The sequence below is a fragment of the Arachis hypogaea genome, chromosome 18 (genome assembly GCF_003086295.3).
Source record: "Arachis hypogaea cultivar Tifrunner chromosome 18, arahy.Tifrunner.gnm2.J5K5, whole genome shotgun sequence".
Lineage (NCBI taxonomy): Eukaryota > Viridiplantae > Streptophyta > Magnoliopsida > Fabales > Fabaceae > Arachis > Arachis hypogaea.
Genome location: NC_092053.1, coordinates 106,020,273 through 106,092,361, shown reverse-complemented (window position 1 = coordinate 106,092,361; position 72,089 = coordinate 106,020,273). Strand labels below are relative to the sequence as shown.

The 72,089-nt window shown below is 35.3% G+C and overlaps 2 protein-coding genes and 1 non-coding gene across 9 annotated transcripts; all 3 read right to left on the bottom strand.

Moving 5' to 3' along the window:
- Positions 1–43,094: 43,094 nt before the first annotated feature.
- LOC112770839 (GTP 3',8-cyclase, mitochondrial) lies at positions 43,095–48,834 on the bottom strand. 6 transcript variants are annotated; one of them, XM_072226115.1, is made up of 8 exons: positions 48,551–48,811; positions 47,868–48,042; positions 47,316–47,736; positions 46,130–46,750; positions 45,750–45,917; positions 45,462–45,653; positions 44,055–44,123; positions 43,095–43,777 (listed from the first exon to the last, which is right to left on the bottom strand). In XM_072226115.1, exons 3-8 carry the CDS (start codon positions 47,394–47,396, stop codon positions 43,694–43,696), a joined length of 1,215 nt encoding a protein of 404 aa, XP_072082216.1. In that variant the 5' UTR covers positions 47,397–47,736; positions 47,868–48,042; positions 48,551–48,811; the 3' UTR covers positions 43,095–43,693. The 6 variants fall into 6 exon arrangements, with proteins under 6 accessions (XP_072082216.1, XP_025671047.1, XP_072082213.1 ...); XM_025815262.3 differs by lacking the exon at positions 47,868–48,042 and having other exon boundaries at positions 48,551–48,834; XM_072226112.1 differs by lacking the exon at positions 47,868–48,042 and having other exon boundaries at positions 46,130–46,753; positions 48,551–48,832.
- A 2,011-nt stretch (positions 48,835–50,845) lies between these two features.
- On the bottom strand, positions 50,846–56,047 carry LOC140181720 (uncharacterized). Of its 2 annotated transcripts, XM_072226110.1 has the most exons (6): positions 55,895–56,047; positions 55,443–55,536; positions 54,395–54,776; positions 52,171–54,116; positions 51,369–51,764; positions 50,846–51,257 (listed from the first exon to the last, which is right to left on the bottom strand). In XM_072226110.1, the coding sequence occupies exons 4-6, from the start codon at positions 52,540–52,542 to the stop codon at positions 51,069–51,071; spliced, it is 957 nt and encodes a 318-aa protein (XP_072082211.1). In that variant the 5' UTR covers positions 52,543–54,116; positions 54,395–54,776; positions 55,443–55,536; positions 55,895–56,047; the 3' UTR covers positions 50,846–51,068. The 2 variants fall into 2 exon arrangements, with proteins under 2 accessions (XP_072082211.1, XP_072082210.1); XM_072226109.1 differs by lacking the exons at positions 50,846–51,257; positions 51,369–51,764 and having other exon boundaries at positions 52,552–54,116.
- A 15,599-nt stretch (positions 56,048–71,646) lies between these two features.
- Positions 71,647–71,754, bottom strand: LOC112774782 (small nucleolar RNA R71). Its single transcript, XR_003189243.1, has one exon. It is a non-coding gene; the product is annotated as a small nucleolar RNA R71 (small nucleolar RNA).
- Positions 71,755–72,089: the final 335 nt, after the last annotated feature.

The window sequence follows — 72,089 nt, the reverse complement described above, 5'->3', positions numbered from 1 at the left end:
TGTAAATATTAATATATATATTTAAAAATATTTTTTTAAATTTCTTTTGATTTATTTATTAAAAATGTATGGACTGTATTGAGATCACATTAATTTAAATGAATATAAGTTCATACTAATTAGATTGAATGTATTTATCAAGGAAGATTCTACTATGCTAAAGGGTGCTTCTCTCTTTAGGTGCTGAAACTACGTGTTAAGATTGAAAGAGTAACACCTCGAGGAGTGAGGAGTTGAAGAAGTTATTAGAGTGTCAGGATGTGACAGACCAAGCTAACTGTGGGTCCCAGAACTTTAGAATTTATCTTTTATTATTGTTATAATTAGGGCTTAATTATTCCAATAATAAAGTAATTGATTCAAATTTTTTATTTATTATTTTAATTATTTGTAATTCAATTTCTTTTAATACAAAAAAAAAAAAAGAGAAAATAAAACTGAGGAAAAATCTAATCTGAAAAGAGAGGAGCCAAGAAGGGACACCCTCTCTCAAAAAAAAAAAAATTACACCATCATCAGGATCAAACACATGAACTAACATCAAAATAATTATTTAGATTAACGATTTTGCAGAAATACAGCAACCTAACACTCACACAATCGAAAAACAACACCTCAACAAAAACTCTACAAATTACCAAATTAGCAATAACAATAACATAAATTCAGAACATTACCATAACAACATTTAAAACAACTAAATCCAAGGAACAACAACAATAAAGACTTGACAGGAACTTAAATAATACAGAAAAGAACAAGAACAAAAAAAAAAAAAGAAATCACTTCACTAAATTATGAGACTCGAATAGACTTCTTCTGGAGATCGAATCCTGAAACATTCAACGAAGAGGGTGCTCCTATGAGGGATGCACGGCGACGGAAGCACAACAATACGGCGGTGAAAGATTGGCTAAAATAGAGGCCAAATCGTGGCGAAGATACGAGGAGGGCTTGCGTCCTGAAACTCAACCAAACTAAGCAACCGAGATAAAGGGGTGACTTTGCTCAAAACAGACGCCGAAGCTCAAGCTGATGGGAATGGGTGGCGACCACACGCATTGCGACGACAACGGGGCATTGCGATGTGGGCGGCGGCGACACTGCAGACCGTGACGGCTAGGGGCCACATACGAAGTCCTAGGTGAGGGGAATGGAAGCACCGACGGCCTCGAAGAACAAGCAACGCAACACGATGCAACGACAAACACGACCTGGCAGTGGATGAAGATGGCTGGACCAGATTCGATGACGGCAGTAAGACGACCACGGATGACAACCTGAAGAAGAAAGCAACGATGGAGACCAGAATTTTTTTTGTGAAAGACGATGTTCCCTGTTTGGCTCCTCTCTTCAGATTAGGTTTTTTTGAGTTATATTTCGATTTATATTCCCTTTTCTTTTTGTATTAAAAGAAATTGAATTACAAATAATTAAAATAATGAACTAAAAAATTGAATTAATTACTTTATTATTGGAATAATTAAGTCCCAATTATAACAATAATAAAAGACAAATTCTGAAGTTTTGGGACCCACACTCAACTTGGTCTGTGACATCCTGACACTCCAATAATTTCTTTAACTCTTACTCCACCAGGTGTTACTCTTTCAACCTTAACATGTAGCTTCAGCACCTAAAGAGAGAAGCACCCTTCGACACGGTAGAATCTCCCATTTATCAAACTTCAACAGCGGCAAAAACACAAATAAACTGAAATTTAGACACAAATGAACCGAAATTTATTCTAATAAACACTTAAACTGTTTACCACCATACAATTGCAGAAACTAATTTAAAAAATTAAAAAGTGACTATTCAATAAAAATAACACAAATAAGAAATTAAACCTCATTTTTATCAAAGAAAAAAATATTATATGAGTAAAACATAAAAGAACCGAAATTTATTTTACTAAACACCGAAACTTCTATCATATATGAGTTAGAGATATTTTAGATTTCCATTTTCCCTCTCTACTACAAGTAATTATTTGATTCTTAATTTCATCTCCCTTTCGAGTGGTGTTCCTTATTTTTGTAGAAAAACCAGTAAATTTGGAATAATCTGTGTAGAATTTTCCAACTTCGTCAAGTGTCTTGAAAGTTATCTCAACCTTTGGGATTAATTGTTTATCGACAACATACCTGAACTGCAAATGAATCAAAATATTATTATAACAACACCATATGATAATAAATAAACCAAAAATTATGCATTTTATAAATTCAGAAGCTCTTGTATTCTATCCAAATTCAAACTCATAAACAACACTGATATTAGCAAAGAAAAATAAAATTATTTATTATCACTTTATTCAATTGTATTAAATTTCATCACATTCCATTCAATTTGTCTTAGAAGTCATCTCAACCTTTGGGACAAATTGTTCATCGACAACACACATGGACTGCAAATGAACCGAAATATTATTATAGTAACACCATTGTGTGATAACAAATGAACCGAAAATTGTGCATTTTATAAATTTAGAAACTCCTGTATTCTATCAAAATTCAAATTCATAAACAATACTGATTTTAGCAAAGAAGAATAAAATTATTCATTATCACTTTATTCAACTGCATTAGATTCTATTCCATTCAATTTGTCTTAAAAGTCATTCCAACTTTTGGGACAAATTGTTCATCGACAACACACCTGGACTACAAATGAAAAATATTATTATAACAACACAATTGTGTAATAATAAATAAACCAAAAATTGTATTCTATAAATGTAGAAACTTCTGCATTCTATCCAAATTCAAATTCATAAACAACACTAATTTTAGCAAAGATGAATAAAATTATTCATTATTATTTTATTCAATTGCATTAGATTCCATTCTATTTCATTCAATTCAAAATTTTTGAAAAATAAAACTAGATAAAATTAAGAATGATCCAAATCTTGTCCACTTGATTCGATTCAAAAGAATAATTCAAATCGTACTCATTTAACTGATTTGAACTTGAATCATTCATTATTTTGGAACATACAAAATCTAAATGATTTTAATTTCACTGTTCGATTTAAAAAAAATAAATGCAAATAAAAAATCTAAAAAAAAGAAAATAAAATCCAAAAAAAATACAAAGAAAGAAAAAAAAAACGAAAATTTAACGAGAAAGAGATAATAATCAAATAAAAATACCAAAAAATTAGAAAAGAAGAGAAGATTTACGTTAAAAAGAAATGAACAAAAAAAGATTTATATTAAAAATCTGTTATAAATAATTGTAATTTTAAATCATTTGGTTTAGTGAAATTACTTAATCGAGAATATTTCTGATTCATAATATTGTTCTTACTGTATGTAGAAGCATCAATTTCAATTGGTTTTAACTTTGGTGGAGAATATTCAATTCACTGAGACAGATAAGATCACAGAATATGATTGCCTTCCCTTCAATTCTTAAAACAGCGAGAAAATTAATTGAATAAGATTAGCCTAAGGGGTCAATTTCTGTCCTGTAAAAATTAGTAATTCAAAAACACTCTTCCATTAGAAGTTTGAAACCGCGAACTAAATCGATTCATTGAATAGCGTTTGTTCTTCTCTAAACAAACCTTTATTTTCACTGCGCTTAGTTATTTTAAAAGAATAATTATTTTGGTTCCTCAATAAAAATTTGTAATAATGCTACATGATATTAAAAAAATCTATGATGCACCGACACTGACACAGGACACGACACGATACGGGATACGTCGACACACAAATTTTAAAATCTTGCATGATACGGAGATACGCATACATATAAAATATAAAGTATTTTTTAGATAAATTGTAATGATATTTTGATATTTTATTGATATTAAAATATAAATTAAAATTTTTAATTATTTTTAATGTTTTATTTTAATTATAACAAGTATTTAAAATATTTTTTTCTAATAAATAATAATATATACTATATCTAAATTTATTTTAAGAATATATGTTAAGAGTAAGACTGGACACGCTGACACGTTTTAGGTGTGTCTAGGTGTGTCCGGAGAAGAATTTTTTATTTTTTATTAAGACACGGTTGGACACAGCAGACACGCGTGTCGAACGAGTGTCGGTGAGTGTCGTATCCGAAATGTGTCCGACACACGAACACGACAACTTAGCGAAGTGTCCGTGCTTCATAAAAAAAATTAAAGTATTTTTTAAAATTTGTTAAAAAATTTTAAAATACTCTTAAATTTTATTTATTTTATTTTAATTTTAAATTTTTTTTATTTACATTAGATATATTCTTGATACTTAATTTTTTAAAAATTTAGAATAAATTCAATAATAAATTTATAAGAATAGCCTTCAATAAAATTAAGAGACAAACACAAAGTTCTATATTGATTTTTAATTGTCAAGTATTATTGTTGGATTGATTATAAACTTTTTAAAAATTTGGCTGTTAGAATTACATTTAATACAAATAAAATTTTTTGATAAACTTCACACATAAATAATATACTTTACATAAAAATCAATTATCAGTTATAGTCACTATATAAAAATGCATACTTAGTATTTATATTCATTAAAAAATTAATTATTCTCTACTTAAAAATATTTGATTATTCTGTTAGAGTAAGTTTTATTATTATGGTAAGTGATTATTTTGTTAGACAGTCGTGTAAAACAATATATAAATAAATACATAATGACTAAATTTAAGAGAATAAATAATGGTATTCCTATTTTGATAATATTATTAATATTTTTATAAATTTATGTAAATATATAATGCAAAAATATCATATGTACAGTGGCATTATCAAAAATGTGATTGGAATGATTATTTCTTGAAATTTAAGTGTTATGGATTATAATTAAAAAAAAAAAAAACAAATTGAGTTCTTCTAGTTGTCAAAATAAATATAAAAAGAATGAAAAACAGAAATAACAATAATTGAAATATTCCTATTTTTCATATATATTAAAGATAATAAATGAGATACAAAATTTTGATTTAATCTATCATGACTAAATATTTTGTTTCTTTTTTCTCTTTATAAAGTACAATTTTGATTTACATGATAGCCTTACTCCTCTAGAGGAAACCAATAAGTTCTTTTTACTACTTAGTGGTTATCATGAGTCCATGCCACTTGCCTAAAACTTAAATCATTCATTACATGCAATTTTCGAATTTAGGATTCATTAAACCCATCACTATTAAACACACAAATAACAATAAAAAATAATTAAAGGGCATCTATGGAGTAGTATCTATCCCTTCATGATTTTTCTCTGAAAAAGTGATCATAAATATGATAAATGTCGAATGGTGAATTGATGATCTCCTAAAATGTATTAGAGCTGTGAGATCAGAACAAAAAGTAACACACAAAAACTACTCAACATAGCTAATGTCTGTTATGTTTTGAAGATCAGCAAAAAACACGAGAGTCTTGTGTGTCCCAAATCTCGATCGACAAATATTCTTAACAACACACAACAGGAATAGATTTTCGGTCTCACAGGTCACAACACCGTGTGCGACTGTGGGGAGTGGTGGTCCCACTTGCCATGCACGTGAGCCCCAAATTAAAGATTTTTGTCAGTCACGGTTATTAGGTACAATATACGAATGGATCTTCACTCTTCACATCATTGAGGTCATTCTCAAACAAAGACAAATCAAAACGATTAATAATGCTCCTATTCTTTTGATATTAAGTATACGTTTGAATCTATTTTTATTATATCAAAATTAATACTTAAATTTATTTTATATTGTGTTTAAGTTATAATTTTTTTTTAATAATATCAAGTCAACAATTTTATTTACTTGATAAAACTTAAAATTAATCAATTATCTTTTAGTAAAAGATTTTAAAAATATTACAAAAATTTTTTATCTATTATTATTTAATTAAAACATAAAATACTAATTAAATACAATAAATATATATTAAAGTATCATAATAATAATTATAAAAATATTTCTTTTTTTTTCCAAAAATAAATATTATTTTAAAATATTAAAATAATATTTAATTATTATACATGTTAATATTTTATAAAATATTTTATAAAAATATTTCTTTACAAATATTAAAATTCTATACCTTATTATACATGTTAATACTCTTATTACTATATTATTTGGTCTATATATGCATGCTACATAAGATTCTATTATTCTTTATTTCTTAATCTCTCATACCAATTAGCAAAAACTCCTTCAAATAAGTTTAAATTTGCTACATTTTCTTATTAAATACATTCAAAAATATCATAATTATAAAATTAATTTATAATTTTATATTTACATTTTTGGTATTTTTCATTCTCATTCATTTTTCTATAAACTCAAGTAAGTTTAAATTTAGTACATCTCCTTACTAGGTATATTCAAATATATCATGGTTATAAAACTAATTTATATTTTTAGTGTTTCTCATTTTTATTCATTTTTTTATTTTTTTATTTTTAATTATTTGTAACCCAAAAAACACCATATAAAATAATAAAAGTATGACAACTACTAAAGCAAATATAAAAATGAAAGCAATAAATAAAGATGTAATTTTGTATAACTTTAATTATAAAAAGTCTATACCTTTTTTAAAAATAAATAAATTTATATTTTTAAAATAGTAAACTATATTTTAATTTATATTACATCTCTTAGTTGAATAATTATATAAAATTATGTATAAATTATTAAATAAAATAACTTAAATTTAATATTAATTTACATATTATCTAAACTATCTTTAAATAATATAACATTTATTAAAATATACTATATGATATAATTAATTTATTTTTTTGCGAATCGCGCGAGATTTTAATTATTTTGTAAATACTAAACGTAAGTCTCTTAAAAAAACTAATGAGAAACTAATTTTGTTCATGTTCGCAACCTGTCTATTTTAATTAATTAAAGCATACAATAAATCATCAAATGATTTATGTATGTACTTACATGTACCAAAGCAAACATTTACCTCAATATAAAGGCATATCATGATTGGTTGAATTGACAATTAAATATTTTATTACTTAATTAGTCACTACAAAAAAATATCGAAAATTATCAAATTTACCGGCAGAAATTGACTAAAAAATCCGTTGATAAAATTATTATCGTTAGATTTATTAACGAAAATAATTTGATGGTATAAATATTACTGGTAATATTTTATCGTTAAATTTTATCTTTTCGACTGAGAAAACGGTAAGCATTGTAGGATGGCCAATTTTTAGGTGATGTTATTGTAAAAAAAATTCGACAATAATATTAGCGCCAATAATTATCTTTCATACTATGATTATTGGCAAAATTTTTCGTTAGTAATTTTGATGATAATATTTTTTTTATTTAAAATAAAAAAGGTCGAATTTATTCAACGCAAAATTTGACAGTAATATTTTTAAATTAAAAAATAAATTTTAGAAAATATTTTTTATCAAAATTATAACCTATTTAAAATTAAATAAAAATTAATGAAAAGTAAATATACCATTAAAATAAAACACTATAATGTAATAAAATAATCCCATCAAAAGAAAACTATGCACTAATCAAAACACTAGACCCCACAAGTAGTCTGGTAGTCGTCATCCTCCTCCAGTAGGTTTTGCTGTTGGTCTCGATGCGACGACCCTATTATGGGTGCTGGTGTCTAGGCTGGTGCAAGTGCAGATGAGAATGTGTCGTCTCCAGCACCGCTTCCCCCTGCACGCATATACTCATAGTAGATGTCCATTTGCCGCCGCATGCACGGTATGTGCTACAGCTCTTCTTTGAACTCCTATCGTAGGGACTCTAATTCTGTATCCCGGGCATCTTTCGTCACTATTCGTGCAAGGAGCTCCTCATACCTCTGCTCAGCCAAATGGAGTTGCTAACTCTGATCCTGCAAGCTCTGGGTCAGGCTTTAGACCTGCTGACGCAAATCCACTACACCCTACAGATCTATAAGGCTGGTGGCCGAGGCTGAGGAAGCACTGAAGGTGGACCTGCGTAGGTTACCGGTGAAGAACGAGCCGACTTCTATGACTCGAATTCCGTATGGAGCCACATCGCATTAGGATCCACCATGGATCCGCCCGAGGGGTTACCGTCGTTTGCCACCTGCTGAGATTGCTATGTCACGGCCTCCAAATTTTGGGTGAATAAATCCTATCACATTCAATGTGAATGTCAATATAAAAGTGATATGATAATATGTGATTGAATTCTATAAGAAGTCGACAACCTACAAATCTGTGAACCGCTGATCAGCAAACCTCTCCTTATTCTCTTTGAGTGTGTGCGTGGGTTTGCTTGAAGACCTGTGGCACCAAAACAAGACAATTTAGGGTCTTCGTCTGCACATATTGGATAAGTATATTACAAAAACTGACATAAACTAATTAAACAAACACAGATAAAACAAGCTAAGCATATGTAAAGACATTATATTATTTTGGCATTTGTCTTCATAATCCTGGCAGACCCCTTGTGTACCTTGACGCCTTGGTCGACGCCCTGCTGGCCATATTCTTGGCCTGACAACGTCTGAGGCCTTCATCCATCATCGAGTACACATACAGGGCCTTCTTAATGTCGAGTCGAAGCCACACCGTCAGGTCGTCCCTCCTCATCCGCATGTCCTCTAACATCTGTTGAAGACGCTTCACCATACAGTGGTAGAATATCTTCTTAATCATCTAGTCGTGGGCTTTATCCCATGTGAATTTGCTTGCACAGTGAAATAATAGATGGTTAAAAACTAAGAGAAAAGTAATTAAAACCATATTTTTTAAAAGTAATTAACGAATAACTTACCGCCCACTTGTTAAACCATTTCTCTCTGACCTCAGTGGGAACCTCCTTATAAGTGGGCCAAGGCTAGTCATGCCATCAAGCCAGCATCTTAGTGACCTGCGATGCTGCAAGATCTGGCTGGGATCCATGGGAGAAAGCTAGCACTACTGTGGGACCGACCACAGGAGGTGGCGTGGATGTTTGGGTCTGCTGAGGAGGTAGAGGCGGTGGTGGAGTTCACTCTAGCTCAGATGGATGGAGCAATATCTACAGAACCCCAATAATTCAGGTTTAGGACCATGATGAAAGGTTGGTTCACTGGAGCCTATGCTTGCGAAGTCGAAGGTGTAGCAAATGTAGAGGGCGACTAGATAGTCATGGAATGAGTCATCCGCCATCTACTCCGGCTTCGAGGATGACTCCCGGCATTATCTTTGCTAGACATGTCTACCTGAAACAAATAATTGAAAACAGTAAAAAAATATCGTAATCCAAATGCAATATATAATATAGAGAATGATTACCATTCATATAAGTTTAAATGCAATATATACAATATGATATTTGAACTAAATCAAACATGTAACATAAGTTTACCCTAATTTATATTCTCTTACTCTTCTTAGTCCCCATCAACCCCTTGTTCATCATCCTCTTCAGACATTACTTCCTGATCATTGAATTTTTCTTCTTCTTTGTCGTCCCCATCAACTCTTTCTTCTTCTTTGTCGTCCTCTTTTTTAGTGGTAGAATGTAATCATCAACCATAAGTTCAATGATTTTATTGTCCCTAAGAGGTAACCTAAGGGTGATAAGACCGCCGATGTCAATGATAAACCACAACTTTATGGTTTATCTTGTATTGAATTTGGTAGATTTTTATCAACTTTTCCTACATTTATTTACTAAAATAACATGATTTTGTGGATTCTTCTTAAATTGTGTCTACTAGTGAAAACATGCTTTGTAGGTCCTTAATTTGCAAATTTTAATTCACTTTAATTCCATTCGATACCTTGATGTGTTTGATGAAGTGATTTCAGGTTTACAAGGCACGTATGGATTGAAGGACTGAGAAAAAGCATGTACAAGGGAAGAATTCATGAAGAAATGGAGTTTGGAGTATTTTACGACCATGGTACGCATAAGCATTCATGCATACGCACAATTGCAATTTTTATAGCCATGAATACGTACAGGAGTTGATGCGTACACACGATTACATTTTTACAACTATGAGTACGCATGGTCAGGCATGCGTACACACGAATGCAATCACGTGACTTCATTAAATGCAACACGTGGGTCACAATTTCTGGCCTTTCAAAGCCCAATCTAACTCATTTTTGAAGCTATTTCAAGCCAAATTCAAGAAGGATGAAGGGGGAGCAATTAGGTTTAGTTTAGTAACATGTTTTAGGTCATTTTTATAGAGAGAAGCCCTCTCTTCTCTCTAGAATTAGGGTAGATTAGTTAAGTTTCTCTTAGATTTAGGTTTTGATACTTGTCTTGATTTAGTTTTCCTTGCAATTTCTTATCATTACATCTTTGTTCTCTTAGTTTCACTTGTTATTTCCTTTATTTATTGCTTTTATGCTTATGAACTCTTGTTGGTTTTAATTTTCTATTAATGCAATTTGAGATATTTCATGTTTAATATTGCTTATTTGATTAGTTATTACTGCCTTCTTGTATTTGGTAGTTGTAGATTTTATTATTATTTCACATTTACCATAGTTTTCCTTTTATGCCTTCCAAGTGTTTGATAAAATGCTTGGTTGGGGTTTAGAGTAGATTTTTATAATCTTGACTTGTGATGAGGACTTAGGTTCCTTGATAACATTGATGTCCAGTATGATTGGTAATTTAGGGTTGTTAGCTGGTTTAAGGACCAATTATGTCCACTTGACTTAACCCTCCGATGTTAGCGGATAACTAAGTGGAATTAACCCTTTGTAATTACCATGTTGTGGTCAATGATCTAGATAGGAACCTTGACTCTTAATCCTTGGCATGAGTGTTTTTTAGCATTCATATTATCTTAGTTGTTAGTTTACTTTCTTGCAATTTACATTTCTTGTTCATCATATTAAAAATCCCAAAAATTCTCACAACCAATAGCATGCATACTTTCCTACAATTTCTTGAGAGACAACCCGAGGTTTAAATACTCTCGGTTTTTATTGGTTTGACTTAAGTGACAAACAAATTAAACTTTGATTGAGGGTTGTCTGTTGGTTTAGATCTATACTTCAATGGAATTAATTTATGAAAATTCTGAACCGACGATTTTCCTCCGTCAGTCAACCACTAACTTAGAAAAAGTTGGGTCATCAACTTAGTAAGGCTATTGGTCCTCTGTCCTATCGGACTCGATGCGACCTCTAGGTTTAGTCTTCTCTACAACTACCTAACTAGACTTACACTTCACGCGTAAGGCAAATAGTAGACTTGTCGTGCATTTTGGGGTAAAATGAAAGAGTCATAATGTCTATATTTCTTGGACACATTCACAATTCAGTGATATTGTAATCTTTATATTTTTGTGTTCCGTGTTATGAACTTGGATAAAACCACTTACATTTGAACACGAATACTGTGTATGTGGTGTAACAAAAATATTGTAGTTGAATTATGTTGTGCAACACCCTGAATCAATCTGAATGACAACTACCTGTGTCTTCATGGTCCTAAACCCCAGTGTTATCGGTTGTTTTACCTACTAACGATTGAAAAGAATGAAATCTATAACCATTGATGTTATAAATTGGATAGCTCATTCTTTTATTCATTGGGCCCAACTAACTGCAATAAGTTTGGTATCCGTTGTGTCATACAGATTCGACCTAACGTATTCCTTGAACCAGGGTAGAAACTTATTGAGTGAAGTATCATGATTTGTTTCTTGGAATAACCTGTGTTAAAATAGTGTGGCATATTGAATCTTTCTCTAAATAAGTTATGTTAATCTTTGAAACGTATAACAATTTATTTAATAAGTTAGCAGACTTATGTCACATATGGTGTAATCTGATCACAGTTAAGCAATACGTTCAAATGAGCGGCCTCGACTTCCTTCTGATCTAACCAGTGTTAGCTTCCCATGTCCAGCGCATTTCCTTCTTGAAAAAAGACCAGGTAGTTTGGTCCATAGGACGAGGATTCTCCCCTATTATCCTGCTTACCAATTCTAGTTCTCCGAGTTTCAAGATGTGAATCAAAATAGAAAGAACAAAATGCAAAAGTCTCTTTCTCCAAAAATACCTCACATATAGACCCCTCGACACGAGCTCTATTGTTCACAGTTCGCTTGAATGACTCTATCAATCTTTCAAAGGGATACATCCATATAAATTGGACTAGGGGGAAGATCTAGTAAAGAATGTGAATTCGTAAGTGTTCCATCACATCGAAAAAACTAGGGGGAAGATCCCTTCTAGCTTACACAATATCAAAGAGATGTTCTTTTTCATCACCAAAAGATCATCAATCCTTAGTGTGGTAGTACACAACTCCCAAAAGAATTCACTTATCTCTGTGAAAGATTTCTATATGTTAGTGAGAAGTTCTCTGAAGGCAACAGAAAGCAATGACTCCAAAAATATGTGATAGTCATGACTTTTTAACACAGCAAGTTTGCCTTGAGAGACATTTGTACATTTCTCCAAGTTGGAGGCATAACCATAAAAAAATCTCAAATCCCTAATCCGCCTACAAATATTCTATTTTTGCTACTTTGTTAAAGCATACACAACCTTTAACTTACACCATCGTCCATTATCAAGCCTTTTTAAGTTCAAATCAGGTCACTTATAAATTTCTCCAAAATTTAATCTGGCCTTATTGTTATCCTTGGTTCGATTATCATCCATGACCGTGTACATGATGTTATCAAACATTTTTTTTCAATATACATCACGTCTGAGAAATGGTGAACCAAGTTATCCTTCTAGTAAGGAAATTTTCAAAAAATACTTTGCTTCGTCTAGTTATGGTCTCTCCCATAGCCCTGATTTTGCAACCCTCCTCCAATATCAATGACTCTGGAAAGATGACTAACACGATGCCAAATCTCTTAACCAATCAACTAGGCAGGGGCCTACTCTCTTTTAGTTATATTCTGTTATGCCGAAAAGGATGGTGGAACTGAAGGAACCTATGATGACAATCAAATCATGAATTCTTATCCCATTGTTAAGCCAAAATGACTTTGTATCTTCCAGGAAAATGGGACACGACATCTTGCCTTGAGTAAGCCAACTCGACAATATTCCTTGTGCCAGAAAGTCATTGATGGTCCACAACAATGTAACATGCATTCAAAAATTTGTTTTAGTTGAAATGTTGTAGGTCTTTACTCCAACACTCCATAATTCTTTCAGCTCATTGACCAGGAGTTGTAGAAACACATCTATTATGACTTGGATTAGGTATGATACTACATAGAAACATGTATGGATCTTTCATGACCATTTCGAGAGGTATAATATAAGGAGTCACCACAATAGGCCCACAAGAATATGGGTTATAAAAGTTAGAGTATGATGCCAATCCATCAGAACACAATGTTAATCTTACATTTTGAGGCTTGTTGACAAAGATAGGGTGAACCCGATCAAAGTATTTCTAAGCCTTTTTGTGTGTCAGATGTATCATATAGCCATCCTCTCTCCCATTTTTATAAGGACATGTTATATGAGGCGCCAAACGCATGGACACGTACACTCTTTTTAGCCGAGGAATTAGGGGCAAGTAGTGCATTCAGTGGAACGCTCTTCAATCTATGTTTACCAATCCTCACTGCTCTTCAACCTATGTTTACCATTGTTATAAAAGTTATACTAGAGATATCAAATTTTATAATAATTTTTTTAGTACTAAATTTTATATGAAATTTTCATTATAGTTACCCTGCACCTTAAAATTTAGAAAACAGCAGCAACCAATCAACCTCAAAATTTCTTATAAAATTAAATTGTGATCCAATAGCTCTAAATTTCTGTTTAGTTCAAGTAGACTCATCTAGGTTTCATTTTCAATTAGTTTTAGATCGATATCAGCCCTAAGGAGAGAGTTATACACGTTGAAATTTGGTCTTGTTTCTGCACAATGTTATTTTGAAAACAAGTGAATACAACTTCTTCTAAGTTACATAATTCACCCTTTAAATCTTAAACTTACCTGAATTTCGAATTAGACACACTATAAATACAAGGCTTTTATTTACATATGATTGTAACTCAATATAATTTCAAAGTTGGGAGTTATCCACGTCCAAAGTTACTGATATGACAAACCAGATTCTAATTTTTCTGCATAAAACTCCCGTTGTAAAAAAAATCATCTCACAACCCACAACTCCTACAAATATAAAATTTTGCTAAAATAAACTAGATTGAATAAATTTTCATTTAAAATTAATTCTAGGTCAAAATTCAATTTGGGTGACAACAACAACTCAAATAATTCGATGGTTTAACAAGCACAATTCTGCAAAATCAATTTTAGTGTAAAACATGAACCTCATACCTCAAATTCTATTTTAACCACTTCCAAAGGCTCAAACCTAGTTTATTAGAGCTATCCCACCCATTAAATTTACCTCAAAGGCCAAATTACTCTAATTGGCCGAAAACACTTATGTGCCCTTTTTCGGGTTTCTAATTTGTCGATTGCTTGTATCTCAAGCCCAACAGTCAAATTAGCTATTGAGTGGGTTTCAATCCTTCAAACAAGTTTTAAATCATCTCTAAGGGTTGTCCAATACCATAGGAGAGGCCAATTGGGTACCTAATGTAACATCCCAACTTTTGGTACATGACAAATACTAATCACTGGGAGTTATTAATCTGTTAATCTATGGGACTGTTTACTCCTCATACATAGTTTATACGTACATGAGTTTGTCGCACTAATCGTGTACGGTTATGACATCACGAAATGATAATACTAAGCATCGCGTAAATAAATAAAGTAGGTAAACATACATATATTAAATATGAACACAGATAAAAGACAATCATTTCATACATAATCCCACTAGGGCTTCTTATAGACATCGATAGGGTACAAAGTCATAGAAATCCAAATTTAGTCATCCATAGTATATAATAAACAAATGTAGTATGTATACTGGTGCAGAATTTCTAGATCCACAAACAAACCAGCAAGTGCACCGGGTCGTATCAAGTAATACCTCAGGCGAGTGAGGGTTGATCCCATAAGGATTGATGGACTGAGCAACAATGGTTGAATGATTCACTTAGTCAGGCAAGCAGAAAGTGATTGTTTTGGGGTTCAAAAGTATTAAACAGTGATTCAGAGAATAAGAAAGCAAAAATTGGATTTGGTGTAGAATATATTAGAGAAAGCAGTTAAGGTATCATAGATGTTTATTCTTTTGGATTAAGTTTTTTTACCGACTAATTTAATCATGCAAGATTCATTTCATGGCAAACTGTTAGTGACTAAACCCTAATGTCTTAGTGATTTAGTCTCCTCTAACCTAGTTAACCGCCAATATCTTGGTCACTTAATTTCGATTAGAGGGTTAAGTTCAATTCTAGTTTATTGGCCACAAACCCCTAATTACCCAGATATAAGAGGATTATATGTCATGTATTATGTTAAGTCCTAGTAATTAGTAATTTAGGAGGAATTTACTTTCAAGCTAATGTTCAAGCGAGATAACTCCGTCGAGAATCACAATAACGCATATAGAATAAGGGTTATTCTTTCGATCTACCAAACTCATAAGATGAAGAATGAAAATAATCCTTGAAACTGAATTAATACATTAATTAAAATAGAACAATAATAGTCTTAATTCATAGAAATAAACAGAGCTCCTAACCTTAACCAAAGAGGTTTAGTGGCTCATGCTTCAGAGAGAAAACTATGGTTCAGAAAATGTGAAAGTGCGTAAGAAAGAAGATCCCTTGAAGGATGAATCTTTTTCCTTTTATATCTAATCTAATTTGTTTTTAAACTAAAATAAAATAATAAACTCTAAACCTAAAAGAGTTTGTTTTTAATTAAAAATAGCTAAAATAAAATCACATAGAGTAATTAAAAGCTATATCCAACTAAAGATGCTCCTTTGTTGAGAATGTGATCCGGATTGCTGGTGCTAAACACCAGTTGCAGCGTTTAGCACCCTTGTGGGCAGGAAGCTCCCTCTCAATTCTGAGTTCCTGGTGCTAAATGCTAGGTTTGGCGTTTAGCGCCCCAATGGGCAGAGGGCTTCCACACTTTTCTGAGCTTCTGGCGCTAAACGCCCAGGTCCGTGTTTAGCGCAAGCTTGACAGCTTCCAATTCTTCTCTTTTCTTGCACACAAACTCTGCCAAACTGATTCGAACTTCACCTGAAATAATTAAAACAGCAAAACAACTCAAAGTAGCATCTAAAGAGGATTTTAACACTAAAATATAATTAAACTCCATAAATTCTAAATTAAAATAAACAAAAATAAGGGAAATATGCCCATGTATCACAACACAAATTTGAACTGTTGCTTGTCCTCAAGCAACTAAAAATAGTATAGGACTGAGAAGAGAATATGCTTAAGACTTTAGTGTTCATTTAAGCTCTTGTCCAATTACTGAGTGGGGTTGATGGCACTGTGATTATGAATAGGTTTGGCATCTCACTATCCTTTAAAGCTAAAAAATATTGATATCCTTCAAAACTAGAACTCGGATGATATTATGGATTCTTGTATTCCTTAAGTTCTGATTGATCCTTGAACACAACTTTTTCTTTCTTTTCTTTTGGTGCTTTGCATCTTGAGTCTAACCGTGACTCTTTAGTGTTTTGTTTCAAGCTTAGCTTGAGACAAAAATACCACAAGCACTTAATTGGGGAGCTCTTTGAAGTCTAATTTTTCTTTTAATTTCTCCCAGTTAGTGGTGCTCAGAGCCTTTGGCGTACTCTGTAATTGCACTTGGTCTCGACTCTTAGTGCTCTGTCTCAAGGGTTACTTGACATATTCACACCACAAGCTTATGGTTAGGAAAATAGCTCTTTGAGCTTTTAATCAAGTTTGACCCTCCTAACTATTGATGCTCAGAGCCTTGGACCTTACTTTTTATTTTTCTTTTCGCTATTTGTTTTGCTTCAAGGATCAATTTCTCACTCACTTTAGAGAATCCATAATATTTTTCTAAGTTCATGTGCCTCAAGAACCAACATTCTGGACTTTAATATCAATTATGCACTGTTCAGTTCATACATTCAGAATAATAGATAATACCACCACGTCAAAGTAACCAGAATAACTCATAATATATAACTCAAGTCTTATGCATTTTACTATTTCTTTTCCTTTTTTTCTTTTGATTTTTCAAGCTCAGTGAGCAATACATGGAATATTTTTCAAAATAAACATAAAACATCAAAATAAATAACTAAACTAGAAAGTTATAAAATACCACTAGTGATCATGCAAAAGATTTAAACAGAAAATAGGAAACAAAATTGAATACTGAAAAACAGAAAATAAAATCAGCAAAAGATAATAAAACTCAACCACCTTAGTCTTGGTGGCTGCTGCTCCCTCTTGGGAATCTTCTCCAGCGTTTCAGCTCATCTAAGTCTTGCCTCTGGCTCTGTTGTTCCTCCACTAGCTGATGGAGGAGGGTAGAGTGGTCCTGATGCTCTAGTCTCAGCTAATCAACAAAAGATGTCAGCTCCCCTATAGATGTGGTTAATTGATCCCAGTAGTCACGAAGAGGGAAAAAAATCCATGATGCATCTCAGGCAGCTCTTGCTGACGAGGGAAAACTGGCTCTGGAGGTGATGCTCGCCCAAGCTCCTTGGCATACTCCATACCACTCCTAGTAATCGGTCTGTCAACATCAATAGGTATATCTCCATCAATGCAGACTTAGGCAGCCTCACACAGGCGGAAGATGAGATGGGGGAAGACTAATCCAGCAGAGGTGGAGGCCTTCGCCGCTATACTGTATAATTCCTGAGGGATCACCCGATGCACCTCCACCTCATTATTGAGCATGATGCAGTGAATCATCAAGGCTCGGTCAACAGTAACCTCAGACCGGTTACTCATAGAAATGATGGAGTGCTGAATAAACTCCAACCATTCTCGAGTAACTGGCCTCAGATCATGCCTACCCAGCTGGTTTGGTTGACCTCTAGCATCTTTCCTCCACTGTGCTCTGAGGAGGCATATGGTAGTAAGAACCTGGTCCAGTTTCTAGTCAGTGTTGACCCTCTGAGTATAAAAGTGAGGGTCATCTCTAGATGGTGGTATCTGTAGTATCTCTCTCACCCTCTCTAGACCGAACTCCATAATTTTCCCTCGGGCCATTGTGCGCCAGTTCTTCGGGTCCGGATTCACGCCCTTAACATGCTTGTAAGTCACCCAAGCATTGGCGTAGAACTCCCTGACCATCAAAACACCCACATCAATCACGGGATTGATAGGACTTGCCAACCCCTTCTCAAAATCTGTTCCCAGATCTCCGGGTACTCCTCCGGTGTAGATCAAAATAGACCTCTGTGATCACTTTCTTTTTGCTTACAATTTCATTAAAGTGATCCTCGTGGGTCTTAGAGAAGAACCGGGTGAAATCATATGGGCCAGATGCAGGAGCCTTTTCCTTTCTCTTCTTTGAATAGGATTCTCCGACTTTTTGTGCCATGTAGATACTAATAAAGTAGAAAATCAGAGCACCCCAACATTAAACTTAAAAGTTTTGCTCATCCTCGAGCAAAGAAAATGAGAACAAGAGGAATGGGGTGAAGAAAGAAACACACAAAGAAGGAGGAAAGTGGAGGGGGTAGGTTACGGTTGATAGGGTGTAAAAGAGAGGGAGTAGATGAAATAGGAGTATGGAAAGTGAAAGAAAAAAGAATGAAATATAGAGGAAGTAGGAATGTGGTAAAAAGTGAAAGGAGAAGTGGTATTTATAGAGATGGTAGGCGGGTGGGGTTTGGTTAAAATGAGGGGTTGGTGAAATAAAATTAAATGGGGGAGTCGAGAGGAGTGATTAACTGTGGAAAATGGAGAGAGAGAGAGAGAGAGAGAGAGAGAGAGAGAGAGAGAGAGAGAGAGTGTGTGTGGGAGTGATGGAAGGTGATTGGGTGATGGGAATATGGGAGAGAGGAAATTGGAAGGATTGCTGGGATACGATAGGTTGATAGGAGGTGTGGTTGGGAAATGGGGGGCATGGAATGGGGATGGAAAACTGGGAAGGGGGAGAGAGGGAGTGATGAGTGAAGGGAACGGTCAAAATGGGTGGGACCGATTGATTTCACCATTCTCAATGTTCAAACCTCTTTCTTCCATTTTAATGCTGCGCTGCTGGCGCTAAACGCCAGATTTGGCGTTTAGCACTACAGCGTTATGTACCACATGCCATTTTGGGCATTAAATGCCCTCTCTGGCATTTAACACTGGAATTGAACCCTGTTTTTTTTAGGACGAGTCATGGCGCTAAACGCCCAGCTGGCATTTAGCGCCCCATGAGGCATGGATTGCCTTGAGAATTAGGCCCCTTGTGGGCGTTAAATGCCCTCCCTGGCATTTAACGGCAGCTTCTGCTTGCCAACCCAGGCGCTAAGCGTTTAGCGCCCTAAACGACGCAAACTACCTTGAAATGTATGCTTTTCGGCGCTTAATTCCCTGGTTGGCATTCAGCGCCAGAACACTCGAGTGAAATGCTCTCCAGGGTGTTTTGTTTCTCCTCCAGAGTCCTCCTGACCCTGTTTTACAGACTTTGCATGACCACAAACATCAGAAAACCAAGGAAAACTATGAATAATAATCAATAAAATTGAAGATAAATGAAAACAAACTGAAAGAAAAATTGAACGATACTCATGGTTGGGTTGCCTCCCAACAAGCGCTTCTTTACCATCACTAGCTTGATGGTTAGCTCTGCTAAAGAGAGGGGTGGTTATAGGGACTTAGCTCTTCACCTCTCACTGTGAATCTTTTTCCTGTGCTCTCATGGATTAACTCTATATGCTCAAGAGAGAGAAGAAATATTATTATATATCATTTGACCTACTTGAGTATTATTATATTATTATTTGATCTGCTTCAGTTAGAATAGGAGATAAGTTAAGTAATATAATAACCGGACCCAAAGTCTACTGGTGCAGGTTAATGCCAGCAATTTCTAAATACTTTAGCTATGCTAATACTTCATCAAATACCTTCTATTCTCATGCTTAATTGCATATCATGTTACTAGTGTCATTTATACTAGTAGCTCAAATGTTTATCTCTAGATGTGTTGTCATTTGTGTTCTAATATATCTAGTATTAGTAATTATCCTTCTGACATATTTTTAACCAATTTCTGGGTGACTAAGCACCCTTAATTAATTCAATCACTCCTTGCTTGACACCACCAGCCATTTATTTGTAACATCCTACCACATAGAGCTTTACACCTAGGATGTAAAACAGAGATGGGAAGGTGCTACAACCTAAAAAACTATATATATATATATATATATATATATATATATATATATATATATATATATATATATATATATATATATATATATAAAGCAAGGATAATATATCTAGGAGCCTTGAAAACAAAGGGGTACGACGAAAACAAAATCGAAGGTACAATGCTCACGAGAAACGGAAAGATAGAGAGCTTATACAGAAAACCAAAAGATAGATATATAAAAGTAGAGTTCGAAAAGATAGTTATATAATCAACATCTAGACTCGATATATGAAGCAAAGGCCGGCTAGAATATATTGGTGCAAAATTCTAGATATCCACAACTTCACCGGCAAGTGCACCGAGTCGTCCAAGAAATACCTTAGGTGAGTGAGGGTCGATCCCACGAGGATTGTCGGATTGAGCAAGCAATCGCTATCTTTTTGGACTTACTTAGGCAAATAGAAAAAGAGTTGTTGTTGTTGTAAAACGCATAAACAGTAAAAAGCAAGTAAATAAAGCAAATAAATAGATCTAGATTAAAACAATGACGAGAAAACAGTTAAGGTCTTGGAGATATTTATCTTTCCATATTAAAACGTCTTACCACCCCCTTTAACAATGAATGATTCATTCTGTGGCAAACCATAAGTGACTAAAGCCTACTCTCATAGCGAATTAATCTCCTCTAATCTTACTAAAACGCCACAAACAAAGTCAATTCTTTTATATCAGAGGGTGAAGATCAGAAAATTAGTTTAGCACCACAAAAACCTTAATTACCCAAAGCTGACAGGATTTCATGTCACATATCCCAATCAGTCACAGGTAACCCTCAGTTTAGGAGGAGTGTTTCCTAGCTGTTGCTCAAGTGAGATAGCTCTCTCGAGAATCACAAGAGCTTATGTAGAATAAGGGCCATACTCTCTTCCACCCAGATTCATAAGATAAAGAATGGAAATCACACCTTAGAACTGAATCAAACATTAGTTAAAGTAGAAGAATAATAATCTTAATCCATAGAAATAAACAGAGTTCCTAACCATAACCAGGAGATTTAGTTGCTCATGACTTACAGAAAATAGAGTAAAATTAACGAAGATCTATGTCTCCTCTTCCAGGAGGCATGATTCTTAGGAGGAAGGAAGTCCCTTATTTATAGTAAAAACCAACTAAACCTAAAGATGTTAATTTAAATTTAAAAGTTACAAAGATAAGATAAGATAAGCTAAGGAGCGCTAAAATCTACTTTGGGGCCCACTTGGTGAGTGTTTGGGCTGATGCCTGGCATTCAACTTGGATTCTAGGTGTTGAATGCTGATCCCTGCTCCTTGGCTGGTGTTGAACGCCAGTTTTGGGCGTTCAACTTAGGGGGATGTTCCTTCTTAAGCGTTAAACACCCAAGCTTGGGGTTTAAAGCCCGTTTTGGCAGTCATTCTGGAAGAAAAGCATAGAATATTATATATCTCTGGAAAGCTCTGGATGTTATCTTTCTAACACCGTTAAGACCGTGTCAATTAGACTCTGTAGCGCAAGATATGCTCATTGAAACGCAAGGAGGTCAGGATTGACAGCATCTGCTATCCTTTCTTCGTCTCTGAGCAAGACTCTGCCAAATTTGCCCAAAATTCATCTAAAATCATAAAAATAACAAAAACTCAAAGTAGCATCGAAAGATAAATTTTGCACTAAAACATAGTAAAACTTAATAATATCTAACTAAAAACACTACAAAAACAGATAGAAAAAGGGTATAAGATGCTCACGCATCACAACACCAAACTTAAACTGTTGCTTGTCCTCAAGCAACCAAAAATAAGATAGGACTAAATGGAAGAGAAAAATACATCAGGTTAGAGTTGTCAATGAAGCTCAGTTCCATTTACTGAATGGGGCTATTAACTCTGTATTTATGAACAGCTTTGGCATCTCTCTTTCCTTTGAAGCTCAGAAATATTGGCATCCTTCAGAACTAGAATCCGGATGATATCATTGATTCCCTTCTTTAATTTTTTCTTGATTCTTGATCACAGGTTTTCTTTCTTTTGGTGCTTTGCACCTTTGAGCCTAGTCGTGACTCTAAGTGTTTTGTTTTCAAGTATTACTACCTGATACATAAACACCACAAGTACTTAACTGGGGGAACCCTTTCGATTTGAATTTAGCTTTGCTTAAATTCCCAGACAGTGATGCTCATAGCCTTAAGCATACTCTTTATAGCATTAGGTCACGACTTTAAATGTTTAGTCTTAAGATTTTCTTGACACCTTTACACCACAAATATGTAGTTAGGGACAACAACTCTTTTAAGCTTTTTAGGCCAATTTTGACCCTCCTAACCATTGATGCTCAAAGCCTTGGACCTTTTTCTTTTGATTTTTCTTTTTCTTTTTCGATTTTCTTTTCTTTTTGCTGTTTCTTTTGCTTCAAGAATTAATCTTTTTTATTTTTCAGAGAATCAATAATACTTCTCTAAATTCTTGTTCCTCAAAAGTCAATATACCCAACCCCAACATCAAGTATGCTTAGTTAATTCATACATTCAGAAAATAAAGATAAGGCCACCACATCAAAGTAATCAAAATAACTCATAATATAACTTAAGATCTTTTGTATTTTACTACTTTTTTTTAAAAAATTTCTTTTTAAGCTTAGTGTTTAATACATGAGCATCTTCTAACCATAAAATTTTCAAAAATTTGAAATACTAGACTAGAAAGCAAAGGAAATCCTAATAGTGATCATGCAAAAGCTAGAATAGAAACAGGAAATAAGATAAAGGAAGGGATAATAAAACTTAACCACCTCAGTTATGGTTGCTGTTGATCTTCCATGAAGATGATTCACCTTCCTTTGGTGCCATTGATGCTAATATAAACCTAGAGCTCGCTCTGCAACACCAAACTTAAAAAGTTTGCTTGTCCCCAAGCAAAGAAAACTTGGTCCCTTGTTGGCGTTACACGCCAGGACTGCTTGCCTCCTTGCTGGCACTAAACGCCCAGCCTGGCGTTTGGAGCCAGAGCCTTCCTGTTCCAGGACGCTTTGTTCTTCCTTCTGAGTCTTCCTGTCCCTGTTCTAAATACTGTGCATGATCACAAATATTAGAAAAGCTAGGAAAACTATGAAAATCAATGACAAATAAAAATTTACTAAAAGAAACTCAAACTAAAGAAAACTGAAATCAAAACAGAATTAAACTAAGGGATACTGATAGTTGGGTTGCCTCCCACAAGCGCTTCTTTAATGTCATTAGCTTGACACTTGATTGTTGAACTTTCTTCCTCTTCTTCCAGTTAGTTAAAAGAAATGACTCCATAGGAGAAGAGGAGAAGATTAGTGCCCTTGAATGTGAATTCCTCTTAACAAGCCTTCTGGTATTGTTATCAGCTTGATTCTCCTTGCATGTTAAGGTAGGGGTTAGATCGCTTCTGGCTGACCGTATCTTTTTCATAGATATCGTCTTTTGTTCCTTGGTCACAATCCTCTTTTCAGTGCTTTCCTTGATTATCGTCACCACCATGAATTCAGGACTTGGGTGTTGTGTGATGGGTGGAGTGTACCCTTCATCAAGAACTTCTTAAATTGGTGGTTCAAAGAACTCACCCTCTATGCCATTCTCTGCTTCTTTTTTAGGGGGTAAGCTCTTCACGAGTGCAGCAGAGAGAGGCCTTTGCTCCAAAGCCTCAGCAAAAGAAATATTGATTTGCAGCTTCGTAGAGACTTCCAAGAACTGTGAGTGGTTCTCATCCTTGGTCTCCTTTTGGGGCTTTTGAGGGTGTGGTACTTTAGGCTCCTGTGCCATCAATGGGGTGTGTAGCAATGTCCTTTCAATCTCTTCTTGAACCTTTTCTTCCTTCAATTCCTCGGCAACGTACACCTCCTTAGGCTCGGCCTCCTTGGTAAAGACCACAATTCCATCTTTTTTCAAGGTCTTCTTTCCAGAGAGCAGTAAGCTTTTTACGAAGTCCCTGTAGGTAGGTACCTCCTCCATCAACTCAGAAAGAGAGATATTGTACAGAAACTGAATGAATTGCTCACCCTCGATCTCCTCTTGTGTGTTTTGAGGGTGTACTTTAATGCTCTCAGCCTCTTCTGGTGTTTCTGTCTGCTCTGATCTTTCAGCAACTATGGTCTTGCACTCTTTTCTTGGGGTAGGCACTGTGTCACTGGAAAGAGTGAGGGGTCTCTGAAGTTTCTCAGGGTATAGCAATTTGGCTCTATACTCTAGGGTCTTGGATAATGCAGGATGAGTGTCCAGAGTGACTGGAAAAGGGTTGTCAAGGTGTCTGGGGGGAACGTCATTTGAATTGATGTCTATTGCCCCTCTCTTTGGGTGTTCAACGTCCACCCTGCCCCCTCTTGGGCGTTCAACTTCCCCTCTGTCCCCTCCTGGGCGTTCAACTTCCCCTCTACCCCTTTCTGGGCGTTCAGCTTCCGCTCTGCTTGAGTGATTCCTCTACCCTTGATTAAAAGTCTGAGAATAAGGGGCATCATAGGATTTCTAGAGGAATTCCCCATGTAATTAACCTGCTCAGGTGTCCACTGTCCATAATTGTGAATTTCACCTTGAGGGAAGTTACCACTCATATCACAAGGAATATCTAGAGGAGCATTATGAACCTCAGCAACTTGACTCTGCATGCTGCTCAATTATTGAGTAAGAAGACTTATTTGTTGCAACATAAGTGCGTTTTGAGCAAGGATTGTATCTACAGTCTCCATTTCTTGAGCTTCCTTCCTAATTGGAGTCCCCTCAGATGAGTATAAGTATTGGTTATTGGCAACCACTCATGAGCTCATCTGCCTCTTCGGGTGTCTTTTTCATGTGCAGAGAACCACCTACAGAGTGATCCAATGACCTCTTGGCCATCTCAGAGAGACTGTCATAGAAGATGTCTATCTTGACCCAATCTGAGAACATATCAGGGGGGTGCATTTCTTGAGCATCAGCTTGTACCTCTCCCAAGCATCGTAGAGGGACTCGCGCTCTTCCTGCTTGAAGGTCTAAACGTCTGTCCTTAGCTTAGTCAATCTCTGCGAGGGAAGGAACCTGTTAAGGAACTTGTCAACAACCTTATCCCAAGTGTTCAAACTCCCCTTGGACTGGGTGCAAAGCCAATCCTTTGCTTGATCTCTCATAGCAAATGGGAAAAGCATTAACCTGTAGACTTCAGGATCTACTCCATTGGTCTTTACAGTATCACAGATCTGCAGAAAGTCAGAGATGAATTTATTGGGGTCTTCCTGTGGAAGTCCATGAAACTAGCAATGTTGTTGCACTAAGAAGGTCAACTGTGGGTCGAGCTAAAAATTATCTGCTCTAATAGGAGGTATACTAATGCTACTTCCATACAAATCAGGATTAGGAGCTGTGTAAAATCCCAGGATTCTTCTGGGTTGTGCATTCCCAATTGGATCCATAGTGATTTTAGTGTTCCTATACAAACAAGAGACACAAAAAAGTGGGAGTCTCTATGTCAAGGTCTAGAGAGCTCCCAGTAAGATATCCAAAAGAAATAAAATCAAAGTAAAGTATCCAACTAACAAGAAAACATGAAACAAGAATGCAAGAATTAGTCTTAAAAGTTTTGAAAATTAGAAAGAAAAAAAATTTTTAATTCGAAAATAAATAAAAAAATAGAATACTAATTCAAAAATTAAAAAAATAATACTTAGAAATTTCGAAAAATAAAAAAAATAGAAAGAAAGGGGTAAAAAATTTTCAAATTTCAAAAAGAAAGAGAAAACACTAAAGAAACACCAAACCTAAAATTTGAATTTAAATGAAAACAAGATAAGATAACTAGATTTGAAAATCAAAGAAAAGATAAATAAGATCAAGATTAAAAATCAAGGAAGATAAACAAGATATGATTAGAAAATTTAAAAAGAAAATTAAATTAAACTAACGGGACACCAAACTTAAATTTGAAATCAAGATAAGATAAAGATGCAAGAATCAATTTTCGAAAATTCAAAAGAAAGGGTTTTTTTTTTAAAAAAAAATTTTGAAATTCAAAAAGAAAGAAAAGAGAACACCAAACTTAAAATTAAGATAAGATAAGGCAAATAATTAACTAACAAGATTTGAAATTAAAGATGGAAGGCTTATTTTGAAAATTTTGAAAATTAGAAAGAAAAAGTCAAATAAAAATTTTGAAATTCGAATTTTAAAGAAAGAAGAACTAAAGAAAATACTAAACTTTAAAATTTGAATTTAAAATAAAGATAAGACAAGATAACAAGATTTGAAAATCAAGGAGTAAAGATAAGATAAAGATCAAAGATTAAGAAAGATAAACAAGATATGATTAAAGAAAATTTAAAAAGAAAATTAATTAAAAAGAAAAAGAAAATATTTGAATTTTTCGAAATATAAAAAGAAAAAGGAAATATTAAAAGACATCAAACTTAAAATTTAAAATTAAATCAAAATAAGATAACAAGAAAAATTTGAAAATTAAAAAGGGAAAGATAAACAATACTAATTTAAAAAATTTAAAGGAAAAACACTAAAAGAACACCAAACTTAAAAATTTTGAAATCAAATAAGAGATAATAACTAAAAAAAAAATCGAACAAAAAGAAAGCAAACAAGATCAATTTTTAAAAATCAGGAAGAACAATAATTAAACAAATACTAATAAAAATACCTAATCTAAGCAACAAGAAAACCGGTAGTTTGTCAATCACGAACAATCCCCGACAACGGCGCCAAAAACTTGGTGCGCGAAATTAGAACTCGCACAATTTCACCGGCAAGTGTACCGGGTCATCCAAGTAATACCTTAGGTGAGTGAGGGTCGATCCCATGAGGATTGTTGGATTGAGCAAGCAATAGCCATCTTGTTGGACTTAGTTAGAAAAATAGAAAAAGAGTTGTTGTTATTGTAAAACTCATAAATAGTAAAAGCAAGTAAATAAAGCAAATAAACAGATCTGGATTAAAACAATGACGAGAAAATAGTTAAGGTCTCGGAGATGTTTATCTTTCTGGATTAAAATGTCTTACCACCCACTTTAACAATGAATGATTCATTCTATGGAAAACCATAAGTGACTAAAGCCTACTCTCGTTGCGAATTAATCTCCTCTAATCTTACTAAAACGCCACAGACAAGGTCAACTCTTTCAGATCAGAGGGTGAAGTTTAGAAAACTAGTTTAGCGCCACAGAAATCTTAATTACCCAAAGCTGACAGGATTTCATGTCACATATCCCAATCAGTCACAGATAACCCTCAGTTTAGGAGGAGTGTTTCCTAGCTGTTGCTCAAGCGAGATAGCTTTCTTGAGAATCACAAGAGCTCATGTAGAATAAGGGTCATACCCTCTTTCCACCCAGATTCATAAGATTAAGAACGAAAATCACACCTTAGAACTGAATCAAACATTAGTTAAAGTAGAAGAATAATAATCTTAATCCATAGAAATAAACAGAGCTCCTAACTTTAACCAAGCGGTTTAGTTGCCCATGACTTACAGAAAATAGAATAAAATTAACGAAGATATATGTCTCCCCTCCCGGGAGGCGTGATCCTCAGGAGGAAGGAAGTCCCTTATTTATTATAAAAACCAACTAAACCTAAAGATGTTAATTTAAATTTAAAGGTTACAAGGATAAGATAAGCTAAGCTAAGGAGTGCTAAAATCCACTTTGGGTCCACTTGGTGAGTGTTTGGGCTGATTCCTGGCATTCGACTTGGATTTTGGGCGCTGAACGCTGGTCCCTACTCCCTGGCTAGCGTTGAACGCCAGTTTTGGGCGTTCAACTTAGGGGGTTGTTCCTTCTTGGGCGTTAAATGCCCAAGCTTGGCGTTTAACACCAGTTTTGGAAGTCATTCTGGAAGAAAGTATAGATTATTATATATTTCTGGAAAGCTCTGAACGTTAGCTTTCTAACGCCATTGAGACCGTGTCAATTGAATCTTTTTAGCGCAAGATATGCTTGTTGGAATGCAAGGAGGTCAAGATTAACAGCATCTGCTATCCTTTCTTCGTCACTGAGCAAGACTCTGCCAAATTCGCCCAAAATTCACCTAAAATCATAAAAAAAAACACAAAAACTCAAAGTAGCATCCAAAGATGAATTTTTCACTAAAACATAGTAAAACTTAATAAAATATAACTAAAAACACTACGAAAACAGATAAAAAAAGGGTGTAAGATGCTCACGCATCATCGTCCAAGTAATACCTCAGGTAAGTGAGGGTCGATCCCACGAGGACTGAGGAACTGAACAACAATGGTCAACTGGTTGGCTTAGTCAGGTGAATAGAAAAGTTGATTTTGTAGGTTTTAAAATCATTAATTAATAAAACAAGAGTAAAGAAAGCAAATAATGATTTTGGAGTAGAAAACAATGAGAGAAACATTTAAGGTATCGGAGATGCTGACTTTTCCGAATTAAGGTTTCTTACCAACTATTTTAATCATGCAAGATTCATTTCATGGCAAACTGTAATTTACTAAACCCTAATTCCTTAGTGATTTAGTCTCCTCTAACCTTCATCAACTGCCAATCCCTTGGTCACTTGATTCCGATTAGAGGGTTAAGTTCAAATATAGTTTATGGCCACAAGAACCCTAATTACCCAAGACTAAACGGATTATATGTCACGTATCCAGATTAGTTCAAGTAATTAGCAATTTAGGAGGAATTTACTTCCAAGCTATGTTCAGGTGAGAGACCTCTCCCGAGGGTCACAAGAACGCATCTAGAATATGGGTCATACTCCCGTTCCACCCAAATTCATAAAATTAAAAAAGAAAGTAATCCTTGAAATTGAATCAGTACATTAATTAAAATAGAAAAGCAATAGTCTTAATCCATAGAAATAAACGAAGCTCTTAGCCTTAACCAATGAGGTTTAGTGGCTCATGACTTACAGAGAAAACAATGGTTCTCAAAGTGTGAAAGTACGGAAGTGAGAAGATCCTCCTAAAGGGTGAATCTTTTCCCTTTTATATCTAACCTAATTTGATTTGAAAATAAAATAAAATAATAAATCCTAAAACTAAAAGATATTATTTGTAATTAAAAAATTACAATAATAAAAGATAACATAACTAATAAAAGCTAAATCCACTTGAAGATGCTCCCTTGATATGCTTTCACTTCGGACTGCCTGGCGCTAAACGCCAGTTGGGAATTTAGCGCCCAAAGAGGCAGAGAACATCCCTGGCTTACTAAGTTGCTGACGCAAAATGCCAACTGAGCGTTTAGTGCCCAGGGGGGACAATTTCAATTCTTGTTCTTTTAGCACAAAACTCTGCCAAATTGTTCTGAATTTCACCTGAAATGGATAAAAACACTAAAACACTCAAAGTAGCATCCAAAGAGAATTTTTGCACTAAAATATAATAGAACTTAATAAATACTACTGAAAAAGCCTAGAAAAATAGAGGAAAAAAGGGTACAAGATGCTCACGCATTACAACACCAAACTTGAACTGTTGCTTGTCCTCACGCAGCTAAAACAATATAGGACATAGAAAAGAAGAGAAAAACACCCAAGACTTATGTGTTCAATTAAGCTCATGTCTAATTACTGAGTGGGGCTAAAGACACTCTAATTCTGAATAGGTTTGGCACCTCACTCTCCTTTGAAACTCAGAAATATTGATGTCTCTGAGCACTAGAACTCGGATGATATTATGGACTCTCTTTCTCTTGAAGCTCTGATTGACCCTTGAACACAGCTTTTTCTTGTCTTTTTTTTTCTTTTGGTGCTTTGCACCTTGAGCCTAGCTGTGATTCTAAGTGTTTTGTCCTCAAGCTTAATTTGATACAAGAACACCACAAGCATTTAACTGAGGAACTCCTTGAGTTCTAATTTTTTTCGTTTAATTTCTCTCAGTCAATGGTGCTCAGAGCCTTTTGCATACTCTGTAATTACATTTGGTCACAACTCTTAGTGTTCTGTCTAAAGGATTACTTGACACATTCCACCACAAGAATATGGTTATGGAATGCCACTCTTTTGAGTTTTAGATCAATTTTGACCCTCCTAAGCATTGATGCACAGAGTCTTGGACCTTTCTTTTTATTCTTTTATTTTCTTTCTTATTATTTTCTTTTTCAATTTGCTACTTGTTTTGCTTCAAGGATCAATGTCTTACTTGGTTAGAGAATTCATAATACTTTTCTAGGTTCCTATACCTCAAGAACCAATATTCTTAACTTCAATATCAAATATGTACTGTTTATTCATACATTCAAAATTAAAGATAAAGCCACCACATCAAAATAATAAGAAAAATTCATAATATATAACTCAAGCCTCATGCATTTCACTATTTCTTTTATTTTTCTTTTGTTTTCTCAAGCTCAGTGAGTAATACATGAGACATCTTTCAAAATAATCATAAAATAAAATAAATAACTAAACTAGAAATCAATAAATGACTACTAGTGAACACGCAAAGACTCAAACAAGTAAATAATAGGAAACAAGGTTAAGATACTGAAAAACAGGAAATAGATAAAGCAAGAGATAATGAAACTCAACCACCTCAGTCGTGGCGGCTACTGCTCCCTCCTGGGAATCCTCTCTGGCGCTTTAGCTTATCTATGTTGGGCTAGCTGATGGAGAAGGGTTGAGTGGTCCTGATGCTCAATCCTCAGCTGATCAACAGATGATGTCAGCTCCCCAATGGATGTGGTCAGATGGTCCCAGTAGTCACGAGGAGGGATATAGAATCCCTGGGGCATCTCCAAAAACTCCTGCTGAGGCGGTAAAACCAGCTTTGGGTGCCATAGGAATAGTAAAAATGAGGAAAAAATGGAGCGTCTAACACCAAACTTAAAAGTTTTGCTCCTCCCGAGCAAAGTAAAAGATAAAATAAAAAAAATAAAAGATAGAAGAAAGTAATATGATAATAGGAAAGCGAAAAGAAAAAGATAGTGGAAGGAAGAAGGGGTGCTCACGGTTATGTGGTGAAAAGGAAGAGGGGGAGAAGATAGTGTATGAAAAGATGGAGATAGTAGAATCGAATATGATAGTTGGAGGTGTGGGGAGAAAAGGGGAGGAAGTGGGTATTTATAGAGTTGGGGGAGTCAGTTATGGGGGGTAAGGGTAGGGGAAATGAATTTGAATTGTGGTAAATGGAGAGAGGGTAGGTGAGTTTGGGGAAGGTGAATGTAGAGAGATTGATGGGATTTGATTAATGAATGGAGAGGTGATAGGTGTTTGGAGAAGTGGGGGTGAATGTAGATGGGATAGTGGGTAAAGAGGGAGAGAGAAGAAGGGTGGTTGAATGGTCAAATTGGGTGGGGGTTGGGGTATTAACCGTTGGTTAAACCCCCTCCTTCATTTTTGAAACTGGATTGCTGGCGCTAAATTCCAGTTCTGGCGTTTAGCGCCAGTAATGGTACACATTTTTTTTTGAAATTGGGACGAGTCATGCGGGCATTTATCACCCTTGAAGGTGTTAAAAAGAGATCCTTTGTGGGTGTTAAAAACCCACCTGCCGTTTAACGCTAGCTCCTGCTTGCCCCATTCCTGCCGTTAAACGCCCTCCTAGGCGTTTAGCGCCAGAGCCCTTCAAAAGCTCTTTACTCCAGAGTATTATGTTCTTCATTCAGAGTCCTCCTGTCCCTATTCTAAGCACTATGCATGATCACAAACAAAATTAAACCAAGAAAAAACTATGAAAAGTAATGAAAAGTAGATGAAACTCAAACTGAAAAATAAAAACTAAAGGATAATCATGGTTGGGTTGCCTCCCAACAAGAACTTCTTTACCGTCACTAGCTTGATGGTCAGCTCTTCTAAGGAGGAGGATCATAGGGGCTCAGGTCCTCACCCATCACTGCGAACTTATTTTCTGTGCTCTCATGGATTAACTCAATATGCTCAAGGGACAGGATCATATTCACTATATGAGGTAGGACTAGACTTCTAGTGAACACCACTTTCATCCTAGGTGAGAAGTCTTCAGTGGGGATCTTCTTGTTCCTCCAGCCCTTGGGTACCTTCTTTTTTGGACCTCCTCCCTCCTTGGTGGGTGATGAATGTCTAACACGAAATTTAGGTTTTATGTCAAAGGGAATTGTATCTGTTCCCACCAAGGGAGGAGGCTCAAATAATGAACCCTGCATGCAAATACCTCTTTCTCCAGAGAGTGGTGAAGGTTTAAAAACCTTGAATACCAAGTAGTCCTCTTGCGCCTCAGAACCAATTCACCTCTCTCAACATCAATAAGAGCTCTCTCAGTGGCTAGGAATGGTCTTCCTAGGATGATGGAGTCATTTGTATCCTCGCCCATATCAAGTACTACAAAATCTGCAGGGAGGAAGAGCTCTCCAACCATGACCAAAATATTTTTCACTAGCCCATGTGCCTACCTTAGAGATTTATTAGCCGTCTACAGTGCTATCATTGTAGGCTGTGCCTCTTGAATTTGCAGCTTCTTCATTACGGACAAGGACATCAGATTGATACTTGAGCCAAGATCACAAAGAACTTTGTCAATAGTGATATTCCCAATAGTACAAGGAATCTGAAAGCTCTCTGGATTTGGCATCTTCTTTGGCAGCTTGCTCTGAATGAGTGCACTACATTTCTTAGTCAGTACCACTCTTTTATCTCCCTTCAAGGCCTTCTTCTCAGAGAGTAAGCCTTTTATGAATGCTACATAGGGAGGCATCTTCTCAAGAGTCTCAACAAAAGGAATATTGACTTGTAAATTTTTAAAGACCTCCAAGAACTGAGAGAACTTCTCGTCCTAGGTCTCCTCTTGGAGCTCCTGAGAGGGTGGTACTTTAGGCTCTTGCATAGGTGCCTTAGAGGGGGCGTGTGACAGTGTAACCTCAGCCCTTTCTGGAGCCTCTTTCTCCTCTGACCCCTTAGCAACTTGCACCTCCTTCTTCAGTATGGATTCTTTAGCCATTGTTAGGGCCTTACACTCCTCTCTTGGGTTGGTCACTGTGTCACTAGGAAGAGTGTTGGGAGGTCTCTCAGGTATCTTCTTACTCAACTGATCCACTTGTACTTCCAAGTTCCGAATGGAAGCTCTAGTCTTCTAAATAAAGCTATGAGTGCTCTTGGAAAGTTCTGCAACTAAAGAGGCCAAGTCAGCTATGAGACTGAGTGGATGCCTGCTGTGGCTGAGAAGCTTGAAATTGACAGTTGTGGAAGTTATGAACTTGTTCTGATTGAAACCGCCTTGGGAGTTGTTGCTGAAATTCGGCTGGGGCTTCTGGGGTTGCTTTTTCCACCCAAAGTTAGGGTAATTCCTCCATTCCTGATTGAATGTATTCAAATAGGGATCATTATTGGGATTTCTAGAAGAATTTTCCATATAATAAACATGCTCAGGAGTGATTTGAGCATAATAATAATTCTCTCCTTGGTTAAAGTCTCCACTCATGTCATAAGATGCATCTTGAGTATTAACTATAGAGACTTGCATCCCACTCAAGTGTTGAGAAATCATACTAATCTGCTATGACATGATCTTGTTCTGAGCTAGAATGGCATCCAAGGAGTCCACCTCCATAACTCTTTTCTTCACCGGATTCACAGGATTCCTCTCAGAAAAGTACAGATATTGGTTGTTAGCAACCATCTCAATAAGCTCATTAGCTTCTTCAGGCGTCTTCTTCATATGCAAGGAACCTCCTATGAAATTGTCTAGAGACATTTTTGCCATTTCAGAGAGGCCATCATAGAAAATCAGCAGCTTGGTCCAGTCTAAAAACATTTCTGTGGGACACCTCCTGATCATCTGCTTGTACCTTTCCCAGGCTTCATAGAGAGACTCACCATCTCTCTACCTGAAAGTCTGAACATCCACCCTCATCTTAGTCAGCTTCTGAGGTGGGAAAAACTTGGTCAGAAATTCATTGACCACCATGTCCTAATAGTCAAAGCTCTCCTTTGGCTGAGTATCCGACCACTACTTTGCTCTGTCCATCATAGAAAATGGGAAGAGCAAGATCTTGTAGATATCAAGATTCACTCTATTGGTCTTTATAGTGTCATAGATTTGCAGAAAATTAGAAATAAACAAATTCGGGTCTTCCTGAGGGAGTCCATGAAACTGGCAGTTTTGTTGTACTAGAGTGATCAACTGTGGCTTCAGCACAAAATTGTTAACACCTATTGGAGGTACTGAAATACTACGCCCATAAAAGTCAGGAATGGGAGTAGTGTAGGAGCTCAGAGTCCTCCTAGCTTGCTCATTAACATTCGAATTCCCACCATTACCATTAACAGCATTATTGGGATTATTGGGATCCATGGCTTCCTTCTCAAAAGTATTCTTAAGATTCTCACCGGCCTTGTAAGCTCTAGCTTGTTGCAAATGCCACCTCAAGGTCCTCTCAGGTTCAGGATCAAATTCAAGAAGGGGTTCTTTGTCCCTATTCCTACTCATAAACAACCAAAAAACAAAAAAAAAAGTGGGTATCTTTATGTTAGAGTATAGAGAATTCCCAGTGAGGTATCCTATGTAAAAGAAATAAAATAAAATAAAATAAGCAATTAAACTGAAAATTTCAAAAACTAACAAGAAAGAAATAACCCAAAGAATTCAAAAAAATAAACAAGGAAAAATACTAATATTTTTGAAAAATAAAAGAAAAGAAGATCAATAGCAGGACACCAAACTTAAAATTAAAAATTAAGAAAAAACAAACAAAACATAATTCGAAAATTAAATAAAAATAAACAAACAAAACTAAGAAAAATACCTAATCTAAGCAATTAGACAACTGGTAGTTGTCAATCACCGTTAGTCCCCAACAACAACACCAAAAACTTGGTGCAGAATTTTAGATATCCACAACTGAACTGGCAAGTGCACTGGGTCGTCCAAGTAATACCCCAGGTAAGTGAGGGTCAATCCCACGAGGACTGAAGAACTAAACAACAATGGTCAACTGATTGGCTTAGTCAAACGAATAAAAAATTTGGTTTTTTGGATTTTAAAAGCATGAAACAATAAAACAAGAGTAAAGAAACCAAATAATGAATTTGGAGTAGAAATCAATGAGAGAAACAGTTAAGGTATCGGAGATGTTTACTTTTCTGGATTAAGGTTTCTTACCAACTATTTTAATCATGCAAGATTCATTTCATGGCAAATTGTAATTTACTAAATCCTAATCCCTTAGTGATTTAGTCTCCTCTAACCTTCATCAACTGCCAATCCCTTGGACATTTGATTCCGATTAGAGGGTTAAGTTCAAATCTAGTTTATGGCCACAAAAATCCTAATTACCCAAGACTAAACGGATTATATGTCACGTATCCAGATTAGTTCAAGTAATTAGCAATTTAGGAGGAATTTATTTTCAAGCTGTGTTCAAGTGAGAGATCATTCCCGAGGGTCACAAGAACGCATCTAGAATAAGGGTCATACTCCCATTCCACCCATATTCATAAAATTAAGAACGAAAGTAATCCTTGAAACTGAATTAGTACATTAATTAAAATAGAAAAGAAATAGTCTTAATCCATAGAAATAAACAGAGCTCCTAACCTTAATCAAGGAGGTATAGTGGCTCATGACTTACAGAGAAAACAAGGGTTCTCAAAGTGTGAAAGTGCGGAAGTGAGAAGATCTCCCTAAAGGGTGAATCTTTTTCCTTTTATATCTAACCTAATTTGATTTGAAAATAAAATAAAATAATAAATCCTAAAACTAAAAGATATTATTTGTAATTAAAAAATTATAAAAATAAAAGATAAGATAACTAATAAAAGCTAAATCCACTTGAAGATGCTCCCTTGATATGCTTTCACTTCGGATTGCCTGGCGCTAAACGCCAATTGGACGTTTAGCGCCCAAAGAGGCAGAGAACGTCCCTGGCTTGCTGAGTTACTGGAGCTAAACGCCAACTGGGTGTTTAGCGCCTAAGGTTGACAGTTTCAATTCTTCTTCTTTTGGCACAAAACTTTGCCAAATTGTTCCTAATTTCACCTAAAATAGATAAAAACACTAAAACACTCAAACTAGCATCCAAAGGGGATTTTTGCACTAAAATATAATAGAACTTAATAAATACTTCTAAAAAAGACTAGAAAAATAGAGGAAAAAAGGGTACAATATGCTCACGCATATATATATATATATATACACACACACACAACTCAAGAATGAACCAAATGATAAACATAATTCATGTTTCTCCAAGTCAACCTCTAGGAGGGACAAAATTACAAAATAAAAGGGTGGAGAATCTATTACATACGTATAAATACAAACAAAACATACAAATACCGAGTCTTAAGATAGTTCTTTGCTTCCAAGTGTCTCCAGAATGCTCAGTGCGGTGCTTCATCCTGCATATGAAAACAACAGTATTTGTATGGAATGAGAACTGGGAGTTCTCAGCATGGTAGTGGTGCCCACATAAATAATATATAAGGTATCGGAAAAGTCAGAAGCAATCCTAGAACTCCGACACTCAAATTTAAAACTTAAGGGATAATTTAAGCTAGATTTTGGGTATATAATCTAAGGTTTCCAAATTATAATTCAAATCCTAACTTAACCCTTAAATTCCAGCTTCCTCCAGCCCTCTGAAATCTGATGGAACTGCCCTCGTCACTCCTCCGCCAGACAAGGGGTCTCTCAGTTGCATCGACAAACAATACAAACAAGGAAAACACGGATAAAATGCAGTTACAGCAAGTAGAGCATATAGAAAATAAGCATAGATATTCATATAGGAAAACTCAAGTAATGCAAACTCAAACAAGACAAACAGATGTATATGATGTATGCCTTTCCTACTGGTCGTGAGCTCACGTGTCGGTTATATCGCCAGAACCCGATACATCCGGCAGCTAACCCAGATATCGTCTCTCTGACATGCCTCCACACTTTTGGGCTATAGCACCCGCCATGCTCTTGGGATATAGCTCCCGATACACTCATAGGATTTAGCGCCCGACATACTTTACAATAGAGAGAAAACTCAAACATACTCATCACCAGTCATCCCCATTTATCATTATTCATTCAAGTTCAATTATTCTTATTCATCATGGCCAATATTCATCACAAACTCAGCGTTTTCGCACTTGTCAACCATAATTCACTACTTCACAAACTTTCTTCACTTTCAAATTGCCACCCTTTCAAGGTTCAGCTCCCTCACTATGATTATAACTAAGTTTTAGGGTCTTAGAAAGTAAAAATAGAAGTTTAGGGGTTTAAAATCATGTTTAAATTACAAAAATGCAATGTTGTTGAAAACAGGGTCCCACGTACACATGCCATGTTGCGCATACGCGGGGGCGTCATTTACTCCACTCGCGTACGCGACAACCGTCCGCGTACGCGAGCTCCCTTGGACAGAATAGATAGCTTGCATCGCATGGCACTTGCCCGCGTACGCGAGAACGTCTAGACATAACCAAACAGTCACGTCGCGTGTGCACTCGCGTGCACATGCCCCTCAAAAATGCTAAAAAGCTGTTAAGTGCTGCAGAATTTCCTTTTACACACCAAACTTTCGATGAGCATAACTTTTTTGTTAGAAATCATTTTTAGCCTGTTCTTCAAACGACGTAAACTTCACATACCCAATTTTTATATGAATAAGTTTGATAGAAATCGAGGGTCCGGATGTCAAGTTATGGCCTGCCGAAGTTCAGTCAAAAACCAAGTTTTTACCAAGGATTTCCAAACCTCTATTTTACTAACTTCATTTACAAAACCAAAATTTTACATCTCAAAATGACTCCAAATACATCCAACACAGCTCCATATTCTATCATAACCTACCATACCTCAATTTCTACAACTTTATTCCAAGAATTCTCAATTATACAAACACAATCAATCAAATTATCAACATTCATATTTTCACATTCGTTATCCTCATCCATCATCATTAAAATTATTATTCATCAATCCATTTCACCAACACCAACCATATTCATATCAATGGATCATCGATCTAATCATACCTCATCAATTCAACATGCATAGTATCCACTAAAACCACTAAGCATGCTCCAAACTTATAATTTAACTTTTCCTAGATCGTCCAGCCTAAGTTTTCACAAAACATTATATATTACATACGAGAAACCAAAACCATACCTTGGTCGATTCCTCCCTAGCTAGAACACCACAAGTTATCACGGTTTCGCAAATGCTCACAACCCCAAATAGTGCACCAAACAAAAAATTCAGTTACCGCGGCCCAAATTCAGCTTACCGACACCACCAATTATCCTCCAATTCCATCAACATGCCTCAAAAACCCATAATTCACATCTTACCAATGCAAAATTGAAGTAAGACCCAGCAATATCTCAAGATTAATATGCTCTAACTAAATTGTTTGGTGGGTTTTGTAGAACTCAATGCGATGATCGTGTAGCCGGAGACGCGGCAATTGGAGTTCCGAATCAAAAGTTATCTTGATTTCAAATCAAACCAAGGGTTTATGATTTTGGAAATGTTCTTCTCCCCTTTGGCTGAGCTTTCAGCGTGTTTCATATCATATGGGAGAGAGAATGTGCTAAAGCTTAATATTAATGGAATTTGGGTTAGGTTTTGGGCCTGTTTTGGACCTGGTTCGATCGGTTTAGCCCGTCGGTCCAGTTTTGGACCAAATTCTTTAAAATTTATGTCAAAATTTATATTTTAAATATTTTTACCCTTCTAATTTATCAAATTTATTTTTCTAATTTATTTAAATAATAATTAATTTATTGGTTAACTATTTATTAATTACCCAGGGTTTACACCATTCCTCCTTCTCCATGCTGAAAATAAGAAAGAAAAAAGAAAGAAAAATGGTGAAATTTCCATGACCATACATGCTTCCAAGCTTGATTTCTTCCTCACCAAAACTCCGATCAAAATTCTGAACCGATTAAAGTGATCCTCTCTTCTTTCTCTTCAAATCTATGCTACTTTTCATGGATCAAATTCATGTTTGGTGGCTGCTCTCCCCTCTTGTTTAGTTCGGCTATGAGGAACCATGCTTGAACTTGTGTTTTTTTTTAATGTTTCTTCTTAGATCTCTTGCTTAGTTAATTTGTGAACCAAGAAATCACTATTTTCAACAAGATTAAGGTGAGAAAATCCTTTCTAACTAGCTTCTGATGGTTCGGCCAGTTGAGGATCTTGAGGTTTAAAGTTGTTTTTGATTGAATATTAGGAGAAAAAGTGAACTAGGAAGCTTTCTTGGTGCAACCGGTTGGAGCAGCAGCAAAGAGGTAGAGTTTGGTAAAATTAATCTTTGACTAATTGTGTTATTAATGAGTGATTGCTGGATTATTTGTTTGGGTGTTTATTTGCTTGAAATATGTTGAAAATTTGGTAAAAAGTGAAGCCAACAATTCGGTTTCAAGGTGCAGTTGAAAACCGAATTGTTCACCCCAATTTTGAAGCTTTATTTGAATTGGAATCTTGATGAAATTGATGTAATTTGGTGGCTGAAAAATAAAATTGAAAAGTGAGAAAAATCGGTAACCAAAAAGATTGAAAAACTAGTTAAAAATCAAGTGAAAAACTTTTATGAACAAATTCAGATTTCTTGAAGAAAAAGAAACCTTAAGCTTTTGATTATTTTGTGGTCAATTTATAAATAAGAAAAATTTTGGGTTGAAAGTTAATTAATAAAAAGTTTGGGGTTAAAGTATAATATTCAAAAGTTAAGTGGTTAAAGTGAAAATACTAAAAAATTTAGAGGTCAAAATGCAATTTCCAAAAGTTTATAAATAAAATATTCTTAAATATAATTTTAATAATAAAATAATAATAAAAGACAAATTTATCTAAAAGTCTTAGGAAGACAACTTTAAGCCCAGAATATTATAATTTTCTTCATAAAACATCTAATGAATGGCAAGAACATGTTAAGGAGAGATAAAAGAAAATAGGAACATTAAAGAGAAGATAAAAGTTAGTTAAGAAAGTGTACAAAGAATAATAATATGAACATTAAAGAGAGAAACAGAAACAGAATGAAAAGACTAAGATAAACTAAGACATCAATTGAGAACAAAACAAACAACAAATGAATAAAGAAAAAGAGAACTGGGAATTAATAGAAGAATATAGTAAAAGTTGAGGAAAAGATTAAGTACGAAGTGAAAAAAAAGTTAAGAGAAAAGTTAAGAGATTAAGAAAAGAGAATTGAAAGCCAATTGAATGACTTCGGTCATAAGGCTTAAGAGCTTAAGTAAGAAACTTAAAGAGATGAATGAAAATTGAATGATGAAAGGAATGACTGAGAATGTTGAATGAGTAACTAAAGTGTCTGGCAAAGTTGAGGGATTCATCCTACCTGCTCATAACTTGAATGTAATGGTGGGATGCCCACAAATGTAGAACTGTTTTTCAGATGTACGCATATCTATGAAAAGAATGGACAGTCAACTGATGTGGTTTCAGCCATACAACTTAAAGTCAACATATGTGGCTTCATCCATACGACTTTGTATGCAACGGATGCACCTGAAAAGTCATATCTGGAACTTGTGCCTAGGTAATGTCGGGTTGCGGGTAGTCAATCGACGGATGAGCACATGGCTTGCATAGGATAGACATGCATCATACTTGGTTGCATTTCTTTCTGTGTTATGTTTGTTGTATTAATGTATGCTTTCTCTATTTGTATTCTATTCTCTATATTTTTTGTGTGCACTTGTCTTGTATTTCTCTTTTTGTACTCTATTTTTCTATTTTTTCTGTATACTGTATGTTTATGTTCTTGAATATATTACTGTCCAGTGATAACGACAGAAGCAATTAACTTGACTAATTAGCCTGACTTTAGTAAGAACTCTCCAGTTCTTACCCCCTTCCTTTCCCCCTTCAGATGGAGGCAGGAGTGCCCTTTCGTAGTCTGCTGGTGATCATTCTGCGAAAGAGTTCGGCTTTGGGTAGTCTTCTGAGTCTAGAGCAAGATTCATTTTCTGTTTATATATTTATATACCGTAAGACCAACCGATGTCTGCACCCCGTCAATTCACGGACCCTAACCTATATCCTCTATATGAGACTCCTATTTTGTGGATACTTGATGAAGCACCAGTGAGTTGCCCCACGGCGAAGTATGACCGTGCAGAGGAGTAGTAGACCACATTCCGCCTTTTGATGACGTTCAATTTGACCCGAGTTTTGAAGACCTAGAACGTACTTTCTCTCGCTTTTGTAGTTTATAGGGATTAGGTGAGTATAGAATCTAAACTAGCCTGGGCGCCAACTTAGAGACTTTTTAAACAAGTCAGAATCTAGGATGTTGTACGTATATATATATATATATATTATCTAGCTATTTTTAGGGATGTTCTAACTGAGTTCTATACTCTAATAAAGGCTGGATAACTAAATGTTGTTAACTGCTTGAGATGTACATAAGTGTGGTTGTTTATCATTGTTTTACCTGCTATTATTTGTGATTGATTATGAATGATTCCGTTTACTAACTCGAATGTTTAAAAAAAATTACCCCGCTAAACAACTATGTTTTAACAATGAATCAGACTCATATAATAAATAATAACTAAAATTAAGGAAGGCAAGTTGGTAGTATTCGACTTCTAGTATGATCATGACATACCAGAAGTTGGGTCATTACAGATACTCCAGCTAAAGCTGAATGGTTGGTAAAGACCAACAAAATGCAACTCCATGAACAGGAAAAAAAGTACGTGATTCATGCACATATTGTATAAATGATTTTTACATTATTGTAAAAGATTTTGAATAGATTTTAATTGCCTAAAGCGTTTTTTACTTAGCACTATGGAAAATATATGAAATGTTATTATGTTACTATTATTTTAGAAAAGCTTAGGAATGAAAAACAATAGAAGTACAGTTATAATGATGACTAAATATAGAAATAATATATATGTCAATTATTTGGTAGGAATATCTTAGTACATTTTTAATGAGTTCAACTAGGAAAACAATTATTTTTTGGCCAATATTAACTAATATTTTTTATAAAAAAATTATAATTTTTAAATTTTAAATTTTAAATGCTAAATTTTAAATTTTAAATTCTAACTATAAATACTAAACTCTCCAAAAAGTGAAAATTAAAAAACTAATTCTATTATTAAAAATTTTATTAATGAAGTTAAAAGTTGGTTTTTCTTTACCTTTAATTTTGATGCACTGTCGGTGTAAAATAAATTTACACGTGCATTCAATTACATAACGACACATTAGTAAAAAAAACTATTTTTTACATTGACCGCATGAATAATCATTCAAAAGAACATATGTGATTGCATGACTATGTAAAATGCTTTACTCTATCAGTACATCAAAATTAAATTCTTTTTTAGTATATTATACACACAAAAAAAGTGAATTCCTTAAAATCAAAGAGACGATAAAGAAAAAAAATGGTTTCAAAAATAAAATAAATTTCGCTTTGTTGATTGTTGGTCAAGTCATTGTTTTACCTCACGTAGATTAAATATTTCAACTCACAAATACATCTATAATGTGTTTTGAGTTAATGATTCAAAGCACACAAAAAAAGGGGCAACAGAGGAGCTTCATATTTCACTCTTCGAATAATTCTCTCCCATCTTCTCCAAAACCTCTCTTCATGAAATACACCTTTAGTAAAACGTAAGAGAAGCAAAATTATGTTCGATGCTTTAGCAAAACCACGATGATATAAAAAATCAGCGATGATAGACACTCGAGACACTGTTACAAACAAATTTTAGTCTGCCCCCTCTAAAGAATTTACACAAATTGTGCATCCCGTTTCAGAATAATTTGATCCCAAAAAGTTCCCCAATTACAAAGGCAGTTCATTTTTCTAGTCACAAACTCACAATGCCTCAACTGTTATACTGCACTGTGCATTATCTAAGACACTAGATTTGGGTTTGTTAACCACCTAGCTGCATAGAATAATGTGTCGATTATTGACCCTCAAATATGGCTTATACAAACAACAAATAAATAACCTCAATTTTATAAACAACACATAATTATCTTGATAATCAACACATGATCTGAAAATGTAGGCCGAAAAACATTTGACCAAATATATGCTAAAGTAAACAGACAACACTGTATCACTCCATAAGGAGAACGAAAGACCTTCTGGCTGGGGCAGCCGGGCAGCTATGGTTTTCCTTGAATATAAGCAATTTTGAAAGACACATGACACCTAAACTTGCACACAAATGAGGTACTTCGTTTAACTACAACTCTAATAATGCGGTTGAAGCTTTACAAGGAGAGGAAGAGAAAGAAATATTTGAATAGACAAACTGACTTATAATTACTCTTCAAACTCTTCCTTTCACCACTTTCCCTTTAAAACCCCATCTCACAAACACACCTAAGAGAATGAACACCTAAGGGCATATTTGGTTTGTGCTTTCATTCAGTGTTTTCTGTTTCCATAATTTTGTAAAAAAAAGAGTGAATATTGTGTTCCTTTTCATGATATACTTTTTCTTTTGCAAATTCCTAAAAAAAGATAACATTATCACCAAGCAAGCCCTAAATTTTTGGAGTTAAGGAAGTGGGGAAGAGAAGATGACAAGACTTCATCCGCCGATATGTATCATAGGCCTATTTGCTGTCTTTGCAAGGTCAAACATTCCAGCATGCAAAGCTTTCTTCCTCTTCACCTACACCAAAGAGAAGGCCAGAATACTCGAACATTATAGTAGAACCTTCCAGATGACATAGCTTAAACAAGGAGTATATAACCGACTATGTTGCTACACAACAATATAAAAAAGCAATAACAGATTTTATGATGCCGAAATGAACAAACTACATTAAAACTAAAAGCAAATATAATTCCACCATATTGGATGAGAAAACAAATCCTGATAGATTAATTAAATTTCTAAATTATCATGATGAAATTTTGAATCCTAGCAATAATCAAAAAGTGCATACCGCTGCTGCTATTATCTCCATAAGCTCATCATCCTCTGCACCATGTCGCAAGGGATCCCTTAAGCTTACCTGCAAGAGGACAAGGCCGTATAAAATATCACAAAAATCTCTTGCTTAAAGTCACACAACACATTAAATATCCAATCCAATATATATTAAATGGCCGATTTCTACTGTCCAGTGTCCATATCACTGCATAAATAGGTTTGGCCTGAACAGATAAAATCAACAGTCACAGTGTGCCTTGTAAAAGTTAGCGTTTATCAAGTTCACATGATCCAATATTTTTGTGAGAGGCACTTTGCTTTCATGGCACAGTTTGGAAGAATATCTGTAAGCTGAGTCTAAGGTATAATTCTTGATGAACTTAGCAGTAGATGGTTCATATGATTATGCATCTAAGAAATTATTAGAAAGGAAAAGAAGAAAATGGGCATTCAATCTGAAAAATGTGAAACATAATTTTTCATATCTAAGGTAAAATAAGGTCATCGAATTGCGAAACAGACCTTCCACCAAACAAGTCAAACAATGAATATACTCTACTCATCAATGGTGACCAAAAAACTCACACCACTTAACAAAATATGCTACCTAACATCATGCATAATTCTAAACATCGTTCAAAAGCACACATTATATGTTATACCATATGAATAACTAGAACTTAATAGGAAAAGCAACAAGCATGGATTAATCTAATAATTATGCATTCCAGAGTTGAAGATAGCGAAGACAACCACTGGTCCAATAATGTACAAGTAGAGACCCAAAATGAGAATTAATTCATCTTCATGAAGCACAAGGAAAGGATTAAACAAGCTCTCATCTAACTTTCCCAGATTACGAACAAACTTCAAAATTTAGTGAATAAATCCATTTTCGGCAAGGTAGTATAGACCTCTTACTTTCTAATATGAATTATTTAAAGTTATGTTAGTCACTCTATTAGGAATCTTCCCCAAAATTGAGAACAAACCATATCAAGAATTCAGGACTAAGAGTAGAAATCATAGGCTCAATCATCAATGTTATAATATATGTTGCTGCCTATTCTTTTTCCCATTGTCCTGTAAAGCCATTGATCACTTGTAGAAAGCAACTTACGGAACACAGCACAATAATGGCAAAAGATTTGCATTAACATTACTCCAAATTTTATCCACCAAAAGCATTTGTGTATTTCTAATACCAACTCTAAATCCAAGCCCTTTCCTCACATTACCTAATGATCTCATTCAATACCCACTTCACTTTAAGAAACCTATAAAATCCTCATTAATGATAATAACATTGTAGATTCACTAGAAACATTAAATATTCCACATATATCTAACATCACACAGATACTCTTCAAATTGCAATTAACAATTACTGGTGACATGCAGAACAAAAAATATGACTTACCTCTGAAGGACCAAATAGACACACTTTGAAGTTTCCATCTGCTAGTATTCGCAATCTATTGCAACCAGCACAAAAATGCTCCGTCATTGATGTGATAAATGAAACTCTACCTTGATGTCCATCTATTGCGAAATTCTTGGCTGTATCTGTTGGGTGATCCTGAAGTCTCTTTATGGAAGGAACATGTTTTATCTGTTTAATAAAAATGGTGACGAAGGGTCTCAACTAGAAAAAAAAAACACAAAAAAAAAAAATCCAAGTGAGATCTCCTGCAGAGTTCTACCTTACCACTCTATCCATCATTTCTGAGTAGGGTACAAGCTTCTTGACATTCCAAACATTTCCATCAAATGGCATGAATTCTATAAAACGAACATTAATAGGCTTTTCTCTTGTCAGATCAACAAAGTCACATATTTCATCATCATTAAATCCACGCATTACAACACCATTGACCTGAAGCAACAAACATAAAGGACACCTTAAAACGCATCAATCAGTTACCTTTGAAATTTAACATGGCTATCAAGTCTCACACAAGAATAATCCAACATAGAAATATGTACAAAAACTACAAATCAATGAAGAATTTCACAATTTTGCAAGGGAAGCTAATAACATGGGAGGTGTTCAAAAAGTGAAGAAACAAGACCAGCACTAGCAAATACCTTAACAGGATTATAACCAAGGTCCACAGCAGCATTAATTGAATTCATTACTTTTTCATGCCCTTTCCGTCTTGTCATAAACTCAAACTTTGCAGGTACCAATGTGTCCAAACTAATGTTCACAGAAGTAAGGCCACATTCTTTCAGCCTTGGAAGTTTCCTTGCTAGGGTGATACCATTTGTAGTCATGGTCAATGTCTCCAGTCCCTTCAATTTTGACAACCCCATGCATATATCTTCAATATCCTTTCTTACAGTTGGCTCCCCACCAGTCAACCGTATTTTATTTACCCCGGAACTTACAAAGAGATTTGCTAGTCGCAAAATCTCAGCATTTGTCAAAAGCTGAGCGTTAGGAGTTAGCTCCACGCCGTCTGCTGGCATACAATACTGACACCGTAAATTGCACCGTTCTGTTAACGATATTCTGAAGTAAGTGTGCAACCGTCCAAATGAATCTACTAACATATCAGAAACAGTGTTATCCTTTGGCTGATTGTCAAGCGATGTAGCGCACGATGTTTCATAAGTTCTTGTGGAATATTCATTCAAGTTGCCACTGAAATTGACTTGACCATTGGTACTTCTGCTAGCACAATGAGACCCCGCCTCACAATTCACCTGCTTTACAAAATTTGCAGATTATCCAACCACAATCTCATAAAACAAAAGACTTAGATATATCATCACCACCACACTCCGGATTAATACAACATGGAATAAGAAAAATCTAATTATTAATTAGAATACTTAGACAAAATCCAAGGACAAAAAATAACAATTTTCATTAAGATGCAAATGGTTATCAATATTTACAACTCACAGCACAAAATTCCTATCAAGCAGGATTGGATAGAGAAGATTTATGCAACAATCTTACCATCGCTTCAAGAATCGAAATTCGGCCCATAACAAGGGCGCAACTAAATGACTGACTGTGTTTTTCACTATAGAACTTAAGAGATTCTTGCAACTTTATTATCAAATTTACGAGTCATTGACAAGGACAACATACATATGATAACTATGTTGCTCGTGTATGTAAGAACCCAAGAATCCATTTTCCTAATCCATTAGAAAATCAAAGTAGAGCTTGATGATCAATGCATTTTCATGACCAAAAGAACAAGCTAAGTAAATTGACAGAGTAAGTTACATATATAGTAAACGAGAGAAAGAGCAGTACCAATAAGGAATTGGATTGTCCGAAGCCGAAACGCCAACCAGGGAATTTTGATAAGAAGCGCCTCGTTATTAATGCAATCATCAATTAATTATAACCAAGGTTCTGAGAACCGGACCGGTCATTGAACCATTTTATTCACTGGTTCACTGGTTCATTGGTCCAACCGTAATTCAACCGAAAAAACCGTTTTAAAATAAAATAATAAATAAATTATAGAACAACTCTCATCAACACAATAAAAAACAATCAATAAATCATCAACACAATAAAAATTATAGAATATGTGTATTGCTATAATATAAAATTACAGAACATGTCTACTGGCATGTTACTTATTATTATGACTGCCTCTATCACCAGTTCATTGTGTTGATGGTTTTCAATGCTGCAAGCTACTCCACTCCTAACTTTGAGCTGCTCCCTAATAAAGTTTCAAGTAGAAATTTCAAAACATTTTAATACTATGGCTCAAAACATATTCAAGCTTGAGGTGTATGCATGTATTCAATGAAATCAAAGCAAAACTAACTGTGATAAGAACATTAAACTTACTCGTGGTTTTTATAGAAAGCATTCCATCTGTTTTACAAGCTTCAAATATAAACAGCTCAAATGCTCATCAATAAAATATGAAAATTATGTAGATGTTTTCCATGAATAGTCCAATTGTTAAGTTATTCCAGTTGTCAGTATCATTGTTAGAAGAAAATCTCAGCTTGAAATCAACCTATTATACATCAAACTTCAAAAGATTATCAATTTTAACTCAATTTTAACAAGATTAGCACAATGATTAACAACAAAAAAAAAGCACCGAGTGAGGTAATGAGCACAAAATCAAGAAACTTTAATAAAATTTAACATCAGAAAAAAAGCAAGAACAAGCCAAAAACAGTTTATTAGTACCAATTTAGCATCAATCAATAAGCCAGTAACAGAGTTCATTAATCAAGAACAGGCTAGAACAAGCCAGAGTAGTGAGCAAAGCCAATCAACCAAGAACAAGCACTAAGCAATGACAGAGCATCCAATTAACTCAAGCACAAAGTAAAAAAACAAAACAGCAACACATCACTTAATCAATAATCATCAATCAATGAAAAACAAAACACCAACAGTGAGTATTAAAAAATGACGATCACTAACCATCGAAGAACAAGCATGAAGAGGGTTTGGTTTCTGAACAGACAATAAAAAAAAAACACGAAGAACAAGCACTAGCAGTGAGCATTGACCTTCGACGGACGACGGAGAGCGGTTGAGCGCAACGGACGACGGCGAACAGGCAACTGATGAGAGCGAACAGGGGATGGTGAGAGCGAAGTAACGAACGCCGATAGCACGAAGATGGTAGTTCTTGAGTGCGACGGAGGCGGCAGCACCAGTCTCTCACTCCGACAGACGGCGACAAGATTGGTAGAGGCTAGGGTTTGCTTTCTTTGGTGGAGGCTAGGGCATTTTGCTGATGACTAAGGAAGGAATCGGAGAAGGGAGCCAAACGCGTGCAACCGCTTTTTTCATTTAAAAAAGGAAACGGCGTCGTTTCTTGTAAACCGGCCGGGTCCCGATCCAATTTGACCGGCCGAGCAGTTTGTATTCAATTTCTAGAACATCGGTTTCTGCTAATAAATCGAACCGCTTAAGCTACCGTTTCGCGATTAAACCAATTCGACCGATCAATCCGATCCAATTTTTATAAGATTAATATCAGTTATTAATAAAAAGTTATTATTTTATTTTTAAATTAACTTTACAAATTTAATATCATTATAGTATAACACTATTTACATTAATAAATTTTGATATTTTTATTTTATTAGAAATTTAAGACTTTATTTTGTTGTATTATATTATTTAATTTATAATAAAAGTAATAATAAAAATAATTAATCTTGAGACTTTTAAAAAATAAATATTATCAAAAATAAAATTAATGTTTTAAAAAATATTGAAAAATAATTTATAAATTATAATTGATTTTATATAATTTAAATAAAAAATCAATTTTTAAAAAGAAAAATCAGTATTTAGATAAAAAAAAAAAGTAGTTTTCTAAATAAAAATATATTTTGACGTGCAAAAACTAATTTTTTTTATGTAAAAACTGATTTTCTTTAAATTGATTTTTTATTTAAAATCAAATTCGCTTATTAACCTAAACAAAATTTTTTATTAATCAAAATTAAAATTATTTTTTATTAATCTTAACCATATATAATCTTATATATTAATAATAAATTAAAAATAAAATAATTATATTTATAAATTTTATTTTAATATAAATACTATTATAAAATTTTTTATTAAGATTTTTGACCCTCCAACAAATTTTTTCAAGTTCCATCACTGATCTTAGACAACATAGTTTGTTATCTACTTATCTTGTTAATATATCCATTGAAGCATAAGGATTTAATTATTTTCAGATCTCCAAAAATACAAATTGCATTACAAGTTATGAGTGAGAGCTTATCCAGACCAAAATAATAACTAAAGTGTATGATATGTATATATATAGTCATGTTGGCCTAATATATAGTTTTGAGGACTAAATCCCCATAGTGGTTCCCCAGATTCAGTCCGTGCACCAATTTTGCCCCTGAGATTCCAATTGCACTGTTTATGTCCCCCAGATTCCGATTCGAGCACCTTAATGGTCCTTCGAAGATTTTCCGACGTGACTCAGCGACGGCGTTGCTTATGTGGCACAGCCACTACCACGTTGGACGCCGTAGTGTACATATGACGTGGAATGTGTGATAAAATTCCCTAATGTAGTCCCTGTCCTCATTTTTAAACCCTAAAATTTCGTTGGCCTTCCCATTGAGGTTCTCTCCATCAACATCTTCTTCTGCATCTCTTCTGTACACCAATAGCTGTCCCCCATGAGAGAAAGTGGGAGCCATGTTGCAGGAAGTTCCAACCGATCATCGTCGACGGAGAACTGGAGAAGAAGCACGACGCGAAGCAGGCATGGACGGGTTCCGGACTGGTGCGGCTGTGGTTGTCGCCCGGTGCTAAGGTGGTCTGGGACGGAGTCGCATCCTAACAAGCCCTTCTTTGGTTGCCCCAACTATAATGTGAGTAAAATTTAATAATTTGTAGCAGATTGAAAATTTTTTTTTCGGTTGATTATTTTGGTTGGTTGCAGATAAGTGGGAAAACATGGTGTGGGTTATTCGTCTGGGCTGATTCTGTGCAAGAGGAGTTGTCTGAAGGAGCTGTTGCAGGAGATGATGATGGTGACAGGAAGATGAACTTTGCATGGCGGATGGGCAAGATGGAGGCAGACATTAGGAATCTGAAATTCATAACTCATGTTCTTGGATTTGGGTTCTTAGTAATTGTTGTTTTTGTAGGATTGGTGCTATTAAAGGGTTGAGAACATGTCAATGTAATGCAGTTCCCAAATTAATGAATGAAACTGTTATGTGGTAACATAACAAGGTTTGTGTAAATCATCTTACTTTGATATAATATAATATCCTGTTGGATGAAGTAAAAGAACTTGTAAATAAGTAACAGCAAGATTGATCCAAACCATGGACAGTATTAATTGATCAATACCAAAATATGGCAAACCATTCATAGTTTTAACACATTACAACCATAAGTAATTGAACAAGTAGCATGACATACTTGATTAGTAATCAACAAAATGAACCATTGTTTAGAGTGAGCGCAGTCACTGTATCTTTTAACAAAAAACAAACACTTGACAAGCAAAATGTCCTAATGTCCTAATATGAAAGTTCACTTCTTTCGGGGGTGCTTAAATCCAGGAGTCGGCACAAACTTCAGAAAATTTGTGAATCGTGAAGCAGTGGCAGAACTCGCACCCTTCATTGGGTCTAGTGCTGTAGAAGGGGTTGTTGGAGGTGACCTTCTTCTAGTAGGCAGTTTGGCAGGTCTTGTGGCTGGTTCCCCGGTTACTTCAGTGAACTACACAAATTTCAAACCAGAAATAAATACCAAACATTGTCACTCAGTAAACCTTTTTCAGAGTTTTTACTCCATGAATTACAAAGGCTTATTATAGAATTAAAATTGTACCTTTTGAGAGTCTTCTGGTTCAGAACAAATTGGCTGTGACGGATCAATTTCTGATGCTTGACCAATAGGAGCAGAATTGATGGTAATATTAGCATTAGCCGTAGCTGTAGCAGTAGTAGTTGCATTTGGAGTAGCAGTTGCAGTGGCACTGGCAGATGCAGAGGCAGTTGCAGTGTCAGTTGTGGTGGCCTGGGCAGTTGCAGTTGCTTGTGCACTAGCATTTTTAGGGTCTTTATGTACCTTAAACTCTTGAAATGTTGTAGCTCTAGCACACTCCCATAACAGTCCCCTAAGCTCCAGGTCCTTCCACTGCTTATTGAAATTTCGCCACAAGTGCCAGACACAGAATCGGTGTCCCACATTAGGCATCACGGCTTTCATAGCAGGCAGTAATCCCTGAAGATATCAAGCATTATGTTACCATAATAGTCCATAACTTTGAAAATCGATCACCATAATAGTCCCTAACTTTGCATAACGATAACCATAATAGTCCCTAACTTTGCCAATCCTTCACCATAATAATCCCTAACTTTGAAAATCGATCACCGTAATAGTACCTAACAGCACACCATCATGGTATAGTACGTAATCAAACAATTAGATCAGAGCAGTATTCACAGTATAGCAGCAGACACTAACAGCACACCATAGTATATACCACAAAGTATCAAACAATTATATCTTAGGTATCATCACAATATGGCAGTATACTGCACTATATGCACTACATCAAGCTAACACAGTTTTACACATTTAAACTTATGTGAGAGTAAGGATTAAGGTTTCAGTAAGAAATTACCTTTTGCATATCAGAGATGAAGTTCCACCCATGGGTCTTGTAGTCTCCAAGATCCTCATGTAGCAACTCTAGAAACCACTTCCAATTCTCAAAGTTCTCCACTTCCACAACTGCCCAGGCAATGACATAGACATGATGATTAGCATCTTGTCCAACAGCCGATAGAATTTGCCCCCCGAAAATAGTTTTTAGAAAAGCCCCATCAAGTCCAATTAACGGACGACAGCCAGCCTTGAAACCTGACTTGCAGCCACTCAAGCAGACATACATCCTCTCAAATATGACCTCACCACTAGGCTGTGGCTTTGTGCATATCTGAACAGTTGATCCCGAGTTTGTTTTCAATAGTGTTTCACCATAGTCCCTAAGCATAGCATGTTGCTCCTTGGCATCCCCATAGACTATATTTCTAGCATCACACAGTGCCCGTGATATAGAGTTCCTATTGAGCGACAAGTCATATTTCGTCTTGAAATATGTTGTAGCCTCACAGTTCCTGAAATTGGGATATTTCCTTAGTTTTTTACCAACTTACCTGCAACCCAATTTCTATTTGCTGCCCTGTTTTTATCCTCTCGTGGATAAGTGTGGTCATTGAAGAAAGTCTTAACTTGCCAGCAACTGTCTTCGTGGTCCCTTGATGCGTATACAACCCACTTGCAATCCTTCACCTTACATACTGCCCTCACCCTTTTACCATCATTCTTCCTAAACCTCATCCGTCTCCCTTCTTGTATAGTGAACTCCCTCACTGCCTCCTTGAACTCCCACTTAGTATTGAACTTCATCCCGACTTCTAAATGTAGTTCCCCGAACCTAGCACCATGTCTAAACACCGGAAATACCTCCTCTGAACTTTCTTCTCCAACCAGCTCATCCTCTGAATTAGGTGGTGTTTTCATCTCCAAAGAGTGCCACGAATTGCCACCATCCGATTCTGACCCTGGATCAAAAGCATCATGGTTATCCCCCTTTATACCTCCCCCCACAAATCCAATGTCCATATCTTCATCAGAAACGTCTTCCACAAATCCATCATCATCAACACAGACCTTGGCCTTCCCTTTTTCCTTTCCACTCTCAGCCTGGACCTTCTTCCTTGCATTGGGTTTCTTGACTTTCTTCTTCTGTGAAGGAACAGTATATCCAATGCCCGATTCATCTGAGCTATCATCCGGCTCTTGTGGCTTATAGGCCTCGTCCTCAGCACTCTCGTAGCTGTCATGAGAGTCTGAGTCAGAGGATAAAAGAACATGATCACTAGCATTTTCCTTTGCTTTTGAAATACCTTTCCCTACAGACCTTAGACAATATCTCCTAGTCCTAGTTACATTGTTCTGTCTGGGCATGGATTTGGGTTTGGGAACTGTCTTAGGCTTACACTTTGACTTAGGCTTAGGCTGGGACTCCATGTTAGAATTCACATTGCTCTTCTTCAGTAACGCCTCTTTAGCTTGGGGCTTGTATGTTACCATGCTTAAACTCCTAGGATGGTCCTTCTCGGTGGTAGGTTTGACAGGGGGGTCTTTCACCATCCTGGCATTTGACTTGGCTTGCTCTCCAAGATCCCTCACCTCGTCATCAACATGCACAACAACATCCTCTCCTTGTACTATTTCAGGTTCTGAAATGCCATGTTCAATGTAGACATCCACTACCCCATTGTTCTTTCCACCATGAGAACATAGCTCTCTCAACTCATTATCAGAGTCTAAACGCCTCAAACCTACTTCCAGGCTCATCCCAGGGACCTGCCACCAAACTTCCTTCATGGTCTCATAGCCTAGCTCTTTGAAGTAATTTCTCAGGTATAATACATCCAACCTGTCCACATCCAGATCACCCAAACAATGCCTATTGTCAGGTGTGTATGTCCATCTCCCATCCTTCCCCCTCTCAAAATTTCCCCCATGATGAAACATTATGTCTAACAATTCGGCGTTCATCTGCAACATAACAGAGAAAATGCTTAAAATTCACCACGCATGCAACACATAAACAACAAATAACTTAGATATTACACACCACCAGAGATTAACCCCTGTTCTTTTCATAAGAAACAGAGCATGCATTACTAGTTTGAAGAAGGAAAACACTAAAACCCTAACAGGTAGTGGATTCTAACACAAACTACATGCATCATGTTCAAGTAAATTTAACAATCGGCCATATCAGGAATGAAACATGATCCAAAAAATTCAAAAAAATATAATAAAATTTGTACCTTGAAGCTAGCTTAAACGGTTCTTCAGTCGATGCTTCAATGGTGAACCACGAACCTTCCCCCAAGTTCAGTACAGCAATGTTAAGAAACCAGGCAGCAGTGCCCTTGCCTGTCGCTACTGCTTATGGAGGAGGAGACCAAGCGTTGAGAGAGGTGAGAAAATATGGAGGAGAAGACGTAACGAATACCAAACCTTTTGCCCAAGTTACTACTACTCTCACTGTGATCAAAACGGCGACGTGTGGGCTTTCAATCATTTTGCCCCATGAAATGACGTCGTTCTGACTCTCCAACGTGGCAGTGGCTGTGCCACATAAGCAACGCCGTCGCTGAGTCACGCCGGAAAATCTTCGAAGGACCATTAAGGTGCTCGAATCGGAATCTGGGGGACATAAACAGTGCAATTGGAATCTCAGGGGCAAAATTGGTGCACGGGCTGAATCTGGGGGACCACTATGGGGATTTAGTCTAGTTTTGAGATTTGAATAAGGAAATATTTCTACCCATAATTTATTTCTTTCTTTCTTTTCTATTTTTTCTGCATGTATATAGTACACATTCTCTCAAGTGCATAAACCATACTAATTAATTAATTATCATAATATCACTCTCACAGAACGAAATCATATAAAGATATACTTTATTTGATGAAAAATGTTAATGTTTGAATTTTAAAAGCACACAGACCCATAATTTCGCACAATAAAAATTAAACTCCAATGTGATGTTTAAGACTCCTTTTGTATTCTTCACTAAAAGATAATTACCAAATATCTACAACCAATGCACAGCATATCCCTGTGTTCATAACTAAAACAATACATTGTGCAGTAATTTTCACTAAATTACAGCTGTGCAATTTTAAGTTTCCTAAGTATGATGAAGTTATAAGAAAACAAAAGGGCCATATGCAGGTTTGTTATGTTCATTCTTTCAAAAGAGCATGTAAATTATGTGTAGTAGCATCCAGCAAGGATTGTTGTTCATTAATTAGAGTTAGAAATGACAACTTCAAGCCCCTCGACAGTTATTAAAGAATGGCACTTACCAAAATAAAGAACCCTGGCAATTGTTTCAAGAACAAAAGACCTTGCATAATCCCTATCATGGTACAAAGTATCAAGTATCTTTATCACAGAATTCTGAAAAATATCAACAAGGCAAAAAATAAGCAAACAGAAATAGACATCACTTTCCCTGAGAGGGGATTATATTAGCCAATTCAAGATTACAGCCTCAATATGAGAAATGACAGACCAAACATCATATTACCAAAAACATTCTACAGAGTATTGATTTCTCATTCTCATTGGCAAATCCGTAGCTTTCAGATGCTATAAACTATCAATCAATGACATCTACCTTAAATTGCCAACTGAATTGAAATTGAGCATACTCTTAATTGAGCACTTCCACACTAACACTAAGCAGTTGAAGTAGAAAACTTAAGCCAACATGAACACAATAACGATATAAACGAAGATAAAGTAATTGACTTACCGTGAGAGAGATATTAACTGATTGTTCAACGTTGATGATGAACTTCTCAAAGGACAACGATGATGAGTTTGAAGTTGAGTCTCCGCTTTTCATATTGGCTTTACCGGCATCATCAAAAGTATAAAACTTAGAGGATAAGGATTATTTCACTTTCACTTTCAATTTAATTTCTCCTTGTTATCTTATAACATAGTTATGTAGGCACAATGTATTGTTAACAAAGAAGAAATATGAGTAAAGTCTGAACCCAGTCCCTGTCCATTTTCTTGAAGGACATAGCGATTCTTGTCCAAAAAAAAATGGTATTCTCGGCCCTTGTCCCTGCTTGTCCCTCCTTTTCCCTCCTTGTCCAACGTCAAGACCTAGCGGAATTTGCGTATGTGGCGGTTAACGTTGATGATGTGTCAAGAATATGTCTGTTTAGTGCCATGATGGCAATTGAAATTTGAACAGGGATCGATTTGTCCTTTTTTTTTTACCGAAACGTTGTCATTTTATACATGGCAAAAATGGCTTGTTGAGTAGGACTGGGCAAAAAAATCCAAATTTTAGATTTTAAACCCAATCCAAACCAAACCACTTTAAAAAAATCAGTTTTTAAAAAAAAAAACATCCAAACCACATTGCATCAATTTTATGGTTTGGTTTTTTAATCCAAACCAATTAACCAACTTAAATCCATATCTGGATCCAAATCCGAATTAGGATCCAAATTTGGAAAAACCCTAATTCGGTGAACCAGTTCACAGTTCACACTACGCACAAATCGCGCTTCTCCTTCAACTGTGGCATTGCGCTTCTCCTTCTCCTTCGGCGCTTCTCCTTCGACGCTTCTCCTTCGGTCTTCTCCTTTCTCATTCGCCGTTGTCATTCTTTGGTTTCACCATCTCCGTCTCGCCGACTTGCCGTCACAGGTGTGGGCTTTCCATTCGCCTCTGCTCGTGCTTCTTGCCACTGGGTCACAGCGTTAGTACCATTACCTTTACCTCTGCTCGTTCTTCTTCTAGAGAAATTTTGGGTTGTCGTGTCTGATTTTGCAATTCATTGCATTGCAGATTTTGTTCTTCCACCCAGGAGCAAAACAAAGTTCGTGAAACTGAACCAGAACAAACAGTTCCAACACAATCAGAACAAGCATTTTCTGTGTCTTCTTGTGTTTATCAAGTATTTTGACCTTGTATTCCTTGTGCTTTAAACCTTGTATTCCTTGTGTTTCTATGTCTTCTTGTGGGCCTTTCTCTTATTACTGCTGTAAAAGTTGGCCTTTTTCCATCTACCAATTTGGTTCACTCTTGCTCTATTGTAGGGCCTCTTTAGTGTTGTGTTAATCTCAAAGTTATTGGAACTTTTATATCCTGTTCCGAGATTACCTGTTGGAAATTTTAAACCTTTTATATTGGTGTATATAGAGATTTTTTAAAAGTAGGGATATATTAGATTTTCCTTGTCTTCTGTTTAAAATTTACTACTTTATTGCAAAATTGTTGAAATTGTTGCTGGAACTGGGCTGTTATTATGACTTAAGTCTTAAGCTAATAGTGGTCTTATGTTGCTCTAGGAAGTTATACTTGGATTCTAAGTATGTGTTGATATGTGCAAGATTTGATCTTTTAGATGTGGGTTAGTCTTTATTGGACAAGGAACAGAGAGTTTTCAGTGGCAATGGGGTTGCTTTGCTTATTTGCTTACTTTTTTGAAAAACAAAAAGGTTCATATGGGTTTTGTTGCATATATGGTTTTCTGGTGAAGTAGGATCTCAGCAGGTCATGTCGTGCAATTTCATCATTATTTTAAGGTGGGAGAAATTGGGGGAGGATACCAGAGCACAATTTTTGTAGTTGCACTTGGATCAACTCACAAACTGCATAGTAATTGGGAGATTGATTTTGTGGGGTAGGGACTAGGGCTTTAACGCCTAGGATTCAAGATAGAATATGGATGTCATGGATATATGCTTTAGGTCTGTGGACTATGATAATGAATGTTGCGTAGTAGAATGCTAGACTCAGAGTCCTCTGTATAATTTAAATTCTATCAACAGTTCAACGTGGCTGAGCAAATGCAATAAAATAAAAGATTAGGAGTGGATGTATTTGGCAAAAAGTTTATGCTATCATTGATTAGGATATGAATGAAGCTGACTTTAAGGTGACTAATATGGACCCATACAAAAAATGGTTCAAAAGAAATATAGTCTAATTTAATTGTGTTGTTTGGATATCGTATACTCTCTGTATCATAATTGATAAGTGTTGTTTGGATTGATACCCTTTCATGTTTGTTTTAAGATTAGCCATGAACATTTATGCTAAGGGAGGGAGATAGATAATGTACTTTAAATAGGTGGAGCTTCTAAGGTGTAATTTGGAAACTTGGTTGTGTCTATCTCTTGTTTAACTTGAAATGATCATGTAAAAATGTTGTATCGTAATCCCTCTTGTTCACAATATTGTTGTTGGTGGTGGTAGTGGTTTTTATTGGTGGAAATCATAACTTGCATTGATAATAATAATAGTCTTCCTCTTTTCTGACTTGTGCCCATGTTTGTTGTTTCTGTTCCAAATTGCCAAGTCAGTGAGTCGCTTCTTATTTTTTACCACTGGGGGAAATATTTATGTGGAAGTGTGTTTATTTTGTTGGATAAATGAATTGTCATAATGACATTGTTCTTGCTTAGCAAAAATACACGGTATCTCACATTTAAGTAGAAATAGGATGACTGAATTATTGCATTGTTTTTAATTACTAAACTCATGATAAATAGAACAAAATTATGACAGAGTAGGATTGAAATTTTTGGATGAGAAAGTGATGGTAGGTTAGTTGGCTTAATGTGCTTGAATGTTCTGATGAAATAGGATGATCAAAATCAAAATGGTTACTTTTGAGTGCTGTAAAGTGTAAATAGCTCATTTGACAAAGGCGTTTTTTTCTTTAATTTTTTCTAGATTTCCAAAATATACAGATACAATGCAGAAACTAAGTAACTTTTTATTTTATTTTCCTCCAAACGTTTTGATTAGAATTAAGAATAATTGTCTTATTTAGTTTACTAAACATATTCTAATTTAGTTGACTAAACATATTCTAATTTAATTTCATAATCCTTGGGTCGTGTTTTTTTTGCGAGATATATGAACATGGATTAGTTTATGAATCATGCTGAAGTTTTATTGGCTGTTGTTTCTTTGGATTAGTTTGTGTTAATTTTAGCATGTTTGGCACCAAATTTTGGGTTATGTACACCTTGCTTTATATCCAGAGCAAGATGACTAAAAACAGTAATATTGAAGCAGCAGGGATGTCCGCTAGCACTCAACCATCTTCTCCATCATCAGGTGTTCGTAAGAATCGGTCAGCTATCTGGGATCATTTTGATATAGAGAATGCTACCGAGAAGAAGGCTAAATGCAAATATTGTGGTAGCTTAATACAATATGGGAATTGAATCAGCTCAATGGGTGGTCATTTGAGAAGATGCAAGCAAAATCCTAATAATGATTAGAACAAAAGAAGAAAAACAACGACCACACCGACTATAGATGAGCGTGGTGTTTTAAATTCATCTAGTGCTTCCAAATTTGACCAAGAGGAGGCTCGAAGGGCACTTGTGGAAATGTTTATTGGGGAAGAGCTACCATTTCGCTCCGTTGAAAGCCAGAAATTCCGAAGATTTGTGCATGCCCTACAAGCAAGATTCAAAGTTCCTTCACGGACTACATTAGCACGTGACATTGGAGCTCTTTATGCTGAAGAGAAGATGAAGTTACAAGATTTTCTCTCGGCAAATTATGGTAGAGTATGTCTAACCACTGACACTTGGACTTCAATTCAAAATTTTACTTATATGAGTTTGACAGCACATTTTGTTGATTTGGATTGGAAATTACATAAAAAGATACTTAATTTTTGTCAAGTGACAAGTCATTCAGGAGAGGTTATAGGAGCAACAATTGAATCTTGTTTAAATAATGAGAATTTGAATCGGGTATTTAGTGTGACAGTTGATAATGCCTCGTCTAATAATGTTGCAATTAAATATCTGAAGCAGCGATTGAATTCTTGGAATAGCATTATTTTGAATGGTGAATTTATTCATATGAGGTGTTGTGCACATATTATAAACTTAATTGTAAAAGAAGGGTTGAAAGAGATTGATGAATCAGTCTTGAGGATTTGCAGTGCAGTAAAATATGTTAGATCTTCTCCATTTAGAGCTAGTAGGTTTCAAAAGTGTGTTGAACTAGAAAAAATTCAATATAAAGGCTTGCCTTGCATGGATGTTGAGACTAGGTGGAACTCTACCTATCAAATGTTAGAGGTAGCTTTGAAGCATCGCAAAGCATTTGAGTTGCTTGCTTTGAAAGATAATACCTATATAGGAGAGATGAACGGAGGAAAAGGGAGAGGTATTCCTTTTGATTCAAACTGGGAGTATGCTGAGTCCATTGTACCATTTTTGCGAGTGTTTAATGATGTCACTATACGTGTTTCTAGTACTTTATATGTTACCAGTGATATGTATATGAAGGAAGTATTTTCAATTGGACGATTTATTTGTCATTCTTGTGATTCTATTGATTTTAGTAGTATGTCAATGGCAGAAAGGATGAGGGTTAAGTATGAGAAGTATTGGGGCAATCCTAATTCGGTGAATATGTTGTTATTGATTGCTATTGTACTTAATCCAATGCAAAAGATTGAGTATGTCAATTATTTCTTGGATTACTTATTTGGAGAAGAAAAAGAAGGTGAATTGAAGTCAAAGTTGTCCAAGTACATAAAGTTACTTTATCAGCAATACCAAAGTTCTGAGGAAGCAAGTGAAGCTGATACGCAAGATGTTCAAGCCAACAACATTAATACCGATCTTTATGGCATGGGCTTTTTTCTGCAAGCAACCGGTCGTAGAATAAATACAAGATCTGAACTTGATAGATATTTACAAGAAGAATGCGAGTCATACTCCCATAAGTTCGATATACTAAACTAGTGGAAGGTCAACTCAACCCGATTTCCAATTCTTGGAAATATGGCTCGTGAGGTATTGGCTATACCTGTTTCTACGGTAGCTTCGGAGTCTACATTTAGTACTGGAGGAAGAGTCCTCGATCCATACCGCAGTTTCTTAACACCTAGAATGGTAGAAGCCTTAGTCTGCACAGGAGATTGGCTTAAGGAAGATCTTTTCTCTGATTTAGATGATGATGGTGAAGTTCTTCAACAAGTTGATCAAGGTATAGAATTTGTTTCATATTTCTTCTCATTTTATTTTATTTTTATTTTTGTCATCTTTCTATTTTAGAATTTAGGTATTAGTTACCAATTAAAAGTTGTTGAATATAGACTTGATAATTAATTTGATTCCGTTGGCAGATATATTTTCCTCTAATGATGGTGCTTGTTCTATGGTGGCATCAATTGATAATCTTAATGATGACTAGGTATGCTTAATATTCTCATTTGGTTTAATACTTTCATTCAAAGATTTGTTTTAAAATGACAAAAGTATATTTTGTTATTTGCAAATATATTTTCCTCAAAGGTTGTGGTTGTTTGATGATTTTGTTGGTAACTTGGCATCTTTTGATACTTTGTGGTTGTTGTTTTAGAGAGATTTTTTGGTGGTATTCTTTTGATGTTTTGAGAATGATTAAATGTTATATAGATTAGCTATTGTCATTAGATTTATAAAGAACCAAATTCTAGTTGTAATGAACCTATACACTTTAAAATGACTTTAGTATTAATTTTACTTTTAAAAAAATTATGGTTTGAAAATTGAATTTCTAAAAACCGGTTTTAAAAGTGGATTTTTTGTTAAAATATCTGGTTTGAAAATTGAATTTTTAAAAACTAGTTTTAAAATTAGATTTTTGGTTGAAGAAACTGGTTTTAAAACTGGATTTTCAAAAATTTGTTTTAAAACTGAATTTTTGGATAAAAAATCTGGTTTTAAAATTGGATTTTATAAAAAAAAAAACCGGATTTTAGATTTGGATTTTAAAAAAATCGGACTTAAAACCGGTTTGTACGTAAAACCGGATTTAAAACCGGTTTAGAACCGATTTCTCTCTTCAATCCAATTCTGGTTTAGTTTCATGAACCATAAAAATGGTTCTGAAGTGGATCCAGTTTGGATTTATAAAAATCCAAACCATGCCCACCCCTATTGTTGAGTGTGCATATTGGCTTTCCATATAACCCACAATCCCTCACCTCTATTTATAGAAAATCCTAAAATATTTTCCTCTTCTCCCTCCAAAAGACGACTCTGGGACGGTGCATGTGATGGTATTCCTAAGTGGATCTCTGACTCTGCTGCTGACAAGACGCGAGGAAAGGGGACTGACGGCGTCAATGACGGACTTGTTGACGGCGTCGATAGAAGTTGAAGGTGGAAGCTGCAGAGATAAACAATGGGGTTAGGGTATTAAAAAATTTGGTGAATTTGAATTGTTGTGCTTGTTTTTTTCGATGTTGCAAACATGGAAGTTGCCAAAAAATTTTTACATTTAGAGAAGCTGCATTTTGTATTTGTTCATTTTGTCTTTAGTTAATGCAAAGAGTTTTGCACAAGAATGGGGTGAACTGAAGGGATGTCATGAATTTTTTTTTACATTATTCTCCATTGTTGAATCATTGAACTGAGCTGAACTTTGCATGACTGAATGGAACTTTGAATAATTGTGCTGTTTTGACTAAAATAGTTAAGATAATTAGGTTTTTTTACATATCTTATTTTTTTTGTTATAATTAATCTTAATGTAGATAGATGAGATGGTAGTTCTTGTGTTTAATTATGAAGATTCTTTTAAGAGGAACTCAGAGGGGTACTAAATTATGATGATAGAAATGTGTGTAGATATCCACCCATGAATTTATATTTCATTAACTTCTTTGATTTGGAGACTTTATTTAAGGAGTTGGGATATAGAGAGTATAAAAGCATGTATTGACTTGACATGACTGCACCTGATATGAAAACTAGGTTGCATCTTCTCAAGGGTGATGTTGAGATAAATCAAATGAGGGATAACATCAGCAAAAATAAAGAGACTCATGAATTTTACTTATACTTTGAACATCCAGTCAATGTTCCTGAGGTTGTTGATGATGTTCCGAGGGATGAAGTTGTGCTGAGTGATTTATCATCCTCATTCTCAGATAATGGATACGAGAGTACAAAAAATGAGGTTTACAAGCCTCCTCCTCCTGGGTTTAAAGATTCTAACAACAGTGAAGATATTGAATTAGAGAGAAAGAAACTTAATAAGAGGAAGAAGATGGCTTCACTTAAGAAGAAGACTGATCAAGGCCCAAAAGAAGTTCACAAATCTAGCCCAATTAGTGATGATAGGGTTGGGCCGAATGGTTCAAAGAGAAGGGGTTCTAAGAAGTACACTGGAGTGAAAAAAAGTATATCCTTAAGGATGGGCTGCATAATGACAATAATAATGGGTTTGTAGGTGGTGGCAATAAGGGAATTAGTAGTGGGTTTGGGGAGAAATGTGTTAAGAATCTGAATATTGATCAAGGTGGTGAGGAATTAGACTCTGATTATGAGAAACCTTATGAATATGAAAGTGAGGCATTTAATATCCCAATTTCATCTGAAGATGATGGTAGGACTGCGTATGATGCATTTAATGAGGAGATCGAGTATGGTGAAGTTGAATTCAAAGTTGGTCAGATATGTGTTACCATGGAGGCTTTCAAAAATGCTTTGAAGGACTACTTCGTATATGAGAGTAAAGATGTCATGTACTTAAAGAATGATAAGCGAAAGGGCAACATGTGCGGATCCAAATTGTCCTTGGTTAATCTTGACACCATGGAATAGCCATGATGGTTGTTTTCAAGTAAAAACTCTCTTTAATGAGCATAACTGTGGGAGGGACGTTGGTAGTAACCTTGCTGATAGGTCATGGGTTACTTTAAAGTTAGTTAAAAGGTTGATTACCCAACCAGATTTAAAATCTAAGCAGGCCATCGAGTACATGATTGAAGACTATAATGTTGAGTTGAGTGAAAAAGAGATTAGTAGGACTCTAAAGGCAGCATGGGAGAAAGTAATTGGCAATGAACAAGTACAGTATGGAAGAATTCGTGATTATCTCATGGAGTTACATAGCAGTAACCCAGGGTCAACTGCTTTGATGGAAGTAACTCCTCAGACTGAGTCTCACCCATTGTTTGATAAGCATTATATCAGCTTAGATGCGTGCAAAAAAGGATTCAAAGACGGGTGCAAGCCTCTAATCGGATTGGATGGTTGCTTTCTTAAGGGCTATTATGGTGGACAGCTCCTTAGTGTAGTTGGACAAGATGGCAATAACCATTTTTATGTTATTGCATATGTTGTGGTACCAAATGAATGTAAGGAGACATGAAGGTGGTTTTTGACACTGCTTCAAGAATATTTGGGGGACTGCACTGAAGGTGGTTGGAACTTCATTTCATATCAACAAAAGGTGAGTTCAGTAAATTAATTTATGTTTATATTTGTATAACTATTTTACAATTTATTAAAATTATATTGTTTAATTCCCTTGTATTGTTGTGTTAAAAAAGGGGTTGGCTTTGGCATTGAAAGTGGTTATGCCTTTGTCTCATCACAAAAATTGTGTGTTACACATATGAAAAATTTTTATTAAGTATTTTAAAGACCAGCAGACCAAGCAGTTAGTATGGGAATGTGCAAGATGCACTACTCAAATTGAATTTAAGGCATCCATGGAGAACTTAAAGAAAGCCAGTGTTGAAGTATGGGAGTATATGAGAAGGTTTAATCCTGGTGTTTGGTCGAAAGCGTTCTTCAGTCAGTCAATAGCAAGGAGCCTAACCATGGATGGCTAACCATAGATGCAGTGAGAGCCACCTATTCATACTGCATAAAGCCAATCAATAGCAAAGAATATTGGATCCCTACTGACTCTCCAAAACCACTTCCTCCTCAAATAAAGAAACCTACTAATAGACCAAAGATGAAGAAAATGGCAGATCCGGTTGAAGGTGAAATGCACACCAACAAGGCTAGGAAAACATTCCTTGTGACATGTAAAAAATGTGGCCAAAAAGGACATTACTACAAGACTTGTACCAATGCACCACAAGATCCAAATTGGCAACCTATGACGAAGAAGGAGAGGAGAGCAAAGAGCAAACAGATTGTGGTGTCAACCCAACCAAAAACTGACCAGGTTTCACTGCTAACTTATTATAGGGTTTGATAAGTATTAAACAAAATGTTTAGGGGTTTACTGCTAACTTATATGTCTATTTTAGAAATTGCTAACAATAGATTTGTCTATATTCAAACTTATTAACATTGCTAACTTAATATGTAATCAAGTTGTGATTATTAGCAGGCACCCCAAGACAGATAACAGTTCAAATGCTCCTCATGGTGAAATTCTGGTAAATGCTATGGTGAGTATAGCACATTTATGACATGGATCCTATATGATGGTGATGCTAGCCTTGCTAACATGTAAATTTGTGTCGATTGATACAGTCTAAGGCTAAGAAGAACAAGAAAAAACTCCTTAAAACCACATCGAAAGAAGGGCAAGTTGGCACACACCAAAGTGAGGAAATACCTCTTTCACAATCTGCACCTAATATGGAGGAGGTATACTATTCATCCCTAAATACATTTACATGTTAACCCAAACTCGCAAATACATTCACTATAATTTTTGATGATGTTCAATTTTTTTACTTTTTGGACCAGCCTGTGAAAGATAACACGTAGATGAATCCAATGTCATCTGTGCGAGAAAAACAATAGATTATTAGATCCACATGCATGTCCACACCAACATAGGGACCACCGTTCACATCCATGGCTCCAACACTTCCAACCCAAGGGTTTAGGTCCCCTCATCCCGAGAATACCTTTGCCAACAATACTGTATCCGCAGAGACAATTGCTATATCAAGTTCTAGGACTGCCTCAAGGATCTTGAAGTTCATCCCCACTCCAAGAATGAGGCCACCTAAGGAGTATTGAAATGATGACTTTGAAATAGTTGTTTGTGTTTTGTTGACTTAGTTAGGAACCTTATGAATTTGTTTTGTTTTTAATTTATTTGGATATGCATATTTTGGAAGTTATTATTATGGCTATTTAGAGCCTTGAAGAAACTTGACTTCATCTTCAGTATTTTGTTGGGATCATTTTCCATGCCTGCTATTGTTAGAATTGTTCTCTTTAGCAAAATTGTGACCTTTTAGAGCTATCAATATCAACTTTGTGTCATTATATTAGGTTACAATAGCTGGAAGGATACATCATTCCTTATAAATATGTGCCAATAACTTATTACCTTATATATATATATATATATATATATATATATATATATATATATATTTCTCTATCGAATTTCTCTTGTTGCTTTATATTACCATTTTATAGTTAAGTCATTGTCTATACTAATTATATCAAGTCTAGCAACTGCATATTTAAATAATTAAACACAGCCATGTATGAAACAATAAATTTTGATCTTCATTGATGCACAAATTATATTTTTCAATTTCATATTGGTACAACCCTTACAACCATGATCACTGGTGCACGAATTTCCATACTTTGTACAACTGAACCAACAAGTGTACTGGGTCATCCAAGTAATACCTGAGTGAGTCAGGGTTGATCCCACGAGGATTGTGATTTTAAGCAAGCTATGGTTATCTTGTAGATCTTAGTCAAGCGAATAGAAAGATTGTTTAATTGTTTAAACGCATAAAAAGAAAATAAATAAAACGTTAATCAATTGATGGTGAAAGAAATGATAAGAAGATGGTTAAGGCTTAGAGATGCTTTGTTCTTCTGGATAAATCCGGTCTTTCTGTCTTCTTCAACTGTGAATGATTTCTTCTATGGCAAGTTGTATGTGATTAACGCTCTTCTTAAGAGATCGTCAATGCTCCTCTAGATCTGAACCTCAGGGTTAATATAGATCCAGTCTGATTGAGGGTGAAGCTCCTGCAGTTCATTCTTCTTAGTGATCCTACTCAAAACACCACAGTCAAGGTCGAATCTTCCGGATCAGAGAATGCTGTGCCTTTGGTTCTAGCCTGTACCACAAAGACTCTAATCTCCCCGTACCTTGGTTGAACTGGTGTCTCGAGAAGTCCCCAATGAAGTCATGAATTAGTCATCTAAGAGATGTATAATCAAGTTAGTGGTTCATCAATTGTCCGATGAAAGACTCACTCTGAACTCATGTAGAATGGGATAACCTTGTGCTGGTTCAACGCATTCATAATGATGAAGAACGAATATACATCTTAGAATAGAGAATCAAACACGAATGTAAATAGAACAGTAGTACTTTATTAATCCATAAAACTCAGCAGAGCTCCTTCCCTCAACCTAGGAGGTTTAGAAACTCATGCTGATAGAAAATACAATGTGTAATTCAAAATATGATAGGTCCTCCTCTGAGATTATGGGAGTTCTCAAAATAAATACTAGACTAATGACTAAGAATTACATAAGAAAGGTAAAATAGTCTTTTAGTGCGAAAATCCACTTCTGGGGCCCTCTTGATGAGTGTTTGGATTGAGCTTAATTGAGATCCACGTGCTAGGAGGCCTCTAAGGCGTTGAATGCTGGCTAGGGGATCCTTTATGGGTGTTGGACGCTAGTTTCTTCTCCTTTGGGTGCTGGATGTCAGAATGGGGCAGAAGGCTGTGTTGGACGCCAGTTTTGGGCCTTCAATTCTGAAGAAAAGTATGGACTATTGATGAGCGGATAATTTATACGCTTTTTGGCATTGTTTTTAGTATGTTTTTAGTAGAATCTAGTTACTTTTAGGGATGTTTTTATTAGTTTTTATGCTAAATTCATATTTCTGGACTTTACTATGAGTTTGTGTGTTTTTCTGTGATTTCAGGTATTTTCTGGCTGAAATTGAGGGACTTGAGCAAATATCAGATTCAGAAGTTGAAGAAGGACTGCTGATGCTGTTGGATTCTGACCTCCCTACACTCAAAGTAATGTTTCTAGAGCTACAGAACTCAAAATGGCGCGCTTCTAATTGCGTTGGAAAGTAGACATCCAGGGCTTTTCAGCAATATATAATAGTCTATACTTTGCCCAAGATTAGATGACGCAAACTGGCGTTCAACGCTAGCTCTCTGCCCAATTCTGGCGTTCTGCGCCAGAAACAAGTTGCAAAGTGGAGTTCAACGCCCAAACTGGCACAAAAGCTAACGTTCAACTCCAGAAAGAGCCTCTGCACGTGTAACATTCAAGCTCAGCCCATACACACACCAAGTGGGCCCCGGAAGTGGATTTATGCATCAATTACTTACTTCTGTAAACCCTAGTAGCTAGTTTATTATAAATAGGACTTTTTACTATTGTATTAGACATCTTTTGATCATTTTTAGATCTCTAGACCTCCATGGGAGGCTGGCCACTCGGCCATGCTTACCCTCTATTCACTTATGTATTTTTCAACGGTAGAGTTTCTGCACTCCATAGATTAAGGTGTGGAGCTCTGCTGTTCCTCAAAGATTAATGCAAAGTACTACTGTTTTTCTATTCAATTCAACTTATTCCGCTTCTAAGATATTCATTCGCACTTCAACCTAAATGTGATGAACGTGACAATCATCATCATTCCTTATGAACGCGTGCCTGACAACCACTTCCATTCTACCTTCGATTGAATGAGTATCTCTTGGATTTCTTAATCAGAATCTTCGTGGTGTAAGCTAGATTGATGGCGGCATTCATGAGAATCCAGAAAGTCAAAACCTTGTCTGTGGTATTCCGAGTAGGATTCTGGGATTGAATGACTGTGACAAGCTTCAAACTCGCGAGTGCTGGGCGTAGTGACAGACGCAAAAGGAGGGTGAATCCTATTCCAGCATGATCGAGAACCTCAGATGATTAGCCGTGCTGTGACAGAGCATTTGGACCATTTTCATAAGAGGATGGGATGTAGCCACGGACAACGGTGATGCCCTTACATAAAGCCAGCCATAGAAAGGAGTAAGACTGATTGGATGAAGACAGCAGGAAAGCAGAGGTTTAGAGGAACGAAAGCATCTCCATGCATTTATCTGAAATTCTCACCAAGGATTTACATAAGTGTTTCTATCCTTATTTTATGTTTACTTATTATTTATTTTCGAAAACTCCATAACTATTTTATATCCGCCTGACTGAGATTTACAAGATGACCATAGCTTGCTTCATACCAACAATCTCCGTGGGATCGACCCTTACTCGCGTAAGGTTTATTACTTGGACGACCCAGTGCACTTGCTGGTTAGTTGTGCAAAGTTGTGATAAAAAGTTGAGATTACAATTGAGCGTACCATGTTGATGGCGCCATTGATGATCACAATTTCGTGCACCAAGTTTTTGGCGCCGTTGCCGGGGATTGTTTGAGTTTGGACAACTGACGGTTCATCTTGTTGCTCAGATTAGGTAATTTTCTTTTTGTTTTCTTTTCAAAAATTTTTCCTATGTTTTCGAAAAAAATTTTAAAAATAATAAAAATGTTTTCAAAAATTTATTTTTCTTCAGAATTTTTAAGAATGAATTCTAGTGTTTCATGAAGCATGTTGAAGCCTGGCTGGCTGTAAAGCCATGTCTAATTCTTCTGGATAGGGCATGTTAGGCGTGTCATGTCTGAGTTACATACTAAAGCTTGGCTGGCTATTAAGCCATGCCTGACCCTTTGATTGGAGCTTTAGACTAAAGAGCATAAGATTCCTGGAATTCATATTAAAAATTTTGGAATCCTTATTTTTTCTTTTTCAAAATATTTTCAAAAAAAATTAAAAATATACAAAAAAATAGAAAATCATAAAAATAAAAAAAAATATTTTTTTGTGTTTCTTGTTTGAGTCATGTGTCATGTTATAAGTTTGGTGTCAATTGCATATGCATCTTGCATTTTTCGAAAAATTCATGCATTCATAGTGTTCTTCATGATCTTCAAGTTGTTCTTGGTAAGTCTTCTTGTTTGATCTTGATGTTTTCATGTTTTGTCTTTTCTTGTTTTTCATATGCATTCTTGCATTCATAGAGTCTAAACATGAAAGATTTCTAAGTTTGGTGTCTTGCATGTTTTCTTTGCATATAAAAATTTTCAAAAATATATTCTTGATGTTCATCATGATCTTCAAAGTATTCTTGGTGTTCATCTTGACATTCATAGCATTCTTGCATGCATTCATTGTTTTGATCTAAAAATTTCATGCATTGCATCATTTTCATGTTCTTCTCTCTCCTCATTAAAAATTCAAAAAAAAAATCAAAAAAATATCTTTCCCTTTTTTCTCTCTTAAAATTTCGAAAATTAGATTTGACTTTTTCAAAAATTTTTAAAATCCAGTTGTTTTTATGAGTCAAATCAAATTTTCAATTTAAAAATCTTATCTTTTTCAAAATCTTTTTCATTTGTCTTAGTTATTTTTGAAAATTTCAAAAATATTTTTCAAAAATCTTTTTCTTCATTTTATATCATAATTTTCGAAAATAACATCATCAATTAATGTTTTGATTCAAAAATTTCAAGTTTGTTACTTACTTGTTAAGAAAGATTCAAACTTTGAGTTCTAAAATCATATCTTGTGATTTCTTGTGAATCAAGTCATTAATTGTGATTTTAAAAATCAAATATTTTTCAAAACTAATTTCAATCATATCTTTTCAAAAATATCTTCTTATCTTATCTTTTTCAAAATTTGATTTTAAAATATCTTTTCTAAGTTCTTATCTTCTTATCTCTTCAAAATTGATTTTCAAATTTGTTTCAACTAACTAACTAACTTTTTGTTTGTTTCTCATCTTTTTCAAAACTACCTAACTAACTCTCTCTCTCTCTAATTTTCGAAAATCCCTTTCCTCTTTTTCAAAATTTCTTTTTAATTAACTAATTATTTTAATTTTTTATTTCAATTTTCGAAAATTACTAACCTTTTTCAAAAACTATTTTCGAAAATCACTAACCCTTTTTCAAAAAAATAATTATCGAAAATCCTTCTCCCTCATCTCCTTCTAATTATTTATTCATCTACTAACACTTCTCTTCATCTCACATCACTGCTCTTATCCTTACCCTTGTGTTTGGATTCTTCATTATTCTTCACCCCTATTCCTTTTCTTCTTCTGCTAACAATAAGGAACCTCTTTACTGTGACATAGAGAATTCCTCTTCTTTTCTTGTTCTCTTCTCTTTCTTATGAGCAGGAACAAGGAAAAAGGCATTCTTGTTGAAGCTGATCCAGAACCTGAAAGGACTCTGAAGAGGAAACTAAGAGAAGCTAAATTACAACAATCCAGAGACAACCTTATTGAAAATTTCGAACAAGTAAAGGAGATGGCAGCCGAAAATAATAATAATGCAAGGAGGATGCTTGGTGACTTTACTGCACCTAATTCCAATTTACATGGAAGAAGCATCTCCATTCCTGCCATTGGAGCAAACAACTTTGAGCTGAAACCTCAGCTAGTTTCTCTGAGGCAGCAGAACTGTAAGTTTCATGGACTTCCATCTGAAGATCCTTTTCAGTTTTTAACTGAATTCTTGCAGATCTGTGATACTGTTAAGACTAATGGAGTAGATCCTGAAGTCTACAGGCTCATGCTTTTCCCTTTTGCTGTAAGAGACAGAGCTAGAGTATGGTTGGACTCTCAACCAAAGGATAGCCTGAACTCTTGGGATAAGCTGGTCAAGGCTTTCTTAGCCAAGTTCTTTCCTCCTCAAAAGCTAAGTAAGCTTAGAGTGGATGTTCAGACCTTCAGACAGAAAGAAGGTGAATCCCTCTATGAAGCTTGGGAGAGATACAAAGGACTGACCAAAAAGTGTCCTTCTGACATGCTTTCAGAATGGACCATCCTGGATATATTCTATGATGGTTTATTTGAGCTATCAAAGATGTCATTGGATACTTCTGCAGGTGGATCCATTCACCTAAAGAAAACGTCTGCAGAAGCTCAAGAACTCATTGACATGGTTGCTAATAACCAGTTCATGTACACTTCTGAGAGGAATCCTGTGAATAATGGGATGCACGCCTATGAAGAAGGGAGTTCTTGAAATTGATACTCTGAATGCCATATTGACTCAGAACAAAATATTGACTCAGCAAGTCAATATAATTTCTCAGAGTCTGAATGGAATGCAAGCTGCATCCAACAGTACTCAAGAGGCATCTT

Excerpts from the sequence above, each read along its gene's own strand:
- LOC112770839 (XM_072226112.1), bottom strand. The coding sequence starts at position 47,396 with ATGATTGCATTAATAACGAGGCGCTTCTTATCAAAATTCCCTGGTTGG. Across the intron at positions 46,754-47,315 it reads GACAATCCAATTCCTTATTG|CAGGTGAATTGTGAGGCGGG; the intron begins GTACTGCTCTTT and ends AATTTTGTAAAG. Across the intron at positions 45,918-46,129 it reads TTGGTTATAATCCTGTTAAG|GTCAATGGTGTTGTAATGCG; the intron begins GTATTTGCTAGT and ends TTGTTGCTTCAG.
- LOC140181720 (XM_072226109.1), bottom strand. The coding sequence starts at position 54,116 with ATGAACGCCGAATTGTTAGACATAATGTTTCATCATGGGGGAAATTTT.